The 72,089-nt window shown below is 42.3% G+C and overlaps 1 protein-coding gene and 1 pseudogene across 2 annotated transcripts; both read left to right on the forward strand.

The window, feature by feature from the left end:
- The first annotated feature begins 22,004 nt into the window (after positions 1-22,004).
- On the forward strand, positions 22,005-23,394 carry LOC138380266 (protein ENTREP3 pseudogene; annotated as a pseudogene).
- A 5,566-nt stretch (positions 23,395-28,960) lies between these two features.
- Positions 28,961-45,496, forward strand: LOC138380265 (zinc finger protein 491-like). 2 transcript variants are annotated; one of them, XM_069464932.1, is made up of 4 exons: positions 28,961-29,066; positions 42,334-42,460; positions 42,663-42,723; positions 43,120-45,496. In XM_069464932.1, exons 1-4 carry the CDS (start codon positions 29,064-29,066, stop codon positions 44,435-44,437), a joined length of 1,509 nt encoding a protein of 502 aa, XP_069321033.1. In that variant the 5' UTR covers positions 28,961-29,063; the 3' UTR covers positions 44,438-45,496. The 2 variants fall into 2 exon arrangements, with proteins under 2 accessions (XP_069321033.1, XP_069321032.1); XM_069464931.1 differs by lacking the exon at positions 28,961-29,066 and having other exon boundaries at positions 42,165-42,460.
- Positions 45,497-72,089: the final 26,593 nt, after the last annotated feature.

Here is a 72,089-nt window from a genome sequence, read left to right on the forward strand (position 1 = left end):
ATTCAATGCAATCCCTATTAAATTACCAACATCATTTTTCACAGATATAGAAAAAATAATTTTATGCTTTGTATGGAACCAGAGAAGACCCCATTTAGCAAAAGCAATTTTAAGCAACAAAAACAAAATGGGAGGTATTAATTTGCCAGAATTCAAACTATACTACAAGGCTGTGATTATTAAAACTGCTTGGTATTGGCACAAGTGCAGGGACACAGACCAGTGGAACAGAACAGAAAATCCAAATATAAAACCATCCTCATATAGCCACCTAATCTTTGACAAAAACATACTCTGGGGAAAAGATTCCTTATTTAATAAATGGTGCTGGGAAAACTGGATAGCCACATGTAGAAGACTAAAACAGGACACACAGCTTTCACCTCTCACAAAAATCAAATCACAGTGGATAACAGACTTAAACCTTAGGTCGGAAACTATTGAATAGAAATCTTTCAAAAGAAGATACAAAAATGGCTAACAAACATATGAAAAAATGTTCAACATCTCTAATCATCAGGGAAATGCAAATCAAAACCACAATGAGATATCACTTAACTCCAGTGAGAATGGCCTTTATCAAAAAGTCCCAAAACAATACATGTTGCTGTGGATGCAGAGAGACAGGAACACTCATGCACTGCTGGTGGGACTGCAAACTAGTGCAACCCCTGTGGAGAACAATATGGAGGTACCTTAAACAGATTCAAGTAGACCTACCATTCGATCCAGCAATCCCATTATTGGGCATCTACCCGGAAGAACAAAAGTCATTCTATAAAAAAGACACCTGCACCCAAATGTTTATAGCAGCACAATTCACAATTGCAAAGATGTGGAAAGAACCCAAATGCCCATCAATTCATGAATGGATTAGCAAAATGTGGTATATGTATACCATGTAATATTACTCAGCTATAAGAAATAACAGTGATATGGCATCTCTTTGGTTCTCCTGGAGAGAGTTGGAACCCATTCTATTAAGTGAAGTATCCCAAGAATGGAAAAATAAGCTCCACATGTACTCACCAGCAAACTGGTTTCCCTGATCATCACCTAAGTGCACATTTGGGAATAACACCAATTGGGTATCAGACAGAGGTGGGGGCTGGGGGGAAGGGATGGATGTATACCTACTTGATGAGTGTGATGCACACTGCCTGGGGAATGGACATGCTTGAAGTTCTGACTGGGGGGGATGGGGGTGGGGGGAGGGGATGGGTGCATACCTACATGATGAGTGCGATGCTCACTGTCTAGGGAATGGACACGCTTGAAGCTCAGACTCAGGGGGGGGGATGGGGGGGCATGGGCAATATGTATAACCTGGACTTTTGTACCCCCATAATGAGCTGAAATAAAAAAAAAAATAAAAATAAAAAAATAAAAAGCTTTTCAAGGCTAGCCAAGCCAAAGATTGGCCAGACTGCCTCCATTTCCTATATGAATTGGGTAAATTCCTGTCCTCTGAAGGTCCCAAAATAGCAAGTTTCTTTAATGTGTTGCAAAGTGACATTCCAACCTATTAGAACCTTGTAAAGATGAGGTACCAGGCAAGTCTTTCCATAGGGCTTTTTATCAGCTCTGTAAAGTCAGCCTTAATTCCTGAAAGCAATCTGGGCATATCTGAGAATATGCCATTCCAGTCAAAGCCTTGGTAAATAACCGGTGTCTCCAATGGTGTACTGTTATAAAAGAAAGCAGATTCCTATTGACCTTATGCAAATGACTAAATTACCATAAATTAAGAAGACTCACAAATAGTTTCTAAATTCTGGAGATACCAAGTAGAGAGAAAAATAAATGCTTCAAATTCTGCTCACAAAAACATACTTTAATAATTTGTTGTAAGCTATAAATAACCCAAAAGAAGAAAAAAAATTCATGACTTCTGGAAAACAAAACACAAAAAGAATAAAAATTATTTCAACCTATTATAAGTTTAGTTCCATGTAATTAATTTTTTGCTCTCTTTGAGGATGTATTAGCAATCCTCATGAACACATCAGCTTTTTAATTAAGTCTTGGAAGTTTTCCTAGTTCAAATTGTATAATGTCCAAAGTTATCAGAAACCTGTATTCCAGAGTACCCATCAGAATACTTTTTGTAAATTTTCTTGAAGAAGTGAATTTTGGACTGTAGCCAGTTAAAAAATTCTTTAACATAAAACAGTAATTGTCAATGAGAAAAAGTCTTAGAATCACCATGGTTAAAGAGACAATTGACAAAAAACTTGGTTATTCCTGTAGCATACAACAATTTAACATAGTGATAATTATTACTGATAACATATATCAAGACATATCAAAATTTTTAGGAATTTCATGCAATTTTGGAACACATACTTATATAAATATAACCTAAATAACGTTAAACTCCATTTCATTTTTGACAATGCTTTCTGTAACTTTGCATATCAAATAAGCCAGATATGTTTCTCTTGGACTTCTAGAGGCCCTAATATAATTTGAACTTTTGATTTTGGAATGTTTGTGAAATACCAAAGGTTTAAAACACTCCATATCACAAAATAGAATCACAAGTCATCATAAAACAAGTCATTCATTTAACAAAACAATAATTCAAAGATTTTAAAAAACAAAAATCTTTATTCTTTAGTAAAGAAGAGATTCAGTTTCCCAAACAATCATAAGACCTAATAAAGACAAACTGAAACGGAAAGCTAATGAAAAGGTAAACTGAATCTCTTTCCCCTTCTTTTTACAGTTTATTCAAAAGGTGAACAAAAATCTTTTACCACCTGTAATAATATTATATGAAAGTCTTTTTCAATTCAAATTGTATCTTTGTGTTAGTGTATTACTAATGTTAAAAGCTAATTTTTTTTTTTTTTTGAGACAGAGTCTTACTCTGTCACCCTGGCTAGCTAGTGCAGTGGCGTCATCGTAGCTCACTGCAACCTCCAACTCCTGACCTCAAGCAATCCTCCCACCATGGCCTCCCAGAGTGCTAGGTTTATGACAATTTTTTTTTTTTACCATATTTTTCTTTCCCAACTTTTTATATCTATTTAGTTTCATTTGTCATTTTTTTATTCCTTTAATTTAAAACAATTCTGAAAACCTCTTAACTGAGCAAAATTTAACCAAAATCACATCCTTTTGTCTTTTTATAACCTTTTTAAAGGTTGTATATAAAATTATTTTATTTATATCTAGTGGTTTTTAATTACATATATTAGTTTTTTTTTTTTTGTTTTTTTTTTTTTGAGACAGAGTCTCACTCTGTTGCCCAGGCTAGAGTGAGTGCCGTGGCGTCAGCCTAGCTCACAGCAACCTCAAACTCCTGGGCTTAAGTGATCCTACCGCCTCAGCCTCCCGAGTAGCTGGGACTACAGGCATGCGCCACCATGCCCGGCTAATTTTTTTTTTGTATATATATATATTTTAGTTGTCCATATAATTTCTTTCTATTTTTAGTAGAGATGGGGTCTCGCTCTTGCTCAGGCTGGTCTCGAACTCCTGACCTCGAGCGATCCACCCGCCTCGGCCTCCGAGAGTGCTAGGATTACAGGCGTGAGCCACCGCGCCTGGCCTACATATATTAGTTATAATAACTCTTACTGACCCTTATTTTTAGGGAAAAACCTAGGAAGTTAAGGTAACTTTGAACTCTTGTTACTCTCCAATTTTTTATTAGAAATCTGAACATAGTTACATTTCTTTTTTTTTTTTTTTGGGACAGAGTCTCACTCTGTTCCCCCAGCTAGAGTGCCGTGGCGTCAGCCTACCTCACAGCAACCTCAAACTCCTGAGCTCAAGGGATCCTCCTGCCTCAGCCTCCAGAGTAGCTGGGACTACAGGCACACGACACCATTCCCGGATAATTTTTTATACATATTTTTAGTTGTCCAGCTAATTTCTTTCTATATTTAGTAGAGATGGGGACGGGGGGGGGGGGAGGTGGTGGTGGGGGGGCTCTCGCTCTTGCTCAGGCTGGTCTGGAACTCCTGAGCTCAAATGATCCACCTGTCTCGGCCTCCCAGAGCGCTAGGATTAAAGGCGTGAGCCACCATACCTGGCCTAGTTACATTTCTGTAAAAGATGCCAAAGTATACTAACTTAAACTTACGTGTCTGAAGTATATGAACTTAAACTTACATTTAATAGTTATTTCAGTATTTTAATTTGCCTAAAAATGATTCATTTTATGATTATCTATTACTTAATTTAACATGAGTTTAAGATTTCAAACTACTGCAGAAAGCAATTTTGAAACTGACCTACATACCCTCACTACTGTCTTCATCAGTCATGCTGGGTTCCAAGTAGGCACATGCACCCAGGGAATGGTATGAAGGGCTCATCTGGGTCCTGAATTTATATGTCACTGTTGATTTCAAGACTAAGGACAAAGCCATGGAGATAATGTCTAACCCTTCCCAGCCTAGCCATGAGGAACAACTGGGCCAGGGAGAATTTCACATGACCCCCGGCCTTACCCCAGCCATTTGTTTAGAGCCTAGAATCTAATGGCTCTAAGACTAATCAACCAAGTACCAAAAGTATCACAGAAGCAGCAGTTCTATGACCTTAAAACACCTACCAGATATTGTCTAAATTTACCTGACCGGACATAATGTCTAAATTAAAATTCAAAGATATTTTTATTTTACCAACAATTTTAAAACTATCTTTATTTACCAATGATTACCAAAATCACGTGAACTTGAAAAGCATGGTTTATGAGTACTCATATTTTTAAGTTAATTTGGTACCACGTGTAGGCAATATTTAAACATATATAGACATATACATCTACGTAGATACAACATAAAATATTCACATGTACACACAAAGACTTTATAGTTTTGGGTTTAGAATTTTAGCCATAAGACAGATAGAACTTACCAGTTTAAAAGAACAGTTAAATTCAAACTACGCTTTTGTGAATGAAAAAAATAGCTTTTATGTGTTTCACTTGGCCTGAAACCCTCGTGGAGTTTTAGAGAAAACAAGATAACAATTGACATCTCAAAGCACAGAGAGAGAATCTAAACCTTCTTTTTCTTTTTACAACTGCAAATTTTCTTTTTCCTCAAAAACAGGTTTGAATGTGTCAGTTAAAGCTGTGGTCCCCAACCTTTTTGGCACCAGGGACCGGATTCATGGAAGACAATTTTTCCACGGATAGAGGGAGTGGGGCGAAAATCAGGCGGTGATGCGAGTGATGGGGAGGGAGCAGCTGTAAATAGGGATGAAGCTTTGCTTGCCCCACCGCTCACTTCCTGCTGTGGTGGGGGGAACCCCCTTCCTAAATTTCATGGAAGGCCAGTTTTTCCACAGGGGAGGAGTGGGGGGCAGGGAAGGGAATTCTGCTGCCTGGTCCCTAACAGGCTGCTAGGTCCGCCGGGGACCGGGGTTGGGGACCGCAGAGTTAAAGAAAGATTAAAAATGGATATGAAGGCCAAGCACAGTGACGTAATCCTAGCACTTGGAGAGGCCCAGGCTGCAGGATCGCTTGAGCTTAGGAGTTCGAGACCAGCCTGAGCAAAAGGAGACCCCCATCTGTACAAAAAATAGAAAAATCAGCTAGGTGTGGTAGTGCACACCTGTAGTCCCGGCTATGTGGGAGGCCGAAGAAGGAGGATCCCTTGAGCCCAGGAGTGTGAGATTGCAATGAGCTATCGTGTGGCCACTGCACTCTAGCCAGGGTGACAGAATGAGATTTTGTCTCAAAAATAATGATAATAATAAATGAGTACCTGAAAAAGTCAAATGTTATATAAATATAAAACTGAAACAGATTCATTGCCTGACTGAGAATCAAACCCAGGATGTTAGGATGAAAGCACAGACTCTAACCACCAAGACAGAGGGCAAACCATGCTTTGAACTTCACCCAGCATCTGGCCACGCCCCCTACCCCCAACTGACCCTCCTGCCCCGTGCACACCTTCCCGTCCTTCCTCCCCAACTGCTCAGCCTGTACATGCTCCTTGAGGTCTCTCTGCTCCAGGCTCACATCAGCTCCGCCTGCCCTGGCCACATTCACGCCACTGCCCCTCCTCCCCCAGCCCACAGTGAGTGGGGAGAAGCCCCCCACTCACTGCGCGGCCCGTCTCAGGAGCGCCCACCTCCTTCGTTCCGGGGACCCCGGCCATAGAGCCAGATCTGCTGCAGGGCCCCCCCACCAAACTAGTTCCCCCCCCACACACCCTGCCTGGCACTGCCCCTGTGTCACTCCCGGGTTCCTCAGCTGCCCCCTTATCAGAGTATGGTTGGAAAAAGGGCAATGGAATGTTTTATGAGTTGTCTCTCGTAAAACACCCTTTTTGGGAATTAAAACTTTCATTCCATCCTAAGGCCAGTGATCAAAGGGGCAGAAAAATGTTCTTTGTTGTTTGTTCTTTGTTATCTTAAAATTATGTTATAATTCACAACACTGAGTAAATTCCAGATGACTGGAGGACATCGGGCCCTCTGTCCCGTTCCAGTCTTGCTTGGCCTGGTCTGGGCTCCCCTCCTGCTCTGAGGTGACCAGATCCCTCCACTGGACACTGAGTCTGGAATTCCCTGCACACACTCGTGACCCCATTCAGGAGGAAGAAGCAGGGACAGCCCATTAAGTGCGGAAGACCACAGTGTCCCTTCTGGCGAGTGGGGAAAGTTCCTTTGGATTGCAGACACCCAGTGAGCAGGGCCCAGGGAGGGAGCTGGGTCTGAGAGAGGCTATGGCTAGAAATTGTCAGATGTGGCTCCAGGAGTCCAAGGTTTCCAAAGCTCAGGCCTGACGGAGGGGCCTGGACGCTGTCCAGTCTGGGGCGCCGGGGGCGGGGTCTGTTCCTGAGCGCGGCGGGGGAGGGGGGAGGGGGAGGAGGAGGCGGAGGAGGGGGAGGGGGAAGAGGGGGAGGGGGAGGAGGAGAGGGAGGGGGAGGAGGGGAGGGGGAGGGGAGGAGGAGGGGAAGGAGGAGGAGGGGGGAGGGGAAGGGGAGGAGGAGGGGGGAGGAGGGGGGAGGGGAAGGGGAGGAGGAGGGGGGAGGAGGGGGGGAGGAGGCCTTTAACTTCTATGCCCTCCCCTGTGGACGGTGCCCCTGTGCTCTGGGTCCAGTCTTGGCTCCTCCGAGAGGCCCCGGGTGCCTCCGCCGCGGTTCTGTCGTGCAGTCTCCTGTGCTGCGACCTCTACTTGTGACAAGAGCCGCAGGGAGGACGCCGGGAGACCCGCAAGCCGAGAAATGGTGGATGTGCGGGGTCTGGGGTCCCCAGATACGGAGCGGGGGCCGTTTGGGACCGGCCGGAACCGGCTGTCGCTCCGGAGTCTGCGGACCCGAGTCGCCGCCGGGGCAGCTCGGCCCTCGGTCCCTCCGGCCCGCGGGGTGGGGCTGGGCCTGTCCTGTCCCCGGACTGTGTCATCAGGAGAAGATCCCAACTCCTGGGGTTGTGCGTGGGAGGGGCTGCGGTCTGTGGGGTCCCCGGTCCCTTCTCTCTCCTGTTAAAAACTAAATTAAGTCCTTGTGGTTTGTTAATGGAAAAAACCCAAACTCTCTAAAATAAATGGGCTTATTCTGGGCAGAATATGAGTGACAGGAACCCAAGAAGCTTTGAGTAAGGGGTCCCGAGGCAGTCGGATTACAGTTTGGTTTGATACATTTCAGGGAAACAGAAAGTGCAGATAAAATCATAAACCAGCAGTGGACGGCACAGTGGCCCCAAAAGGCGGGACAGCTAGAAGCAGGGACTTGCACGTTATAGGTGGGTTTAGGGATTCTTTAGCTGGCAATTGGTTGAGAGTGCTAAGCTTTGTGTAAAAATTTGGAGTCACTAGGAAGTTAAAATAAGGGTGGGTTTGCTGCGTGTCATGTGATCACACTCCAGCATTAAAAACAAACAAACCTGTTTAGGTTTCATGGCTTGTGGAGCCTGACTTGCATGTCTGTCCTCACATCTTGTTTATAATTTGGTATCTTATTGCCACAGAGAATTTTTGTTTTGTTAGTCTTGTGATCTGTATTTTAATATTATTTTTGGTCAGTTGTGTCTAAACTCAGGAGGGGTTATAACAAGTCGTCTCCCTTGCCATCAAGATGGAGAACTCATTTTTAAAGTTTTTCTGCGGTCCCTTTGGCCAAGAGGGGGTTCCGCTCAGTCAGTTGGGTGGCTTAGGATTTTATTCTTAGTTTACATCTTGAAGGAAAGGCTTTATAAGGTGCGTGATGAGTCAATCCAGATTAAATGATTGATTACGTTATGTAGTTGTCTTATTTGGACTTGTCAAGTATCACAGTCCGCTTTAAAGACTTTATTCAGTCAAGGGGCTGTGAATGGCCATTCGGGAAAACACAGACTCCAGGCAACAGAGAGAGACTCTGTCTCAAAAAAAAAAAAAAAAAAAAAAAAAAAAGATAAATAAAAAACCAAAACATTTTTTTTAAATAAAGAAAAAAAAGACTCTTCTTTGCTGATTCCAGTTTTTGCCCATTATGAATAAGACTGCTAAAAGTGTTGGTCTGAAGACTTTGGTGGGGACATCAGATTGAAACTTATTATAGGTCAGTACCTCAGAGTGCAATTGCTGTCTCAACTGTTAAGACCATGCTTACCTTAAGAGCCTGCCAGACTGTCTTCCCAAGTCACTGTAATGTTTTCTATTCACATCAACAGTGAATGAGAGTTCCTGTTGCTTCCCATTTTTGCCAGCATCGGGTGGTGTCAGATTTTTGGATTTTAGTCACTCTACTGGGTTGGGTGGGACCTCATTGTGGTTTGAATTTGCCCTTCACTAATGACATGCAATGTTGAACATGTTGTCTTGTTGGTTTGCTATACCTATGTCTTCTTTGGGGAGGTATATTTTCAGAGCTTTTGCTCATTTTTTACACGGGTTGATCACCCTGCCATTCTATTAACAATGTATTTTGCAAAACAAAGTTTTCATTTGAATGAAGTTCAATTTATCAGTTTTCTCATTCACAAATCTTGCTTTTGCTGTTGTTTAGGAAAACTTCTTGCCAAATCCAAGGTCATCTTTTTTATTTTTTTGAGACAGAGTCTGGCTCTGTTGCCCTAGCTAGAGTGCCGTGGCATCAGCCTAGCTCACAGCAACCTCAAACTCCTGGGCTCAAGCGATCCTCCTGCCTCAGCCTCCCGGGTAGCTGGGATTACAGGCGTGCGCCACCATGCCCGGCTAATTTTTTCTATATATATTTTTAGTTGTCCAGATAATTTCTTTCTATTTTTAGTAGAGATGGGGTCTTGCTCTTGCTCAGGCTGGTCTCAAACTCCTGACCTTGAGCGATCCTCCTGCCTTGGCCTCCTAGAGTGCTAAGACAAGGTCATCTTGATATTCACCTGTGTTATCTTCTGGAAGTTTTGAATTTTGCATTTTCCGTTTTTTGAAACTTTTATGTTCTGTGTCTACTTCATATCTTTTGCATATTGTATTCCAGATATTCCAGTACTATATTTTGAAAAGGCTTTCCACAGAGCAAATTATGGCTCTATTTGAAAATTTTATACTTTGTTTATATAAATATTTTTCATAACAAGAAAGCACTGAATAACTAGTTGAAAGTACAATGTGTGAAATACTCATTGCCTAATGATTCATAATAATTCGTAATATTGAGCATCTTTTCATGTGCTTATTGACTATGTATATCTCTGAGAAATGTTATTCATATTTTTTCTCTATCCTTTAATCAATTTGCTTGCTTTTTGGGAACAATAACTTATTATGTTAATTATTGTAAAAAAAAAAAAAAACCACTGATAGGGCCAGGCGCGGTGACTCACACCTGTAATCCTAGCACTCTGGGAGGCCAAGGTGGGAGGATTGCTTGAGTCCAGCAGTTCAAGACCAGCCCAATCAAGAGTGAGACCCCATCTCTACTAAAAGAAAAATTGATAGGGCTTTGTGGTGAGCACGTGTAGTCCCAGCTACTCTGGAGGCTGAGGCAAGAGGATCTAAGAGGATCCTTGAGCCCAGGAGTTTGAGTTTGCAGTGAGCTACAGTGACACCACTGCAAACCACCCAGGGAAACAAAATGAGACTGTCTCAAAAAAACCCACTGATAAATTCACCAACTTAAGCATTTTTGAGTGTACAGTGAGTTTTGCTAACCATACTCATTTTGTTGTGGGACTGATCTGCAACTTTTCACCTTGTAATGTTCAAATTTTATACCCATTGAACACCACTTCCCATTTTGCCTTCCTCTCAGGCTTTGGCAACTACCATTCCACTTCCTGTTTTTTTTCATTTAATGACTTTATATAAATTATCTAAGATGAATGATATTGTATTTTTCTTTTGCTATATGGCTTTTTATAGGTGCTGTCACATTCTGAAGTGTCATGTGTGTTGTAGCATGGGACAGGATGTTTGTAAGACTCAAGAACTTCTCGGCCGGGCGCGGTGGCTCACGCCTGTAATCCTAGCACTCTGGGAGGCCGAGGTGGGCGGATCGTTTGAGCTCAGGAGTTCCAGACCAGCCTGAGCAAGAGTGAGACCCCATCTCTACTAAAAATAGAAAGAAATTGGGGGGAGGGAAAAAATAAAAAAAATAAAAAATAAAAAAAAATAGAAAGAAATTATATGGACACCTAAAAATATATATAGAAAAAATTAGCCGGGCATGGTGGTGCATGCCTGTAGTCCCAGTTACTCGGGAGGCTGAGACAGGAGGATCCTTTGAGCTCAGGAGTTTGAGGTTGCTGTGAGCTAGGCTGATGCCACGGCACTCACTCTAGCCTGGGCAACAGAGTGAGACTCTGTCTCAAAAAAAAAAAAAAAAAAGAACTTCTCACTGTATGTGTATGTACACCACAGTTTATCAATTCTTCCATCAATGGACACTTGGGTTGATCCACCTCTTGCCTATGTGAACAATGGTTTTCAAATATTTTTCTTCAGGATTCTGCTTTCAATTCTTTTGAGTTGAACATAAATGTACCAGGAAGTGGGTTGCTGGAATATATGATAATTTTCTTATTGATTTTTGAGGAGCCATCATATTTTATTCTATAGGGGCTGAGCCATTTTACATTCTGTTGAGTTCCAGTTTCTCAACATCCTCACCAAAACTTTTTATTCCTTTTACTTCCTTTTTTTGAAGACTGGACCCTCTAAAATTATTCACTTTAAACCTAGTCTGTGCCTGGATTGACAATATATGACAAAAGAAAATAAATAAATGAACCTAGTCTGCATTCAGCCTTCAGCAATTTTTCAAGTACAGTTTTGGTTTTCCTACCTCAATACTGTTTCCCACAACAGTTTGTACTCCTGGGTTTCTGTTTCAGTAAGGAATGACTCTCTTATTTGATAGATTGGTGGAGTCCTGTCCAACGTACCATCCAAGGTTAACACTCTATGAGTGGCTGGGCATGGTGGCTCACGCCTGTAATCCTAGCACTCTGGGAGGCCGAGGTGAGAGGATCACTCAAGGTCAGGAGCTGGAGACCAGCCTGAGCAAGAGCGAGACCCTGTCTCTACTAAAAAAACAGAAAGAAATGATCTGGACAGCTAAAAATATATATAGAAAAAAATTAGCCAGGCATGGTGGCACATGCCTATAATCCCAGCTACTTGGGAGGCTGAGGCAGAAGGATTGCTTAAGCCCAGGAGTTTGAGGTTGCTGTGAGCTTGACGCCATGGCACTCTAGTCCAGGCAACAGAGCAAGGCTGTCTCAGAAAAAAAAAAAAAAAAAAAAAAACTTTATGAGTAAGCATTTTCAAAGTTATGAGGTCTCAGGATTGCTAATGCTAACCTTTTTCTGTATACTAATTATTCGTAGATCTTTGTTACAATAGGAGCTTCAGATTCACTGTACAAAGAGATATTATAGGTGACCCAGGCAGCACATCTTTCTCCCTGGATTCACCAAGACATGATTTCCTGTTCTGCTGTTGATTTACCAAATAGTTCAATTGTAGCATCAGAATTGGTGTGTGGGAGGAAGTGATTATAGACAGAGAATAGGAGTCTCATGACCAAGTCATGGAATAAATGTTTGAAGTCCACAGCATCATGTGAACTTCTTAGCAACAGAGTATAGGTCCCCAGGGCTGTAAGTCTCGCCTGCCCTCCTCTACATGTGGGATCTTTCAGGACTCAGTGGCCTTTGAGGATGTGGCTGTGAACTTCACTCTGGGGAAGTGGGCTTTGCTGGATCCTTCCCAGAAGAATCTATACAGAGATGTGATGCAGGAAACTTTGAGGAACCTGGCCTCTGTAGGTAAGGGCGACACTATTACTTCACTCAATGAATTAGACAATAAGCGTTTCTTGCTATTCAGTGCTGTTCCATGATTTGGAATATGGACCGGCATACTGTGGTAAGTAAATCAGGCATGGCTGCAGTGTACAGTGAATATAGAATCTAATAATTTTTTCATAATTTAGTAATAATTCAGAACTATATTTCTGGGTCTGTATTTTAGGAAAAAAATGGAAAGACCAGAACATTGAAGATCAGTACAAAAATCCAAGGAGAAATCTAAGGTAATTTGTATTCACAAGGCAAAGCAATGTCTCTCGAATCTTAGAATGTTAGGAAATGTTAAAAACAAGCAAACAAAATAAGCCAAGCATCAAATTTATTTATTCCTAGAAAATTTCCTCTAAAATACTATACTTAAATTTGACACAGGTTTTTGGCATTTGTAAAATAGTTTACTTTGAGAAAGTATTAATAAACCTCATGTGAATATTTTTTTATGATTGATATGGACTAGCCATCTTGCAGAGCAAGTGGTCCATTCACATTGGAAAAATTCAGACAGGACAGAAAGCCTACAATTTCAGTAACAATGTTAAAAATGCAAGTATAATACTTATTAATAAATAAAAAGTCATTTATAAAAAAGTCTTAATGATGAGCTTCTCATTTTTTTTTACAGAAGTCTTATGGGAAAGAGACTGTTTGAAAGTAAAGAAGGTAGTTTGTGTGGAGAAGCTTTGAGTCAGAGTTCAGATCACATGCTGAATAGGAAGAGTCCTCCTGGAGTAAACCAGGTGAAAGCAGTGTGTGTGTAGAAGTCTCCAGTGGTCATTCATTCCTTCACAGGCACGTCGGAGCTAGAATGGGACACAAACCGTTTCACTACGAGGAATTTGGAAATAAGCTATGTACATACCAGCAATGTGAGAAAACCCTTGGTTATCATGACCCCTTTCGAACACATGACTCCTTTCCACCCACTGGAAAGAAACCCTATGATTGTACAAAATGTGGAAGAACCTTCCTTTCTCTCACATGCTTTAGAAGACACATGGTAATGCACAATGGAGATGGACCTCATAAATGTAGGTTTTGTGGAAAAGCCTTTTCATTTCTCAGTTTATATCGTAAACATGAAAGAATTCACACCGGGGAGAAGCCATATAAATGTAAACAATGTGGGAAAGCTTTCCATTGCTCCAGTTCCCTTCAACCACATGAAAGAACTCACACTGGAGACAAGCCATATGAATGTAAGAAATGTCAGAAAGCATTCGATTTTTTCACTTCTTTTCATAGACATGAAAGGACTCACACAGGAGAGAAGCCATATGAATGTAAGGAATGTGGGAAAACATTCAGTTGTCCCAGTTCTGTTCATAGACATGAAAGGACGCACACTGGAGAAAAACCCTATGAAGCAAGCAATGTGGGAAAGCATTTGCTCAGTGGAGGAGCATTCAGTGTCACATGAGAATGCACAGTGGAGACAGACCTCACAAATGTAAAGGATGTGGGAAAGCCTTTTATCCTCCCAGGTCATTTCAAAGACATGAAAGAAGTCACACTGAAGAGAAGCCCTAGGAATGTACGCAATGTGGTGAAGCCTTCACGTCTGCCGAGTATATTCAAATACATGGAAGGACTCACATTGGAGAGAAGCCCCATGGATGTAAGCAATGTGGAAAAGCCTTCATTGTCTCAGTTCATTGCAATATCATAAAAGGACTCACACTAGAGAGAAAAACTATGAATGTAACCATTGTGGTAAAGCCTTCACATGTTCCACATACCTTCATATATATGAAAGAGTTCGCACTGGAAAGAAGCCCTATGAATGTAAAGAATGTGGGAAAGCCTTCATTTATTCCAGTGCCTATCGAAGACATCAAAGAAGCCATACTATAAATATATGAGAGAAATCTGAGTTATGTAAGGAATTGGGAAAGCATCCGATTGTCATAGTTCCTTTCAAGCACAGGAAAGGGGAGTGGAGAAAGACCCTATGAGGTAATTGCCTTTGGAGTTGAGGGGAGAGACCTGTGATAGCACAATAAAATGTAGAGTTTGAGTTGCATGATTCCATGGTACATTTGTCCAATAGTTTATGTTCTAGAGATTTTGAAGGCAAATATGAGGAAGGCCTTAGTCATGTTTTGGAGGCACCATACAGGGAGACATATAGATTCAAATCGGCTATGGGGACACCTGCTTCCAGCCCATTTTCCTGATTCCTTAGCTTGCCCTTCAACAATATCCTCACAATCACTTGACTGTTATTTTTCTCAGAGGTGTAGATTTCCAAAGATGTCTCCAGAAGCTCCACATTAAAGATTCATTAGCTGTTTGACTTTCTTTCAGGCATTGTAATGTCTTCAGCAGAGAATTCCAACTATCATAAGTGGGGTATTCTCTGGTGCTCAGTTCTCCTAATCTATCGATGTAGTGGTATATGGTCTAATTTGTATTGCAAGCACCTTTTTTCTACCGGTTATGACTCTGTTCCTGATTCAGCATGACAGCTACCATGCTGCCCTCAAAATCAATTGGATGGGAACTTGTTCCTCTGCTGCATTGTGCAGTGACTAGTCTCACCCAGAACTTTCATGTGAGAATGAGCACCTTTCTCTTTTCAGGAAACTTTTAGTGTTTCCTGTTATTCACAGCTGAATCTACTGACTCCATTCATATTCAATTATGTTTCATTATATGTGATTAAAAACAGTACATATTTGTTTTTGGCCACCAAGATTTCTATACATGTTTCTTAGGAAGTTTCTTAACAGTTTTTAACAAATTTTTGACAACTTTTATACTAACAAATGTTATTCTCTTTTGCAAGATATACTAAAATACCCTCTTGCCATCATGGATGAGATCAAGTTTACAATGATACTAAGTTATTCTTTTGATATCATGAGTTAATATTATGATGTGTATGGCCAGGCATGGTGGGTAATGCCTGTACTCCTAGCACTCTGGGAGGCCCAAGGAGGAGTATTGCTTGAGGTTAGGAGTTTGAGACCATCCTGGGCAATAGTGAGAACCCCATCTCTACAAAAAATAGAAAAATTAACTGGGTATGGTGGCGTGTGCCTCTAATTCCAGCTACTAGGGAGGGTGAGGCGGGAAGCTGAAGCAGGAGGATTGCTTGAGCCCAGGAATTTGAGGTTGCAGTGAACTATGATGATGCCACTGTACCACAGCCTTCGCAACAGAGAGAGACCTTGCCACACACACAAAGATTGATTACTAAATATATTCTTTTAAATTCAGAAGGAAATGAAAGCAGCTGAAATGAAATAAAATGAGCACCACAGAAAAGGAAAAAAACTTTAAATAGTTACAACTCATAAATCAGTCTTGTATAGAAAGAAAAAAATTTTTTTTTTTTTTTTTTGAGACAGAGTCTCACTCTGTTGCCCTGGCTAGAGTGCTGTGGCGTCAGCCTAGCTCACAGCAACCTCAAACTCCTGGGCTCAAGCAATCCTTCTGCCTCAGCCTCCCAAGTAGCTGGGACTATGCCCAGCTAATTTTTTCTATATATATTTTTAGGTGTCCAGATCATTTCTTTCTATTTTTAGTAGAGACGGGGTCTTGCTCTTGCTCAGGCTGGTCTCGAACTCCTGAGCTCAAACAATCTGCCCGCCTCGGCCTCCCAGAGTGCTAGGATTACAGGCACGAGCCACCACGCCCAGCCCTTAGAAAAGTTTTTGATCCTCTTAAATTTCTTTGTTTTTGCTTATATAACAAATAATTTAACTTAACTTTGGGGCAGTGAGGCCATTTCTCTGGAGTCTGTTTTCCTAAATCACCATTGCCAGCCTTTCTCTTGAATAAACTCTTTAAAACTGGATTCTGATCCTCTCCGTTATTTCTGGATGACAGGGCACACACCCACAACATATCTACTGCAGTCCCTTAACTCTTGACTTCCCCTTCTGGGCTGAGCACCCACCCTACTTTCAATTCTTCCCTCCAAATCCTCCCCAACTCTGTGACTAGCTCCAGTAGCCCTGGGCCCCCTCAACACACCCAGATTTGCCTCACAAACTCTCTGGCCTGTCCCCATAACCTAGCCAGGCCCTAATGTAAGCACACTCTCAAGGCCCTTCAGACTAACTCTCAGCTAGCTAAAGGGAAGCTATTTTGCTTCCAGTAGGCATGCTTTCAGCTTGTTCTGTCTTAAAAGTTTAGCAAAAACCTGCTTACACAGCTGCTGGACACCAGATTAGAAAACTATATTGTAGGAAAAGTGATCCAGAGTCTGGAACTGATGACCACAGACTGCTGATGACAAGATCCACCAGACCACCTACTGTTTGCTGATAACCATTGAGCAAGTCATGATAGCTTGCACAGAGCTTGCTTTCTGTCACCAACCCCTTTTACCCCTTCTCTTTACAAGAGGCTCAGTAAGCAAAGAAAGATGAGATGGCCTTTGAGCCTGTCAAAGGAAAAAAAACCCAAACTCTGTAAAATAATTTAAAGAGATTTATTGTGAGGCAAATAGGTGTGACCATGGCCCAGAGAGTCATGCCCAAGAAGGCTTACACAAGTGATCGCTCCATAGCTGGGTTACAGTTTGGTTTTATACATTTTAGGGAGACACAAATTATTAATACAAGTAAAGTTATAAATCAATACAGGGAAGGACTACATTGGTTTGGCCCAAAAGGCAGGCCATTCAAAGCAGGGGATAATAGGTTATAGGTGAGTTTAAAGATTCTTTGATTTGTAATTGGTTAAAGAAATGAAGTTTTGGCTAGGCTAAAGGCTTGGACTTTTTTTTTTTTTTTGAGACAGAGTCTCACTATGTTGCCACAGGTAGAGTGCAGTGGCTTGATCATAGCTCACTGCAACCTCAAACTCCTGGGCTCAAGTGATCCTCCTGCCTCAGCCTCCCGAGTAACTGGGACTAGAGGCACAGGCCTCCACACCTAGCTTTTTTTTTTTTTTTTTTTTGTATTTTTGGTAGAGACGGAGTCTTGTTCTTGCTCAGGTTGGTCTTGAACTCCTGACCTGAAGCAATCCTCCCGCCTTGGCCTCCCAGAGTGCTAGGATTACAAGCATGAGCCACCATGCCCATCCAAGGATTTGAATGTTTTAAGATAAGGAAGTCTGTTGATCAGGGACAAGCCACTGCATACATACAGGACATATACCCAAGGGATATCTCCAAGAAGGAAAGGGGGCATGACCAGGCATGTCTGACCTCCCTCCTCATGGCCAGCAGTTAACTCAGCTTTAGGGTATTTCTGGGGTTCCTTTAGACAAGAGGGGATCAATTCAGTCAGCTCTGGGGGGGTGCTTAAGATATTATTTTAGTTCACAGTGTAATTTCTATATGTGAAGAATATCTGTGAAAGTCAGGCTCAGATAAAGAATTGTTTGGCTTGTATCCTGGAGAAAGGGTTTATGAATGTGACAGTTTATTTAGGTCAGAAGCTTAAACTAACCCCAGGTGAGTTTTCCTATAGGTGAAAATGAAGGACTGGAAGGAGGGAGCGTTTCCACTAGGTTAGAGGAGTGTGTGAGGAACTCTTTGCTATGCCTACTCCCAAATTCGTGACCCCTGGAGGACATCAGGCCCTCCCTGCAGTTCCCGTTTTGCTTGGCCTGGTCTGGGCTCTTCTGCTCTGAGGTGACAGGATCGCTCCACTGGACACTGAGTCGGGAATTTCCTGCTCACACTTGTGACCCCAGCCAGGAAGAAGAAGCAGGAACAGCCATTGAGTGTGGACGACGACAGAGCCCCTTTCAGCGATGTGGAGCCGGTTGGGCTGAAATGGAAATACCCTGTGAGCAGGGCGCAGGGAGGGAGCCGGGTTTGAGAGAAGCTGTGGGTAGCACCTGTCAGGTCTGGCTCCGCAGGTCCACGGTTCCCTTCGCTTCACCTGTCACTCAGGCCTCAGGGGGCGGGGCTGACGCCACATCCAATCAGGGGCCCGGGGGCGGGGCCTGGCTTAGGTCTTTTCAAACGCGCCGCGGGAAGGAGGCGACCTTTAACCTCTCTCCACTCCCCGTGGGTCGCGCCGGCAGCGCTCGGGGTCGCCTCTTCGCTCTTCGGAAAGGCCCCAGGTGCCTGCGCCACAGATTCTGTCGCGCCGTCACCTACACTGGGACCTGGACTCGTCTCTGGAGTCGTGGGGAGGACGCTGGGACCCCGCGGAGCCGGGAAACGGTGAGTGTGCGGGGCCCGGCGCCTCCAGACGCGGAGCGGAGGCTGTTTGGAGCCGGCTGTGGCGGGACCCGGGTCTCCCCGCGGTCCGCTCCCGAGTCAGCGGACCCGAGTCGCCGCTGGCGCAGCTCGGCCCTCGGTCCCCCCGGGGCCTTCTGTCCCGTCCCTGCGCGGCGACCTCGGCCCGGGGCCCTCTCCGGGCAGCTCCGCGGCCGCAGCCACGCGTGTCCCCAGATTGTGCGGTGACGGCGGGAGAGTCATCGGGGGAGGGTCCCGAGTCAGTGTGTGGGTCCCCAGTCTCTCCCTTCTGTTTAAAGTGAGGCCTCGTGGATTGTTAAAGGAAAAAACCTAAACTCTCTAAAATAAATAAGGTTATTCTGAGCAGAAAATGAGTGACAGAAACCCAAAACCCTTGAACGAATGCTCCGGGGGCGGTGGATTACAGTCTGCTCATACACATTTCAGAGAGACAGAAAGTGCAGATAAAATAAAAAATGAATGCATAGAAGGTATACATTGGTTGGGCTGAACAGGCAGGACATCCCAAAGCGGGGGCTTACTAGTAATAGGTGGGTTTAGAGATTCTTTAATTGCCAATTGGTTGAGAGTGCTAATCTTTGTCTAAAAATTTGGACTCTAGGAAGGAATGCTTAAGTTAAAATCAGGGGGTGTGTTGTCTGTGACGTGATATCAAAAAAAAAAAAAAAAGCCTGTTTAGGTTTTATGGCTTGTAACGCCTGACTTAAACCTTGCCTTGCTGGCCTTAGGTCTTGTTTATAATTTGGTATTTTATTACCAGAACTTTGCTTTGTCAGTCGTGTTATCTCTCTTTTAAGATTAATAATGGAAATTGTGTCTAAATTCCACGAGGGGGAGGGGCTGGTCTAACAAGGCCGTGTGCCACTTCCCTTCCTATTAGGAAATGAAACTCACTTTTAAGGTTTTTCATGGTGTCCCAAGAGGGGTGCACTGGGACAGCTGGGGGAGCTTAGGATTTTATTATTAGTTTACAGCTTGAAGGAAAGACTTTATAAGGTGCATGAGGAGCCAAACCAGGTTAAATACTTGATTGGTTACAGTTCTGTAGTTGCCTTATTTGGACTTGTCAACCTCAAATAGTCCAGAGGATCAGATTCCAGTTTTAAAGACTTTATTCAAGTGAAAAGCTGGGAATGGCCATTTGGGAAAATACAGTCTCCATAGAAATGGGCTCAGTGCTCTGAAGTTATGAGTTCTTGCTTATATAGCCAAAAAACAAAGAAATGTGACAGGTTTACATTTTGTATGCATGGCTGGTTTATGGGGTACAATTTGTGGTTTTTCCATGGAATTCAGTTTTCTGGCTGCTCAAATTTCCCTGAGGCACTGCTTTGGAGTGAGCCACCCTGGGCTCCATCTGCAGGGTCAGGTGGGCCCCAAGCTTGGGAATGTGCTGACCTATGGGAGTGTGGGGTCCCTTGTGAACTGGGGGTGATGCAGGCTGCCTGCCTGAGCTGCATCCCTTTGCTTTCCTTTGTAGAATCTTGCTGCCATATAATTGCTTTTTCCTCGAGCATTTAAGAATTGTGTTCCATGATTTCAGTGTAAGAATTTTATTTATTACGTTGGAACCTGAGTAGATTGTGTGTTAAGGTCTGAAGAACAAAATAGAGTTCTTGCAATCATAAATTGTTTGATGCCAACTAAGATGAAATAATGAGAATGTAAACACCCAGGTTCATACCACCCAGGGAAATCAATAGACCTTGGCAGTTCTGGTGTGCCTCCCTGGTATCCTTCCCTCTGGCACCCTTTGGTCAAAGTTGTGATTCATTTTTTTGTTTTTGTTTTTTTTAAGCAAAGCATCTTACTAGTGGAATCTGCTGTTATCCTTTACAGCTTTATTATCTCTTTATCACCATGTAGAGTTTTGTCTCTTTTGAGTTTTCAGTAACAATGTTGCTATATATATGCCATTAATATTATCCGGATACAGTTTATTTCTGGTTTCCTTGGGTCAGTTTGTTGCAAACATGCTGCCATCTGAAGTCCCGGGTCACCCGGTTTACTCACCCATTGCACTGCTCATGGGACTTGGGTTGTTTCAACTTTAATTTTTTGATCTTGTTGACAATATCATTCTTGTTTTTGTCCCAAGGTGTGAATGCAACATGAATTTTTTTCCCCATTGGGATAAAACTGCTATGTTGATAAATTCAAATTTAGTGGGAAGTGCCAATAAAGTATGTATACATTAACATTCTCTCCTTTCACGCATGTGTGTTCATTCTTGTGATTTACCAACACTTGAAATTATCAAACTCATTTCTTTCTGCCCAGCTGGTGTTAAACAGAATATCTTTGTGAATACTTATTGCTTTATACTGGTTGCTGTTGTTTGAGCATTTTTCCTATGTGATCATTCATCTTCTGTGAAATAGTTTCCAGTCATTTTCTCACATTTAACTCGTTTGCAGGTTTTTTTTTTTTTTTAACATATTCTGAACACTATTTCTTTTTCATTACTAGGGTCAGTAAATATTTTCTTTCAGAAATATTTTCTTGCAGTTTATCTTTTAATATCATTCTACCTTTTGATGGATTCTTCTTCATTTCAATAGAATTGGGTTTGTCCATCTTTTCCTTGGAGCCTTTTTTATTTTCCTAGATAAGAAAACATTCCTTCCTGTGAAGTCACAACATTTGCCTGCAACTTCTGAAAACGTTCTGATTTTGTCTTACACAAGGTATTTTTTTTTCTGATTTGTTCATAGGGATTGCATTGAACCTGTAGATTGCTTTGGGCAGTACGATCATTCTCATTATATTATTTCTTCCAGCCCATGAACATGGGATGTTTTTCCTTTTGTTTGTGTCATCTACGATTTCTTTCATCAGTGCTTCATAGTTTTCCTTGTAGAGATCTTTAACTCCTTGGCTAAATATATTCCTAGAGATTTTTTTTTTTTATTGTAAATAGGATTGCCTTCTTGACTTGGTTCTTGGCTAGGTTATTTATATATAGAAATGCTAGTGATTTCTGTACATTGATTTTGCATCCTGAAACTTTACTGAAATTGTTTTTCAAATATAACATCATATTGAGTCCCAGACCTGCTGCAGCTCGAGCTGGGGGAGCAGAGCATGGTGGGGAGGGGAACTGGGCAGGTGACCCAGGAGACAGTGGCACCACAGCCTCTCTTCACCAGGTGGCCCCAGACCCCACTGGACACCCAGTGGGCAAACCAACCTCGCCTCTGGAGGCACCAATCCCTCCCTTCTTCTCTAGATCTCTTTCCATCCTTCTCCCTTTACTGGGCTCTGGACTGCACCCTCTCCTCCCTGCAGGACCAGCCCTTCTCGTCATCCCTCTTCCCCAGGGAGACGCATTGAGCCACTGTTCCCACGTCCTCATCACTGCCCTGGGCACGGTGCCCATCTAATGCCCGTGGTGGGGAGGAAGCACCCCAGTGTCCCTCTGTGATGCCCCTTACTTGGGCCCTGCCCCAGCTGGCATCCAGGCCATGCCTCAGGGAACTCAGGTAGGTGGTGGTCTGTAGAGCAAGGAGGGTGGAGAGGAGAAAGGGGCCTTGGGTGCCTCTGAGATGCTCCTAAGCACCAGAGGGTGCCGAATGACTCTCAGGCAACCTGGGCAGCAGGCATGGTGCCCTCACCTGGTGACTTCAGCTGCTATCTGACCTGCCGGCCCAGCACCCGGGGCCTTCCCCGTCTCCTCCTCCACAGACCCTGGCTGCAGGCCCTGCTCAGGCTGGGGCTGGCCCAGCACCTGGGCATCCTGGTGATCACCTTCAGCAGGGTGGCCTCCTCCGTCACCACCCCCGAGAGTGTGAAGAGGTCTTGCCCATCTTTGGGGGGTTGGCACTGTGTCCTGGAAGCAGCCATTCACTCTAGTGGCTTCCTTTTCCTTATTTTTGGTGCCCTGTGTCACGCTTAGTATGGCTGGCTCTGTTCTCTCCTGTAAGAATGCTCAGCTGGCCTGAGACTCTGGAGAATGCTCCATGGAAGGAAAGGTCTGTGTGTGCTGCTCCTCTGTTCCCCTGCTCCAGCCCTATCCAGAGTCAGGGCAGGAACTGAAAGTTGCCCCTAACTCCCCCTATGATGAAGCCGAGGGGCCCTCAAGAACCTGCTGTTGAGCGTCTGCAGGCTCACCACATGTGCCGCCATAATCTGTCCCCTCTCTGCTGTCGTCTGCTGCATCCAAATCTTCTCTTGGGACCTCATGCATACACTGGCTCCTGAGCCTCAGTCTCAGGCCCCCTGGGGCCTCTGGGCTGCACGTCCTCGCCCTGGCCCCCCTCCTACACTGCTACCCTGCTCCTAGTTGCTAGACCTGGAAGAATTTGTACTGCCTGTGTGCCCACTACCCTACTGTCCCGCAGAGTACACCTGCAGCTCAGAATCAGATACACGGAGCATCACGTGCAATGGCTCCGTGGACAGCCCAGTGCCCTCGCACCCTACTGACTGCCCCCCTTCTTATGAGGCTGTCATGGGGCAATGAGGACACAGCCAGGCCACTCTCTTTGATCCTCAGCTTCATGATGGCTCTTGCAGCTGTGAGCCAGTGGCCTCCACTGTAGATGTGTCTGTGGACAGTGGCCTCTGGTGCTGTGAGCTAAGGGCAACATCCCAGGGGCTCCAGCCTGTCGAAGGACTCGCACCTGCTGGAGCTGCAGGGCTCTGTTTGCTTCTGTTGACTACATGCTCTTCCGCTCTATCCAACATAGCAGCCCGGGCTACTGCCTCAGCCTGGACTGTGGCCTACAGGCCCCTTTGAGGACAGCCCCCTGCCACAACAGCCCCCACAGGCTGCCCACTCCTATTCCTGCTCTGCCCCAGGGGCCCCACCCTCCCTGGGTGCCCCCACAGCTTCCTGCAGCTGCCACCAGCTGGAGGGCTGGCCACCCTGGGTGGGACCCAACTCCCCTGAGCCAAGGAGGAGGGTACCCCCATGGAGGCAGCCGCCCAGGTGTGGCCCATGCCCAGCTGTGATCCCTCCCACCCGAGCCCCTCAGTATCATGTTGAATGAGAGTGCTAAAAGTGGGCATCATTGTCGTATTCCCATTCTTGGGGGGAATGCTTTTAACTTTTCCCTTTAAGTGTGATGTTGGCTGTGAGTTTGTCATATGTGGTCTTTATTATTTTGAGGTATGTTGCTAATATGCCTAGTTTGTTGAGGATCATTATCATGAAAGGGTGCTGAATTGTTTATCGAATGCATTTTCTGCATCTATTGAAATGATGATATGGTTTTCATCCTTAATTCTGTTTATATGATTTATCTCATTTATTGATTTACTTATGTTGAACCGTCCTTGCATCCCTGGTGTAAAACCCACTTCATCATGGTGTATCATCTTTGTAATGTGTTGTGCATTCCATTTTCTAGCATTTTGTTGTGGCTATTTGTGTCTGTGTTCATCAAGGATATTGGTCTGTAGTATTTTTTTGTTGTTATGTCCTTCTCTGGTTTTAGTATTAGGCCTTGTAACTCCAGTAAGGCCTTAGGTAGTTCTGTCATCAAAAAATATATAGGCTAGGCAGGAAGCAGTGACTCACACCTCTAATTCCGGCACTCTAGGAGGCCAAGGTGGGAGGTTCACTTGAGGACAGGAGTTCAAGACCAACCTGGGCAGCATAGCAAGGCCCCATCTCTATAAAAACTAAAAAAAAATAGCCAGGCATGGTTGCTTTCCCCTGTAGTCTCAGGTACTTGGGAGGCTATGGTGGGCGGATTATTTGAGCCCATGAGTTAAAGGTTACAGTGAGCTTTAATGAAGCCACTATACTCCAGCCTGGGCAACAGAGCGAGACACTGTTGCTTAATTAAAAAAAAAAATACTGGTTAGGCTGGGCTCGGTGTCTCATGCCTGCAATCCTAGCATTCTGGGAGGCCGAGGTGGGAGGACCGCTGGAGCCCAGGAGTTTGAGGTTGCAGTGAGCTATGATGATGCCACTGCACTCTACCTGGTGTGACAGAGTGAGACTCTGTCTCAAAAAAAAAAAAAAAAAAAAAAAAATACTGGTTAGCTGAAAAAGGTAGTTTCAGCTACTCAAGAGGCTGAGGTGAGGTGAAATCATGAGTTTGAGTCCAACCTGGGCAGTGTAATGAGACACCCTCTCTAAAAATATGAAATAAATATATGTATATATGTCAGAACAACCTGTTTTCTAATAAATAAAAGCCCAACACCTAAATGGCAGGCCATCATTTTAAGAAACTGAAATAGAGGAGTAAAGGAGACAGTATAGTCAGATTCACTGCTTCAGAAAGACCTTTATTAAAACCCAAAGCTAAAGTTCCTATTCAATAATACCCCATGGGAAGTGGTTGGCTGTTGCATACACAGTGTTTTGTATACAATTCCCTCTCTCAGTATTATGTCTGATCTCTTTATTTTTATTTTTATTTTTGAGACAGAGTCTCTCTTGCCCTGAGTAGAGTGCAGTGGTATCATCATAGCTTACTGCTTGCTCAAACCCCTGGGCTCAAGTGATCCTCCTGCATTAACCTCTCGAGTAGCTGGGACTACAGACACAGACCAAGATGCCTGGCTAATTTTTCTATTTTTAGTAGAGAGAGGGTCTTGCTCTTGCTCAGGCTTGTCTTGAACTCCTGACCTCAAGTGATCCTCCTCCCTCGCCCTCCCAGAGTGCTAGGATTGCAGGCCACACCTGGCCTGATCTCTTTTAATAGAAAATTTTCTTTAATGTCCTAAAATAGAAACTTCCAGCCTCAAAGCCTCAAATTTTATTTATTTAATTTAATTTAATTTTTTTAAGCACACAAGTTCTCCCTCTGTTGCCCAGGTTGGCTCCTATGTTTAGGGCTAAAGCAATCCTCCTGCCTCACCCTCCTGAGTAGGTGGGACAACAGCTGGGCAGCACCACACCCGGCTAAGTTTTTACACAACTAATAGTACCTAAATATTATTTGTGTATTTCTCTCAGATGCATATGATAGGACTTCTAGTTTGTTCTTATCTTCCTCTCATTAGTAACCCCCAATCATTAAATGATTTTTTAATGTTCCTTTTTTGGGCAAACTTCTCCCTAACAGAAAGGCAGATATGGTGAAATGAGCAAGTCATCTCCTTTCATTATAATTAAAATAAATATTAAAAGAAAAGTTGTTTTTTCCCACAGGCTTGCACAGACAGGAAAAATTTATGACTTTATTGTTGTGCAATGATTATTGAGCAGGAAGTCACCATTAAACAGGTACTTGGTCCTCGGTTCCCTATCTTAATCCTGCACAGGTTTGTAGTGGTATTCGTTAACACACAAAAGTCATTGCATGAGTATCCCATCTCTATAAAAAAAATTAAATATGATAGTTCAAGTGACCATAGAAACCCCCCCCCCCTTGGACTCTTCTTCCTTAACATGACACAAACATCATGGCTTAATCTCCCAAACATGATTCTTCCACAGTGCAGTACAGGCTACCCAAAGAGGCAGGCACAACACCACTGGCGTCCCCAATTCTCCTGAAAAATGTGTGCCAATGAGCTCTGCAGTGTTCCTCACTCAAAAAAGAGGAACCTTTCTGTCTGGCCTCCTCCAATGGTAGCCCCAGTCAGGAAAAGCAAGAAAATGGCACTAAGAAGCATGGGAGATGGAGGGAATGCACAGTTCTCAGACAACACTTGAACCTGTGACCTCACTGTGTACACATCAGGTGGGGGCACGGACAGGTTTATCTCTGCTGCAGCAGTTCTCAGCCCAGGGCCAGCACTCGTCATGTGTTAGTTGCAGAACAGTCAGGTCACAATGGCCTAAACTCAACACTCCCTCCCCCAAGACAAAGCAACATGGGTGAAATTAACTGAAATTAACTCAAGGCTGCAGAGCAAAGCCCAGTACAGAAAGGAGAGGCCTCTGGGTCTTGGGGCTTTGCACACTGGCTGGAAGCAGATAGCTTTCTCCCCTTTCTTTCCCACTATGTTAGGTAGGAGGCTGTTTCTTTTTCTTCAGTCAAAACTGTTTTATTACAAGGGTATATAGATAGGTGGACAGCATAAAATTAACCTTTCAAAATATTTTTGTCATTGTGAATTGGTAATGACAGTATCCTTTGAAAAAGAAAAGTCTCAAAATTTAACTTCCCTTGCTAAAGGAGCTAAAGTGCTACACTATTCATTAAGCATTAACTAAAGAACAGCAGGGTAACTACTAAGGTCATAAATATTACAAGAAGCATTAGATTGCTGGAGGACGGAAGAATTTAAACAGAAACACCTTAAATTTTCTCAAGTAGGAAAGCAGTTTCTTTCAGGTAATTCAATAACCTGTGATTTGTTAGAAAATATTCCCCCCACAGGCCTCTGATCTCCCTGTGTAAGCCTAATGCCTAGAAACCGAAACAGCTATTTGCTGTTGCTTGTTTCACAGAAAAACATGAATAGGTCAGATGTGTTTTCTACTCAACCCCAGAGGGAGGAAGGAGAATCTGTGGCAAGCACGGAGATGACGCACCCCTAATTACACAGCAAGTGGGAAGAGAGCAGGATGGGTTTTCCAAACAGGACAGGGTCACAAACTCTTCTGTGTGTATGGTGCGGGGGTGGGGTTTGCAGTTAGGTCCTGGCCCAGGGATCCCTCCATCTTGAAGAAAAAGACAGAAGGAAATGCGACCTGAAGACTGTTAGGGGCTGTGAAAGTGAGTAATTCAAAATCTAAGCTCTTGGAACTCTAAATCATTCATATTTTGAGTCTTAAATCAATGGGACTAGGGGGTCCGAGTCAGTGACTGACAGCTGTAACCTAGAGGGCCCTAACCTTGGGTTCCCTGGCTAGAGATTAGCCTTCTTCCCTGCTTACAGTTTTGTAAAATGCTATAAATGACTAAAGCCAGACAGCGGAGACCAATTCTTGTTCACTGCTGATCTTTATAGATTAACTTCCCTCTTCTCTTCCTCACACAAAGACTTGCATTGTCTTAAAATGGAATGTTGAATACACTCTTGTAAATTGCAAAGGAAATAAAACCAGCTTTAAAGAAAAGAAAATAAGCAGCAGGGAAAAGAAAACAAACTGTTAACTAAATTGTTGTAACTTATACAGCAGCCTTATGTAGAAAATGTTGTACCAAACCAGACCCACCAGGCTTTGAACTTCACCCCGCGCCTGGGCACGCCCCTGCCCCCACGTATCCACTCCCGTCCCCCAAAATGCACCTTCCTTCCCTCTGACCTGGCCCCCTCCAATCTCTGCTTTCTCAGTCCTGAGCCCTAACCCGCAGCCCCTGGCCCATATCAGCTCCCCAGCCCTAGGCCCCAGCGCACCGCAGCCCCTGCCCCAGCCCCGGCTCCACGCGGAGCCCCCACCTCCGCTCCCTCTAGGCTGGGAAGTAGAACCGGTTCTGCCGCTGGGCCCAGCTTGTCGTCTGATCTAGCCGACTCTGCCCCTATCCTGCTCTGCGCCCCCTCCCCACACCCCAAGCCGGCCCCACGGTGCCAATGTGTCCCGCGTAGGGTTCCTCACCCGCCACCACAATCTGGAAGTCTTTTCATGCAGTTAGATTATCTTAAAATTTTCCTTCTCTACTTTATACACAAATACAAGAAGAAATCAGGGGCCCTGCTGGTGTCTTATTCAGACACTGGGATTGCGGGTCTTTGTCCCGTTTAACTGATCCATGTTGGTGAGAAGCAGGTGAGAACCGTGCTGGGCAGCAGAGCCTGAGGCCAGTGGCTCCAAGCTGAGGCCAGTCTGGAGGCTGCAAAGGGAGGGACATGGGGCTCCCCTCGGGCTTCTCGGGCAGCCTGCCCTCCCTGCAAGGGGCCTCCTCCATCTGCTCAGAAAAATCACAGGAGTGTGGATTCTGAGAACCGGGACAGTGTCTTGGTTGTGGCAGGCACAGGGTCGCTGCAGTCAGGCTGTAATTTCTATGTATGGAGGAAATCTGGGAAGGTCAGGCTCAAAGAAAGAACAGTTTGGAGTGTCTCCTGGAGAAATCATTTATGGATTGGACAATTTATTTAGGTCAGAACCTTAAACTTACACAAGATGAAAGTTTCCTGCTGGCGAAAATGAAGGACTTGGAGGGAGCGTTTTCACGTTGCAAGGAGGGGTTAGAGGGGTATGTCATGCTTTATCACAAATTCCCAACACCTGGAGGACATCAGGCCCTCTGTCCTGTTCCAGTGTGGCCTGGCCTGGTCTGGGCTCCCCTCCTCTGAGGCAACCGGATCGCTGCAGTGGACACCGAGTCTGGAATTCCCTGCACACACTTGTTAGGCTCTCCAGGAAGAAGGAACAGGGACAGCCCCTTGAGTGAGTTAGACGCCAGTGCTCCTTCTAGCGAGCTGGCTCAGCTAGGGCTGAAATCCAGATCTACGCTGACCGGGCTGGGAGGGAGCGGAGCCCCAGAAGCTGTGGGTAGAACCCGTCTGCCTGGCTCCGGGCGTCCACGCTCCCATCGCTTCCCCTGTCACTCAGGCTCAAGGGGGCGGGGCCTGGAGCAATATCCAATCAGGGGTGCTGGGGCGGGGCCTGTGCACTGTCAGTTCAAACTGGTCGCGGGAAGGAGGCTGCGACCTTCAGCCTCTCTCCAGTCCTGGGTGGGTGACTCCCGCCGCGCTGGCGGGGCCGTGTTCGTCGCTCCGAGAGGCCCCAGATTCCTCCGCCACGGCTTCTGTCGCGCACTGGTCGCGGGATCCTAGAAAGGACCCCGGGACACCCAGAAGCCGGGAAATGGTGAGTGTGCTGGGTCCGATGTCCCGGGACTGTGGAGAGGGGCTGGTGGGAACCGGCCGAACCGGCTGTGGCGGGACCTGGGCCTCCCCGCGGTCCGCTCCCGAGTCTGCGGACCCGAGTCGCCGCTGGCGCAGCTCAGCCCTGGTTCCCTCCGGCCAGCGGGGTGGGGCTGGGCCGGCAGCCGGGCCCCGGGCGTCCTGTCTGCGAGGCGACCTCGGCCACCTCTCTGGGCGGCTCCGCCTGCAGCCCTGCGTGTCCCCAGATGTGCGGTGGCGGCTGGAGGGTTGTCGGGGGAGGGTCCCGACTCCCCGTGGGGCGGTCGCGTGTGTGTAGGGGTCACGCGTGGGCGGGGCTGCGGCCTGTGGGGTCCCAAGTCCCTTTCTGCTGTTAAAAATTAAACTGAGGCCCTTCTAAAAATTAAAGAGTGATTCGTGAATGAGAAACACCCAGTCATGGTTTGTGATTGGTTAACGGAAAAAAGCAACCTCTCTGAAATAATTTTAAAAAGTTTATTCTGGGCCGGGTGCGGTGGCTCACGCCTGTAATCCTAGCACTCTGGGAGGCCGAGGTGGGAGGATCGTTTGAGCTCAGGAGTTCGAGACCAGCCTGAGCAAGAGCGAGACCCCGTCTCTACTAAAAATAGAAAGAAATCATATGGACAACTAAAAATATATATAGAAAAAATTAGCCGGGCATGGTGGCGCATGCCTGTAGTCCCAGCTACTCGGGAGGCTGAGGCAGGAGGATCCCTTGAGCTCAGGAGTTTGAGGTTGCTGTGAGCTAGGCTGACGCCATGGCACCCGGGCAACAGAGCCAGACTCTGTCTCAAAAAAAAAAAAAAAAAAAAAAAGTTTATTCTGATCCCAATATGAATGAAACAAACCTAGCAAGCCTTGGGTAAGTGGTCCCGAGCCGTTGGGATTACAGTTTGGTTTCATACATTTCAAGAAAACAGGAATTGGAGGTAAAATCCTAAATCAATACTTGCATACTTTGGTTTGGCCTCAAAAGGCGGGACATTTCTAAGGGCGCTGTGAGAGTTGGGGGGAAGAGGCTTAGAAATCAGGGTCAGTTTAGGGATCTTTACTTGGCAATTGGTTGAGTGGTGTTAACCTTTGTCTAAAAATTTAGAGTCACTGGGAAGGAATGCTTAAGATACTGGGGTCTATTATCTGTCATGTGATACCCTTCCAGCAAAAAGAGACCTGTTTAACTAGGTTCTATGGCCTGTAAGGCTGACTTAACCCTTGCCTTGCTTGGCCTTAAGTCTTGTTTATAACTTGGTATCTTATTGCCACACAAAGCCTGTGTTTTGTCAGTCTTGTGATCTCTATTTTAATGTTAAAGTTGGTTAGTTGTGTCTAAACTCGAGAAGAAAGGGGTATAAAAAGGCATGTCTGACCTCCCTTCCCATCAAGGATACAAACTCAATTTTAAGGTTTTTCTGGGGTTCCCTTGGCCAAGGGGTGGTCTGTTCAGTCCCTTGGAGGGTTTAGATTTATTTTTAGCTTACAGGTTGAAGGCAGGCTTTGATAACCTGCAGAAGGCGCCAACCCAGATTAAGTACTCCATTGGTGACAGTTATGTAGTCGCTTTATTTGGACTTGTGAAGCCGAAATAAGCAAAAGGATTAGAGTCCACTTTAAAAGAGTTTATTCAGGCGAAAAGCTGGGAACAGGTATTCCAGAAAACACAGATTCCAGAGATATGGGCTCAGTGGTCCGAAGTTAAAAGTTAAGTTCTTGCTTCTATAGCCAAAAAACCAGGATTACAACGTTTTGTATACAAGGCTGGTTTATGAAGTACAGAAGTTTAATTAGTTACAGATTGTCTTTTTTGCCTACAATTCAGTTTTCTGGCTGCTCAGCCTCAGGCACTGCCTTGGTGTGAGCCACCCTGGGCTCCATTTGCAGGGTCGGGGGGTCCCAAGTTTGGGAATGTGCTGACCTGTGGGAGTGTGGGGTCCCCTGTGAACAGGGGTGATGCAGGCTGCCTGCCTGAGCTGCTTGACGGCCTCTTCTTAATTTTAATGAAGTTGAATTTGTCAATATTTTCTATTGGGGCCTACTTTACTTTCTTAGAGACAAAAACATTCCCGACTGTGAACTCACACAATTTGCTTGTAACTTTTAGAAGTGTTCTGCTTTTTTCTTACACAGATGGTTTCCTTTTTTGTGATTTGGCTTGTCTTGTCGTCTCTCTTAGGAGAGTTGCTATAACCTGTAGCTTTACCCTGACCGAGCTGCAGGGGATTTGGTTGTGCATATTTGCAATATGGCTTTCAGGGAGACTTCTTATCTTTAAATTTTTTTAGAGCTGGGATCTGGCTATATTGCTCAGGCTGGCCTTGAACTCCCAGCCTCATGAGCTCTCACCTCACCTTGCTGAGTAGCTGGGACAACAGGCCCACAACACCTGGAGTAGTTTTGCTTCATTTCAATGAAAAACAAGAGAAACCTGTTTGTGGATTTTATGGAATTTAATATAACACTAGATCTATCTCACAGAGGTTATCAGGGGCTATGCAGTCTCCTTTCTAAGGACATATGACATCGTTCCCTTCATTGCATTGATGTCTTTCCACATATACTTCTTGCATTATAATCATTTTATATCCTTTCACTGCCCTTTTTGGGACTTTAAGAAAATTAGTTTTAGAAATTACCTTAGAAATTACCTTAATAGGCTATGTTATCTTTTAAAAATGATTCAATATGTTACTAGTCATTCGAAATGCACTGAGATTTAATTTATGTATAGGGTTTGCATTCTAGAAACTTTCTAAAAACATTACATACGGAGAAAATGCATAAAACAATTGCACAATGAACAGAAATATTGCTGGAACCAGGATTGTGAAAGATAATTTCCTCACTTTTCTTCTTAGTTTTACAAACTGTGTATACATGCTTATGTCAGTGTATTTTGTTTTTGTGTATTTTTTATGCAAATGATATGTGTGATATTGTATGTCAGTTTGGTTTTTTGTGGTTTTTTTTTTTCTCAGCGATGCATCTTCCATAGAATGGTAGTTAATTCACTTTTTTATTGAATAGACCTTATTATTTAGAGCAGGGGGGATTTGACCCAAAAATTGAGCAGAGTTTCCACCTTGTCCTTCCCAGCTCGTAGTTTTCCCTATTTTTTTTTTTTTAACATCTTGACTTTCTGCAGTGTGTGAGATAGCTGGCGAAGCAATATATTACATTTTTGATGATGGTGAGAATTCTTGAACTAATACTACATTATTAACTAAAGCCAGTCTTTTACATTAGGGTTCACTCTGGGTGATCTATAATTCTGTAGGTTTTGACAAGTACGTGTGTCATGTGTCCGTCCCCAGGGTCTTACACGAAGACTTTCACTGCCCCAAATTCCCCTGTACTCCACCGAGTCATCACCCTCCACTCCCTCTAATCCTCCACTCCGCCTTCCCTGGTTGACACTTGTTACTGCCTCTGGAGTTTTGCTTTTCTGTAAGTAGCCATTTCAGACTTGCTTCTTTCAGGTAACAATATATGTTTAAAGTTTCTCCGTGGCCTTATGGCTTAATAGCTCATTTCTCTTCATCCCTGAATAATATTCCACTGGGTGGGTGTACCACAGTTTATCTAATCTCTTATGAATATTGACCTGGGTGTGGTGACTCCTACTTCTAGTCCCAGCTACTCAGGGAGGATTGCTTAAGGCCATGATTTTGAGGCCACTGCAAGTGATATATGGAGACACCCTGTCTCTTAATTAAAAAACAAACTGAAGAAGAAAGGCTTATCTTGATTGATTCTCGTTTTTGACAGTTATGGATGAGACTGCTAAAAGTATTCATGTGAAGACTTTTGTGGGGACATCGGTTTTAAACTCATGTGGGACAATACCTAGGCGTGTGATTGCTGAATCCTGTTAAGACCATGCACACCTTCCTAAGCATGTCAGCCTGTCTTCCCAAGTCCCTGTAATGTTTTCCATTCACATCAGCCGTCAATGAGAGTCCCTGTCGCTTCACGTTTCCCCCAGTGTTGGGTGGGGTCAGTGTTTTAGATTTTAGCCACTGTACCAGGTATTTGGTGATACCTCATTATGATTTTCATTTGCTCTTTTCTAGTGACATGTGATGTAGAGCCTCCTGTTATATGTTTGTTTTCTGTATGTATGTCGTCTTAGCTGAGGTGTATTTCCAGAGCTTTTGTTTTCTTTTTAACTGGTTGGTTGTTTTCTTGAGTTTTAGGAGTTCTTTGTATATTTTCAGTAGTAGTCCTTTATCAGATAGATGTTTTGCAGATATTTTGTCCCAGTCTCCAGCCTATCTTTCATTCTGTTAACAGTGTCTTTTGCAAAACAGTTTCAATTTGACTGAAGTCCAATTTATCCATTTTCTCATGCACAGATCTTGCTGTTGGTGTTATGTGTGAAATCTTCTTTCTTGCCAAGTCCAAGGTGGTCTTGATTTTCACCTGTGTTATCCTCTAGAAGTTTTGAATTTTGCATTTCCTATCTAGGTTAATGATCCATTTTTTTTTTTTTAGTTTAGCTAAAGAAAGTTAAGTCTATGCTTAATTCATTTCTTTCTTTCTTTCTTTTTTTTTTTTTTTTGAGACATAGTCTTGCTTTGTTGCCCGGGCTAGAGTGAGTGCCGTGGCATCAGCCTAGCTCACAGCAACCTCAAACTCCTGGGCTTAAGCGATCCTACTGCCTCAACCTCCCGAGTAGCTGGGACTACAGGCATGCGCCACCATGCCTGGCTAATTTTTTTCTATATATATTTTAGTTGGCCAGATAATTTCTTTCTATTTTTAGTAGAGACGGGGTCTTGCTCTTGGTTCAGGCTGGTCTTGAACTCCTGACCTCGAGCGATCCACCCTCCTCGGCCTCCCAGAGTGCTAGGATTACAGGCGTGAGCTACCGCGCCCGGCCTCTTAATTCATTTCTTTACACGTTAGTCAAGCTGTTCTGTTACCATTTGTTGAAAAGACTACACTATCTCCATTGAATCACCTTGGCTCCTTTGTGAATGATGAGATTACTATATGTGTGTGGGATTATTTCTGCATTCTCCATTGTGTTCTATTGATCTATTTGTGCATTCTTTTCAAAATACCAGATAGGAAGTCTTGTAGTCAGCCTGTTTTCTTAAGTGACCAGATTGGGTCTTTTGTGTTTCTCTGTCTCTGTTTATATATCTATATGTGCAGTGACAAAGCCTATTTGTCTGTTGGGTGCCATATGTGTATGCCCTATAAGTCTGGAAGGTTTTTATTTTCTGGCCTGGTTGAACTAGTAGAAATTCCCTTCCCAAGTTGAATAGAAGAAGTAAGAGGAGACATCCTTGTCTTATGTCTCATCTTTGGGAGAAAGTGCTAGTCTTCCACCTTCAAGTGCGATGGTAACTTTACATTTTTTATGCGTGCTTTATGATCGATTGAGGAAGTTCCCTTGTATTTCTTAGTTTCTTGAGTATTCCAGTCACAAAAGGCTGTTGAGATTTGTCACCTTTTTTACCTCCTTTTCTACATCTATTAGGATGATCTTCTATTTTGTTTGTTTGTTTTGCTGACAGAGTCTTGCTCTGTTGCCCAGGCTAAAGTGCAGTGGCATTAACATACCTCACTGCAGCCTCGAACTCCTGAGTCAAGCGATCCTCCTGCCTACGTCTCCCGAGGAGCTGGAACTACAGGTGTGTGCCACCACGCCCAGCTAATTTTTCTATTTTTTGTCTAGGTGGGGTCTCACTGTGTTGCTCAGGCTGGTCTCAAACTCCTAGCTTCAAGCAATCCTCTCACCTTGGCATCCAAAGTGCTGAGGAGGCTGACTCAGATTTGGTCAAGGAGGGAGTCCTTGAACCCCAGCCTAGTTCTTCCCAGGGCTGACAATAAATCCCTAAATTAGTTAATTAATTAATTTATTTTATTTTTTTGGAGACAGAGTCTGGCTCTGTTGCCCGGACTAGAGTGCCGTGGCGTCAGCCTAGCTCACGGCAACCTCAAACTCTTGGGCTCAAGCAATCCTTCTGCCTGAGCCTCCCAAGGAGATGGGACTGCAGGCATGCGCCACCATGCCCAGCTAATTTTTTCTATATATATTTTTAGTTGTCCAGATAATTTCTTTCTATTTTTTAGTAGAGACGGGATCTCGCTCTTGCTCAGGCTGGTCTCGAACTCCTGGCCTCAAGCGATCCTCCCGCCTCGGCCTCCCAGAGTGCTAGGATTACAGGCATGACCCACCGTGCCCAGCCGAAATCCCTAAAATTCTGGTTCCAATCCTCACATTCCAAGATGCCAACTTCTTCTCTCCAATTGTCATCATTGTCAACTATGTGTCCCCCATGCTACATTTGAAACAATTGCAGTATTGTTTATCATATTTTCAAAGAGCAGTAAATGGCTGTATTTTAAAATTTTTATCATTTGTCTATCTGAATATTTTTCATGAGAGGAAAGCACTTGAGTATCTACCTGAAGCTACAATGTGTAAAATACTTGTACGTAATAATTTGTGATGTTGACCAATGTTTAGACAGAAACAAAATTATTAGGCCGGATGCAGTGGCTCACGCCTGTAATCCTAGCACTCTGGGAGGCCGAGGGGGGAGGATCGCTCGAGGTCAGGAGTTCGAGACCAGCCTGAGCAACAGCAAGACCCCGTCTCTACTAAAAATAGAAAAAAATTATCTGGCCAACTAAAAAATATATATAGAGAAAAAATTAGCGGGGCATGGTGGTGCATGCCTGTAGTCCCAGCTACTCGGGAGGCTGAGGCAGTAGGATCGCTTAAGCCCAGGAGTTTGAGGTTGCTGTGAGCTAGGCTGACGCCACGGCACTCAATCTAGCCAGGGCAACAGAGCAAGACTCTGTCTCAAAAAAAAAAAAAAAAAAGGAAGGAAGGAAGGAAGGAAGGAAAGAAAATAAATTATTAAATGAGTCCTAATGTCACTGAACATAGGCCTGGTTCTTTGCCTCATGAAAGCAGTTCATTTGGATTGTTGTCTTCTCTTCAGTCTGAAAATGAGGCTTTAGTTAACTTGAGTTTGATGTTAGATACCCAGGAGCCACAGCCCTGTGACTTAATAGCACAAGGGTTAGTTAACATATTTGATATAGCTTTGATTTGATCTTGGTTTGTCAAAGATGTTAAAAGGCTGAAAACATCTGATCAAAACAGAATCACAGGTCATTGTAAAATAGCAGTAATTCACTTAACCAAGAGTGATAATCAAGACTTTAAAGGCAATGCAGAAAATTACAGGGATTTAAAAACCATCACTTTTTAAAGCTCAAATTTCTACAAGTAATCAAAAACCTAATGAAGATAAGATAAGAGGCCAGGCAAGATGGCTCACGCCTGTAATCCTAGCACCCTGGGAAGCCGAGGCCGGAGAGAGACCAGCCTGAGCAAGAGTAAGACCCCATCTCTACAAAAAATAGAAAAATTAGCCAGATGTGTTGATGCATGCCTGTAGTCCCAGCTATTTGGGAGGCTGAGGCAGGAGGATCGCTTGAGCCCAGGAGCTTGAGGTTGCAGTGAGGTATGATGATGCCACTATACTCTAGACTGGGTGGCAGAGCGAGACCTTGTCTCAAAAAAAGAAAAAAAAAAAAAAAAGAAGAAGATAACATAGGGATTATTCTAAAACATAGTCTTTGTTTCTTAGGCCAGTTACCAAAAGGTAAAGAGAAACCTTCTGCAGTGTGATTTTTTTTTTTTTTTTCTTACAGGAAACTTGGAAGTCAAACCTGGTGAAAAGGGTACTTGAATTAATCAGACATAAGAATACTGTGTCCAGGGTGATGAGTCAACATTATGTTCTAAAGGAAATAAGAAACTAGAAAACTAGTACCTTGAGAAGGGGGATATGAGACTCTTAGTAACAGACCAAAAAGCTTTCTGTGACCATATTAAATAATTCAGACATACCAAGAAAAGCCAAGTATAGAATTACGTTGTGCTGGAGAAAAACACTGCTTTTCTAAACCTTTAAAGTAAAACATTTTTGGGTCAGGCCACAACAACAGACTTAGAACCAGAGGAGAAACAGGAACCAATGAAAAGTTGAAGGTGAGAATTAACATTTCACCTTCAGCCTTCTCAAGGGGAGAAAAAGCTGAAAGCAGTGAGACATGGCATAAGTTGAACTTCTGGGATATAAATCTTGAGAAGTTTCAAAAGCAGCAGTTTATAGAATTAGAATCAAACTTTTTTTGCAATATTATTAGAAGCAAATCAGTATTTTAAGAAAACCTTGTTGTTTTAACCAAAAAATTTCCTTTTTACCTATAGCCAACTAGATCACATATACAGTTTATGATTTTCTGGTTTTTTCTGAGACAGAGTCTGGCTCTGTTGCTGGGGCTAGAGTGCCGTGGCGTCAGCCCAGCTCACAGCAACCTCAAACTCCTGGGCTCCAGCAATCCTTTTGCCACAGCCTCCGGAATAGCTGGGACTACTGGCATGCGCCACCATGCCCGGCTAATTTTTTTCTATATAGATGTTTAGTTGTCCGGTTAATTTCTTTCTATTTTTAGTAGAGACGGGGTCTCACTCTTGCTTAGGCTGGTCTGCAATGCCTGAGCTCAAATGATCCTCCTGCCTCGGCCTCCCAGAGTACTAGGATTACAGGCGTGAGCCACCATGCCCGGCCAAATTATGAATTTTTTATGAGCCTTATGATAACTTACACAGACCATCCAATTTTCCCTTTCTTAAATAACCATTTTATTTTAGGAAAAAAATGGTTAGGCAAGATCCTTTCTCATATGTGATTATTCTCTTTTCTATTTAACCTTTTTTACCAAAAATAAATTTTTATATCCATAAATTTCTACACATCTTTTTCCTGCTTCACTGGTTCCTTTTTATCTTGTTTTTATTTTCTTTCTAAATCTGTATTTTGAATCAACCTTTAAATAACCTTCAAATTAGACAAAATTATTCTTTTAAATAAAGAACATCTTTTTCTTTATAAAAAGTATATCTTATGTAATTATTTTTGGCTCATTGTATGTATAAAAGCATGCACATTAACCAGGAATTTTAACTCTGAGTAATATAAACCTTAACAAAAACCCAGGAAGCAAGAAATCTTGAATTGTCTGTCATAAGCATTTATCACACATATATTTACCTAATTTATTTATTTTAGCAATTTATGTAGATTCTAGTTGTCATTTCAAGTTATTTTGCTGTTAACCATTTTTATAGCCTGTGAATATTAGATATACAATATGATTAACTGTGCCTTCAATGAAGTCATTTAATATATAAACAAATGGAATATCTAAACACAATTTGGGAAAAGGAAAAGAATTTCAAAACACAGACCAATAAACAATCAAATTATAGTTTTAATTGCTACTTTTAAACTTTAAAAACCTACCAAGAAAACATACATAAGTATTCTAGTAAGACTTGCTATTCTGAATAACGTAACATGTTTTCTAAGTTCTACAAATATAGAAGTTTTTCAACACATTTTATTTAGATATTAACTAATTATCTCTATTTCAAATACCAACATCCCAAAATAAAATTTATTGACATGACATAACCCAACTGTAGAATGAGTAAACCCTTCAACACCAATCCTTAGCATCTCATGACAACAGAAAGTCAAAACGTGATTTACATAGGATCAAGATCAAACTGTTTTAAAGATAATCTGACCTGGTCTGAAGACATTTTCCAACTTAAATGCAAATTTGAGTACATGTAATACTTTCAAAGAGTAAGACCATTTTGAGATTCTCTTTGGATTCTAAAAATAACCATTTTGTTTATTTTAAAATTTATTACTATACAAAAATTAAAAGTTCAGGGATTTTTTTCAAATTTTTAAAGACAAAGGCCTTTGCTGTGGCAATACAATGTACATATATCAAGCAACCTTGCAACCTACACTCACAAAACAAATCAAGAGTGAGCAAGACCAAAGGGAAAACTAAAGCCTCCCAATTTCATTTCAGTTCTCAGAACCCCAGCTCCTAAGGGCAGCTTTAAATCCCTACTAGTACTATTAATATCAGATGATAGAGTGAGTCTGAACCAGATTTTATGTACATCTTTCCACAGACAATAAAGTCAATGGAAGAAATTTTATCTACAACTAGGATTAAGAGACCAAGACCAAAATACCTTTGACTATAAGTTTCTGTTTTTGTGAACCTACTTACGTGACGTTTTACTTATTCTAATTTACTGACCTTTATTTTTGTTTAGCCATGCCTACATTATTACCTAAGGAAGCACCTTAAAGACATGGATATTTTTGTTCATAACTCAGGAGATTTAGCTGTTATCATTATGCCAATAATATTAAATTAGTTTTATCAGAAATTGTACAAACACAGATCATTTTGTTTTGGCTGGGTTTATAGTTTTGTAACCTTTGTATGAACCCCTGACATATTAAAACATCTAGGAGGGACAAGTCATAAAAATGACCACTAAACTCAGGCAAAATTTTATGCTGACAGTTTGAGATATTTTTATTTTTTTAATAAATAATTTTAAAACTATATTTATTAAAGATTATTAAGGTCATAAGAACTTAAAAAGCATTTAGATTTGTTTACTTAATTTATGAGCAAGCATTTATTTATAAGCCAATTTGGTACTATGTAGACACCACATATAATACATATACATACACATAAATATATCTAAAGTTCTTTTCCCTTTTTTATTTTCAGTTTCAAATGAGCTTTTCAGTGTTTATATTAATCTCTAAGTAGCCTTGAATTAGCAGTTTTATCTCAACACTGATAGCTTAGCAACTGTAGATTCAAAGTAGAAAAGAAAATAGAATAACATACTCCTTTTTTTTTTTTTTTTTTTTTTTTTTTTTGAGACAGAGTCTGGCTCTGTTGCCCGGGCTAGAGTGCCGTGGCGTCAGCCTAGCTCACAGCAACCTCAGACTCCTGGGCTCAAGCGATCCTTCTGCCTCAGCCTCCCGAGTAGCTGGGACTACAGACATGTGCCACCATGCCCGGCCAATTTTTTTCTATATATGTTTTTAGTTTTTTGACTAATTTCTTTCTATTTTTAGTAGAGATGGGGTCTCGCTCTTGCTCAGGCTGGTCTCAAACTCCTGAGCTCGAGCGATCCTCCCCCCTCGGCCTCCCAGAGTGCTAGGATTACAGGCGTGAGCCACCGCGCCTGGCCCCATACTCTACATTTTAACTGTATTGTGGCAGAGTGATCACTCGACCTCTGAATTTTCATTGATATAATGTGGCCATCAGTTTAAACGTGTACACAAGAACAGGCCATAATATGTAACTAGCAGGAGTCCTAGAAAACTTGGCATCACTTTGACCTTTCTCATAGCACATTTACATGCCGCACACCAGTAAATACAAGAAGTTTCAAACAGAAGCCCAGAGAACACCAAATCAGACAAGTGCAAATGAACTGGTTCACAAATCGGGTTAAAGTCCAAAAACTATTCCCCCGACCAACAGGGTACCCCAAAAGAAATAAGAACAGAGAGTGGCTTAGTCTGAGGAAAAACCCCAAATGGAAGGGAAGGGAGTTCCCAGTTGTATACATGGGAGCGACTTCCCTACAAATTCCAAATTGAGTCTGTCGGTTTCCTTTCACCAATAAAGCACTGCAGACAGCTGATTCTGTGAAGGGGACGGAAAGGAGAATTAGCCCAAGATGAAAAGATTCTTGGGAGCTGCTGGGACATCCGTGGGTTCCCATCCTGCAGGTCAGGCAGCCATGAGCAGCTGGTGCGGACAGGCGACTGTTCCCTGCTGCAGCCAGCTTCCCTGTCCCTAGTAAATCAGGTGAGCTACGACCATCCAAAACACACAGTCTCACTTTGCGGATCCAGAAATTTGTAACCCAGTGCAGAATCAGCTGCTCATCACCCGAAAGCCAAACATGAGAGGAGGGTTGGTGAAAGGAAAAGCACCTTTTATTCAAGAGCTGGCAACCTGGGAAGATGATGGACTGATGTTGCAAAAGCTGGGTCAGGTTTCTCAGGCTGACTAGAGGGCTTATAAAGGGAACAGAGGCCTGGCAGGGGCTGGCTATGTGCAGGTCAGTATGTCTTGTTGTGGTGGTTAACGCAATAGAATTGAAGGTTAACTGCTCAGCATTTTGCTCCAGCGGGGAGGGGAGGAGTCCCACAACATTGGTTCTATAGTTAGTTGCTCAAGGCCAGTTTCTGGACTTACTAAGCAAGCACACAATTAGGCTTTGTAAAAGAAAGAATTACTAGTTAGCATTAAGATGGAGCTACCCTTACTGTTACACTTTGAACAGTGTGATTGGTTCCAAGATAAGACATCCTTGATTTTTATTTTTTTGTAGTTGTCATGGGTGTTATTTATGTGTTCTTCTCATTAAGACCTTGCCAGAGACGTGATTTGTCAATATTTTCTGCACTTTCATGGCTTGCCTTTTTCCCTCTGTCCATACTATACTCTGATGCACAAACATTTTTCAACATTATTTGTTTTGTTTTTTTTCTTTCACGAGACTTAATATCACTCTGATGCCCAGGCTGGAGTGCAGTGGTTTTACCATAGCTCACTGCAGCCTTGAACTCTTGGGACTCAAGTGATTCTCCTGCCTCAGCCTCCCCAGTAGCGGGCAATACAGGTGTGCATCACCATGCCTGGATAATCTTAAGGCTGGGCCTGATGCAATTTTTACCTTCTCTCCATTTGGCCCTCAGCAATTCATCAATTAAAATTTAGGTTTTCTAACCTCGGTACTGTTTCCCACAAAAGGTTCTACTCATGGGATTCTGTCTCAGTTAAGTTATGACTCTTCTCAGTTGGGTAGGAGAGTCCCATCCAAAATACCAAGCAAGGTTTAACTTTGTAACAAGCATTTTTTTTCTTTTCTTTTCTTGTTTTTAAATGTCTATGTCCTAATCTTGAGAAACTAGCATTTTCAAGAATACAGTCTCAGGATTGCTAATGCTAACATTTTTCTGCACGCTAATTAGTGAGACTTTGTTATAACATGTGCTGCAGATTCATTGTACAAAGAGGCATTAGGGGTGACCTGGGGAGCACATCTTTCTCCCTGGATTCACCAATAAGACATGACTTCCTGTTCACTGTTGCTTTACCCAGCAGTTATATACTAGCACCAGAATTGCAGTATGAGAGGACACGGGTATAGAAAGAGATTAACAGTCTGAGAAAATCATGGAATAAATGCTTAGAGTCACCACCATCATGTAAACTTCTTACCAATAGAGTATATGTCCCCAATGCTGTCAGTCTCCACTATCTTCTACACATATGGGATGTTTCAGGACTCAGTGGCCTTTGAGGATGTGGCTGTCAACTTCACCCTGGAGGAGTGGGCTTTGCTGGATCCTTCCCAGAAGAATCTGTACAGAGATGTAATGCAGGAAACCCTGAAGAACCTGGCCTCTGTAGGTAAGGGTGATGATACTCCTTCACTCAGTGAATTAGAGAACAAGAGTTTCTTGTTTATCAATGCTGTTTTGTGATTTGGAATATGACATGAAATACTTTGAATAAATCAGGCATTGTTGCAGTGTACCATGAACATAAAATCTAATAATTTTTTCATAATTTTATAATAATTCATGACTTTTTTTCTGGGTCTGCAATTTAGGGACAAAATGGAAAGACCAGAACATTGAAGATCAGTACAAAAATCCCAGGAGAAATCTAAGGTAATTTGCACTCACAGGACAAAGCAATGTCTTTAAAGAAAATTTTAGATTATCAGAAAATGTTAAAAACATGCACACAAAACAAATAACCCCAGGGTCAAATTATTTTATTCTCAGAAAATTTTCTCTAAAAATGCATACTTAAATGTGACAAAGATGTTTAATGTCTGAATTTATTTGATAATACTATGCAACCCCATATGATTATTATTTTTTGATAATAAGTATGGCTAGGCCATCTTGCAGAGCTTATTGTCCATTCATGTTCAGATAATCCAGAAAGAGAAGAAAGCCTATGCTGTCCTTGATAATGTTAAAAATGCAAGTGCCACTTATTAACAAATGCAAAATCGTTTATAAATAAACCAGTAATAATGTGCTTCTCATTCTGTACAGAAGTCTTATGGGAAAGAGACGCATTGAAAATCAACAAAGTAGTCAGTATGGAGAAAGCTTCGGCCAGGTTCCAGATCATATCCTAAACAAGAAAACTCCCGGAGTAAAACCTTGTGAAAAGAGTGTGTGTGGAGAAGTCTCCACTGGTCATTCATCTTTGAATACGCACATCAGAGCTGACCCTGGACACAAACCGTATGAGTATCAGAAATATAGGAAAAAGCCACACACACATAAGCAACGTGAGAAAGCCTTCAGTTATCGCTACTCCTTTCGAACACGTGAAGGGCCTCCCACTGGGGAGAAACCCTATGATTGTAAGGAATGTGGACAAACCTTCGTTTCTCTCATAGACTTTCGAAGACACATGGTAAAGCATAGTGGAGACGGACCTCATAAATGTAAGTTTTGTGGAAAACACTTTGCTTCTCTCAGTTTATATCTTATACATGAAATAATTCACACTGGAGAGAAACCATATAAATGTAAACAATGTGGTAAAGCTTTCGGTTGGTACAGTTCTGTTCGAGCACATGAAAGAACTCACACTGGAGAGAAGCCCTATCAATGTAAGCAATGTGGGAAAGTATTCATTCATTACAGTTCCTTTCATAGACATGAAAGGATTCACACAGGACAGAAGCCGTATGGATGTAAGGAATGTAGGAAAGCCTTCAACTGTCCTAGTTCCCTTCGCAGTCATGAAATGACTCACACTGGAGAAAAACCCTATGAATGTAAGGAATGTGGGAAAGCATTTACTCATCGTGTAAGCTTTGAATGTCACATGAGAATACACACTGGAGATAGACCTTATAAGTGTCAGCTATGTGGGAAAGCCTTTTATTCTCTACGATCATTACAAAAGCATGACAGAACTCACACTGGAGAGAAACCCTATGAATGCAAGCAATGTGGGAAAGCCTTCAGCTGTTCCACTTCCTTTCGGATACATGAAAGGACGCACACTGGAGAGAAACCCTATGAGTGTCAGCACTGTGGGAAAGCCTTCAGCTGTTCCAAGTACATTCGAATACATGAAAGGATGCACACTGGAGAGAAACCCTATGAATGTCAGCACTGTGGGAAAGCCTTCCATTATGTCAGTTCCTTTCGTAGACATGAAAGGGCTCACACTGAAGGGAAACCCTATAAATGTAAGTATTGTGATAAAGCCTTTACATCTTCAACAAACTTTCGAATACATGAAATAATTCACACTGGAGAGAAACCCTATGAATGTAAGGAATGTGGAAAAACCTTCATTCGTTCTAGTTCCTGTCAAAAACACGAAAGAACTCATACTATTAATATATGAGAAAATCCAGTTAACATAAGGAATTAGGAAAACATTCAGTTGCCCAGTTCCTTTTTTTTTTTTGGAGACAGAGTCTTGCTCTGTTGCCCTGGGTAGAGTGGTGCAGTGGTGTCAATCACAGCTCACTGCAGCCTCAAATCCAAGGCTCAAGCAATCCTCTTGCCTCAGCCTCCCAAGTATCTGGGACTGTCAGAGTGTACCATGACACCTGGCTAATTTTTCTATTTTTTTGTAGAGATGGGGTCCCATTCTTGCTCAAGCTGGTCTCAAAGTCCTGAGCTCAAGCAATCCTCCCACCTTGGCCTCCCAGAGTGCTAGGATTACAGGCGTGAGCCACTGCACCCGGCTGTCCCAGTTCCTTTCAAGCACAGCAGAGAAGAGTAGAGAAAGACCTCATGACATAGTTTACTTTTCAGTTGGGAAAAGAGATGATCTGTGATAGGACAATAAAAGCTAGAGTTGGAGTTGAATGATTGATTCCATGATGCAATTCAACAATAGCTCATCTTACATGAGGAAGGCATTAATCACATTTTAGTCACCATACTGGGTGACAGCCAGGTTAATATGGGTTGTGTGGACACTTGCTTGCAGCCCAGTTTCTCGATTCCTTGCCTTGGCAATCAAGAGTATCTTCAAAATCACTTGACTTTTATTTGCTCAGAGGTGTAGGTTTCCAGAGATGTCCCCAGAAACCTCACATTAAAGACTTATTTGTGGTAAAAAAATGAAATTGAGCTGAAATGAACAAAGGAAAAAAATTGTTTTAAGACTAACAAATGAATCTGCAGTTTGGTTTCCTTTCAGGTATATTAATGTCTTTACCAGCAAGCTAATTTAGACTGTCACAGCTGTGAATATTCTCTCATGCCTTACTCCCCTACTCAATAGATTGAATTTACGTAAGGTGTGATTTGTATTGGAGGCATCTTTGTTTTACTGGTAGTGACTCTGGTTCAGCATCACAGCTATAATGCCACCAACAAAACCAACTAGATGGGAACTTGTTTCTCTTCTGCATTGTGTAGTGACCGGTCTCACCCAGAACTTTCATGTGGGAATAAGCACCGTCATTTTATCAGGAATTTTAGAATGTGTCCTGTTATTCACAGCTGAATATAATATCTCAGCTGATTTTTAACTATGTTTGATTTTATGTGAATAAAAATAATATATGTCTTTATAGCTACCAAGATTTGTGTACATATTTCTTAGAAATAATTATTTTTTTAACAACTTTATACTACCAAATGTTATTCTCCTTTTCATTTCCTGACAAGGCATATTAAAATGTCTCGTTGCCTGAGACTGCAAACTGGTACAACCTCTGTGGAAAGTAATGGGGCGATACCTCAAAGAGATACAAGTAGAACTACCATTTGATCCAGCACTCTATCCAAAAGAACAAAAGACATTATTCTATAAAAAAGACAACTGCACTAGAATGTTTACAGCAGCACAATTCACAATTGCAAAGATGTGGAAACAACCCAAGTGCCCACCAATACATGGACTAATAAAATGTGGTATATGTATACCATGGAGTTCTACGAGGCCACAAAAAACAACGGTGATCTAGCACCTCTCTTATTATCCTGGATGGAGCTGGAGCCCATTCTACTAAGTGAAATAACAAGAGTGGAAAAACAAGCACCACGTGTACTCACCATCAAATTGGTATTAACTGATCAACACTTAAGTGCACATATAGTGATAACATTCATTGGGTGTCGGGCAGATGGGAGGAGGAGGGGATGAGTATATACACACGTAATGGGTGTGGTGCGCACCCTCTCAGGGATGGACACGCTTGAAGCTCTGCCTCGGGTGGGGCCAATTCAATATGTAAATATCTGTACCCCCATTATATGCTGAAATAAAAAAAAATTAAGAAAACAATGTCCCATTGCCATCATGGATCAGATCAAGTTTATATCATGTGAGTTGGTATTGCCATGGGCTTAAAACTTCAGACTTTTTTTTCCTCCTGGAAATTCCCAATCTTTCCTTGACTCATAATGCCAAAGGTTAAATCATGCTGTTGTGAGGGCACTATTGTCAAAGATCAGCAGTACCATAGTTGCTGTCAAACAGGGTATAATAAATTGCAGTAACAAATGTGACTGCAGCCCTAACTGATTTGACTGTGGGATACATCAATAAGAGGTTCCTCTTTTTTTTTTTTTAAGAGACAGGGTAAGACCTCTGTCAGTACAGTGGCAGGATAATAGATAATAGTTCACTACAGCCTTGACTTACTGGGCTTAAATGATCTTCCTTCCTCAGCCTCCCAAGTAGCTTAGATTATACACACATGCCACCATGCGCAGCTATTTTTTTTTTTTGAGCTGGGGTCTGACAGTGTTGCCCAGGTTGGTCTCAGCTAATTCAGAAGTTGAGGTAGGAGGATTGCTTGAGCCCAGGAGTTCAAAGTTGTATATATTGAGCTATAATTGTGCCATTGCACTCTAGCCTGGGCGACAGGGCAATACCCTGTCAGACCCCAGAGAAGTAACATATGGCATATACAAAATCTTTTGAACACTACTTTTATGTTTTTAATAAAAATTAAGCTTAGTTCTCAAGAACTACTGTAATGAGTAAACAATTCAGGTGGACACAGAAAGGAGAACTATGGCAACTTGTGAATAAGTGAATGGCAAAAAAGAATTTTTGTGATATTCTATATGTAAAAATTATAAGCTCTCTAAGTCTGTTACGTAATTTATATAATGTGACCATATATCATGGTTTACCAAGGATAGTTCTTTAAAATGCCTTTATCCCAGCACGTTTTCTAGCAGCCACTTCATCATGGGTATTTAATAAATATATATATGGATATCATTACACATTAAAATTGGTTTTTAAATTCAGTGAGATTTTTAGGAAAGTTCCAATCTCAGCATGTTATTACAATTTTAAGCTGTGCTCATTTCTCCAGTGTTCACTGAACATCTTTCGTAAAATGAGGTGCAATAAAGATGTCAAAGGTATAATTTGTCATGACAGAATTTCTAATCTATAACATCTATGGAGTCTGTACTTCCTAAAATTCATTCTGTTTTCGATTTTCAATGATACTTTTTTGTAATTCTATTTTTCCTAATTTCAATAATTTTCCCTGTTACATTTCTTAAATCAGTTTTTGTTCCTTCATGTAATCATTCAGGTACCTCAGTGTCCCTTCTATCTGGCATTCTGAAATCAGACCTCTCTCCTGTTCAGTCTTCCTCACCATCTGCTACTTGATAAAGTCCTATGCAATTACAGCGGCCAAAGGCCTCTTTAATGGACTTCCTTATATTTACTCCTTGCCCCGTCCTGAATTTAGTCCCTCCAAAATGTATACTTAGAAGCCTTAAACCCCAGCGTGATGGTATTTGGACATGAGGCCTTTAGGAGGTGACATAAGGTAATGGGGGAGGATCCCCATGTTGTGATTGTCACTTGAGGACTCAACTGAGAAGTCATCCACTCACAAGCCAGGAGGGAGGCCTTCATCCAGAACCAACTCGGCTAGATCTTGGACTTCCCAGGCTCCAGATCTGTGAGAAAGAAATACCTGCTGTTTTAGACACTCGTGGTATTTTGTTGTGGAAGCCAGAGCTCAGATGCCCCTGTAGTCTCATTTCCATCATTAATCACGGTGTTCTGTGATCACTGCATACGGATCTACCTGAAACGGCCCCAAATCCTGCACTTTTGCTCACCACTCTGTCTTTACATGTTATTGATTCTAACTTAAGTACTCTAACATTTGACATGGTACAAGCAGGAAATGGGTAACACACTCACTGTAGTAAGAGAAACTGATGGAGCTAATGTTTACCAAAGTACTGATAGTACTATAGGAAGCCCACATGGCTTAGGGAAAATGACCAGGGCAGCAACAGCAGGGAGCTAAGAGCATCACTACGCCTGAAAGAGCAACAGGAAGGAGCAGTCACCAGGCCCCAGGGAGACCCTAAGCTTCAGCAGAGGCCAATTCAGCAGGAGCTGTGCCCTGTAGCAGAGGAAAGCAGGACTGCCAACCCCTCAGGACAGCAGGGTGGCAGCCAGGGGAATAAAAACCCTCACTTTTCTTTCTCCCATTTACTCATTTTCTGCTGGCACCTCCTATGAGCTGAACCAATCAGAATCCAGAGGCCGTGGAAGCCTGACTGCTGGGCTACTTGCAGGTCAGCTTTGTGGGGCACAGAGCCAGCTGCAAAAACAGAGTGGACCTAACCTGCAAACAGGTATCTTGAGCACATGGGTTACTTTATAAGTTTTCACAGAGACTCAGATCAAGTACCGTATCATTGGAAAATTATGGTATAACTTTTGAAAACTGCCAAGATCCTCAGCTCCCTCCTGTTCCTAGGTGAGGAGACATACGCAAACCTTACCTCAAACCCGAGGTAGGAAAGAGGCCAAAGAGAGAATGACAAATCTAGTTCCTCAGAAATACTTAATAGAGAATTCACAATGGAATTTACGTCTTGGGTGCCCACATGATGAATTCCTGTGTCAGTCCTGCAGAAAGTATCCTGTATATAGCGAGCCTTTAGAATACAGAATGTGCACCTAGTCACATCTTGGGACTTTCCGAAACTCGTGACCACTGGGGAGCATAGCTACTCTTCTTCATGAGGGATTTATCTATGCTACGAGTGTTGCTGCAGAACACTCTGATACGCAGGAGTGAAACGTCAGCCATCGTGGCAGTTTCACTTTAAGATGGTATCACTTTCATCGTGCAACAGGCTGTTTTCCTACACTCCGCCCCTGGAAACGGGCCCTTCCGCTCTCTCCTGCCCACCTTTTCTGCAATAGTCCCTGGGCCTACAGGGAGGGTGCTGAGATTGTATAGTTTTAGTAGTACGTTGGCTCCATTGGATGTAGGTGCTGCAGCCATAGTTAAGATGAGAACAGAACAGTAAATAACATGTAAGGGTTACCTCTCAAATGGAGAGGTTTCATTCACTTGGTGGGTATTGGCCCAATAGACACAGCCAAGTTGGTTATAGCAAGGGGGTATTATTACCTGGCCCAAGTAAGGATCATACTGTGGACAGTTCCCAAAGCAGTGGGTCCCCAAACAAGGGAAGGGGCGTAGCCTGGTTTTCTACTCAAACAGTAGTGAGATCTGACTGGATCTTGCAATGAGGTGATGTGAGGACACGTGGTCTTACTGGGTCCTGCCTTGGGGTGATGCCAGGCCTGGATCTGATTGGATGCTGGACGATGCCATGTGTGTCTGCTTCTCAATTCAGCCCCTGCTCCTCAATCTAAGTACTTAAGTTGTGCCCATAGATGCAGGTTTGGTTCATCTGGACACGATCAGGTCATGGGACCTTCAATCTTGGGGTCCATGGCAACTGAAAAACAGCTCCCAACTTTGTTACATAAAAGTTGAGCCAGATTGGTCTGGTGTGGGTACGTGAGTATAAAACCTAAGGCAAGCAGCAGCTTCTGCCACCAGGTTGCCCAGGACCCCCACAAACTATAAGACCAATCAATCACGGGGAAGGTTCAGTCTGAGAGACTAGGCATGTGGGGTTTTCTGTGATTGGATATGGTTTGTTTAGTCCTCCCAAGTCCCATTCAGGTGATTTTCCTACACCCTTTAATAACCAAGTACTAGAAACACTGAATAACCACTATTTCTTCCCATTCAATGGTCATAAAGCAAGGACTCCCAGAATACAATGGGGCTGTGTACAACCATGTCTTTTCTAAAAAGGAGGTTCATTTGAGCCTACAAGTTCAAGGTTAAAGTGAGCTATGGTTACGTTACTGCACTCTATCCTGGGTGGCAGCAACATACTGTCTCTATATGTAGATGTTATACAGGAAAGGTGGTGGGCACCTTTAGTCCCAGCTACTCAAGAGATTGTGGTGGGTAGATTGGGTAAGCCCAAGAGGTTGAGTCCTGCTTGGGCAATGTATATGGTGAGATAGCTCTAATATATGAAATGTATATATATGTCAGAACAACCTGTTCCTTCCTACTAAAAACCAAATACCTCCCTGGTGTGCTGCCTCACACCTGTAATCCTAGCACTCTGGGAGGCTGAGGTGGGAGGATCACTTGAGGTCAGGAGTTTGAGACCAGCAAGAGTGAGACCTTGTCTCTACTGAAAATAGAAAAACTTGCCAGGCGTGGTGGTGCACTCCTGTAGTCCCAGCTATTCAGGAAGCTGAGGCAGGAGGATTGCTTGAGCCCATGAGTTTGAGGCTGCTGTGAGCTAGGCTGACACCAGGGCACTCGAGGCCGGGTGACAGAGCAAGACTGTCTCAAAAACCAAACAAGCCCTTAAGTTCCTATTCAACAACACCTTATGAGAGATGGCAACACTACATATTTTATACAATTCACGTGCACAATGAATTTTATTTCTAATCTCTTTTCACTGCCTCAGTCTCCTGAATAGGTGGGACTACAAGTATGCGCCACATTTTCACACAACATCTTGGATTACATAAAGTGACCAAACTTATGAATTATTGGTATTCCTGAGGGGGAAGAGAGATCAAAAATGTTAGAATACCTATTTAAGGAAATAATTAGCGAAAAGTTCCTAGGACTAGCAAGAGACTTAGACATTCAGATACCAGAGACCTAACGATCCCTAGGCAAAAATATTGCAAAAGGACTTCACCACAGCATACACAGCATATTATCACCAGAATGACTAAAGGTGAAGTGAAAGCAAGAATATTAAAATTAGCAAGGGAAAAGCGTCTAGTCACCTATAAAGGAAACACCATGAGAGTGACAGCAAATTTCACACCAGCAGCCTTACAGGCCAGAAGAGAATGGGATGGCAATTTCAAAGTGTGAAAGAAAAAACTCTCAGCCAAGAATTTTTTTTTTTTTTTTTTTTTGAGACAGAGTCTCACTCTGTTGCCCGGGTAGAGTGCTGCGGTGTCAGCCTAGCTCACAGCAACCTCAAACTCCTGGGCTCAAGCGATCCTCCTGCCTCAGCCTCCCAAGTAGCTGGGACTACAGGCATGCGCCACCATGCCTGGCTAACTTTTTCTATATATTTTTAGTTGTCCGGTTAATTTCTTTCTATTTTTAGTAGAGATGGGGGTCTCACTCTTGCTCAGGCTGGTCTTTAACTCCTGACCTCGAGCAATCCTCCCGCCTCGGCCTCCCAGAGTGCTAGGATTACAGGGGTGAGCCACCGCGCCCGGCCTCAGCCAACAATTTTATATCCTGCCAGAATAAAGCTTCATAAATGAAAGCATAATAAAGTCTTTCCCAGACAAGCATATGCTGAGGGAATTTACTACTACTACACAGGCCCTACTAGAAATGTTCAAAGGAGTGTATACTTGCAGTGTTTTAGGAGAGGAAAAAGCAAAGAAAAAAAAAAAGGAGTGTGAAACATGGAAATAAAAGGTCAATATTCACCATCACAAAAGCACACAAAAATATACAACTCACAGGTCTTATTGAACAATCACACAAAGGAGGAGGAGAAATGAATTAAATGACAACATGACAGAAATTCAGCAAACTATAAAGACAAAAAGAGAAAAAGAAACAATTCATAAAACTAAAAATCAACTCACAATATGACAAGGACAAAGCCTCACATATCATTAACCTTGAATGTAAATGGATTAAATGCTTTATTTAACATATATAGATTGGTAGAGTGGATTTTAAAAATGATCCAATTATATTCTACTTAGAAGAAACTCACCTTACCCACAAAGATACATATAGACTGAAAATAAACAGGTAGAAAAAGATACACCACACTCCAACACAAACATTAATACATTTAGAAGGACTTAGAGGAAAATTTACCTGAGGCTTCCCTATCTCTGCTTCTATACTGTGCTATAACTCTAACCTCTAACTTGCACTTTTTACTGTTTACTTGAATTAGAAGATATTACAGGAATCAATCTGAGTCCAAAACTTTTTATCCTATGGTGGCCTACTAAGAAACTAAAGGAACTAAAATTCTCTAACCTAGCACAAATTAAAATGAAATCCGTAACACCGTCTACATCACACCAGGCTATGTGCACTAAACCATACCCATTAAAGGGAGGTCATAAAGAACTGCAAAGATTCTAGAACTCCTCAAGGAAGATATTTATACAATTGGCATTTCAAATAACTTTAATAGTTCAGTATGGCCTGTCCTAAAACCAAACAGAAGATACAGATGAACTATTGATTATAGAAATTTAAATAAAGCCTCACCTAAAATGCCAGGAGCATTACCAGATGTGGAAGTCATTAATAAGATCACTAAATATAATGGCAAATACTATGTGACTATGTTCTTTGCCATATCAATAAAGAAAGCCAAGAATATACCACCTTTATGTGGGAAAGCAAGCAATAACAATTTAAAACGTTACCACAAGGATATTTAAACATTCCAGTAATAGCTCACTGTATTTCATCATCATACATAAACCAATCAAAATACACATCACTAATGATATCATACATAGATGACATTATAATGGTAAAAAATGACCAGCAAAAACTTAAACAAGGAAATTCCAATTAATAACACACTTAAGATTGCTGGGACAGACTATTAATATAGACAAAACCACAGGCCCACACACCAATTGCAAATTTGTAGGAGTACAATGATCACCAGAAGAGAGAGAAATCCTGAACACAGTAATAGATGAAATAAAAGCCCGTAAGGCATTAAAGAAACAGAAAGATTAATAGGTTTATTTGGACACTAGAGGTAGCACATGCCTTAGTTAAACAACATCCCGAAACCATTATATAACTAGGAAATCACAAAACTTCACACAGGGACAAGAAGAAATACAAGCACTTGCAATGCAAAGGCTACATTGCCACATTCCAAACTTTACATTACCCATCTCCAGATCTGCAACCTAGGTTGGAAATTCTGATGAGGGATGAATATGGAATTTGGTCATTATGGTGGGGAACCTGTGGCCTCAAGGCCACATGTGGCTCTCCAGATCTCCAAGTGTGGCCCCTCCACTGAACCCAAACTTCACAGAACAAAGCCCTTTATTAAAAGGATTTGGTCTACGAAATTTAGATTCAGTCAAAAGGCCAAAACCTGCCCCCAAACCGCAGGTTCCTCTCCCCAGTGGGAACAACTCTAATAACAAATACAGCCCACTTGGAAAACACGTACCGCTTACATATGAAGCCCTCAAACACATTGAGCCTCTGACTGGCAACAATAACATTATAATTAAATGCCATATGCCTCTCCTTCACTGGATAAAATCGAGTCCTGAACAACTGCCAGGTATCCAAATTGATCCAAAGCTACTCACACGGAAATGGTACATACAAGGTCAAGACTCCAGCTTTTAAGGGTCAACCAGGTCTCCTCACTAAGGAGATTGACAAGACTGTAATAGACTTGCTGGAATTTATTCCAAGGACAGGGACAATCCATACCAACATAGGAAAATGGGGCCTTGACTGGTCTAATGTCTTGCCTAACACCTACTTTACAGATGGATCGGCTTCTATGACCCAAGGCCAGACTCAACAGACGGCCGCAGCACTCAGGCCCCAGGACAAAATAACCCTGACGGAGTCAGGTCAATCACTCTCTGCACAACACACAGAACTGATTGCAATTGTTCTAGCAGTCACACACTCAGAAAAATCAAAAGAAAATATATATATTTACAGATTCATGGGCAGCTGCAAACAGCATAGCCCTGTGGTCACACAAATGGAAACAAAATAATTTTATTTATTTTTTGAGACAGGGTCTCTCTCTGTCATCCAGGCTGGAGTGCATTGGCACGATCATAGCTCGCTGCAACCTCAAACTCCTGGGCTTGTAGTAATCCTCCTGCTTCAGCTTCCCAAGTAGCTGGGACAACAAGTGCCTGCCACCACACCCGGCTAATTTTCTATTTTTTGTACAGATGGGGGTCTCGCTCTTGCTCAGACTGGTCTCAAACTCCTGAGCTCAAGCAATCCTCCCGCCTCGGCCTCCCAAAATGCTAGGATTACAGGCGTGAGCCACCCAGTCCAGCTGTTAGCACATTCTTTACACAAAATGAACAAAGAAAAATGACTATATTGGACAAGTTTACCAATAAAACATATACAAAACCAAGTTATTTTTCCAATGTGGCCACTTGAAACACCAGAAGACCTTCTAAACTTTTATTTTGAAGATGTAGAGAGCACAACATATAGTTTAAATCAACTGACTGGTGGGAAACACTAGGAATGAAAATAAATGTGGATAAAGCCACAACAAATTAAGTAGTCCAAAATCTAGTCTCATTTGACACTCAAGGCAAGTTTCTGCCACCTATGAGCCTATAAAGGATCAAAAACAAATTATTGACTTTTAAGATGTAACGGTGGTACAGGCATCGGTTAAATATTCCCATTTCTGAAGGGAGAAATCGGCCAAAAGAACTGGCAAAAGGCCCCATGAAAGTCTGAAACCCAGCAGGAAAGAACTAAATCTTAAAGGATCAAAAATGATCTCCTCTGACTCCATGTTTTGCATCCCAGGCAAGCTGGCACAAGGGGAGGGCCCTGAAGCCTGGGCAGCACTGTCCCTGTGGATTTGCTGGGCACCGTCCACACAGCTGCTCTCACAGGTTGGAGCTTTGAATCTGTGACTTTTCCAGGCTGAGGATGCACAATGCCAGTGGCTCCACTATTCTGGGGTCTAGAGGGTAGCGGCCCCCTTCCCACAGTTCCACTAGGCAGTACCCCAGTGGGGACTCCACGTGGGGCTTCCAATGCCACATTCCCCCCACACCCCGCACTGCCCTGGCAGAGGCTCTCTGCAGGGGTCCACTCCTACGGCAGCTTCTGCCTGGGTACACTGGCTTTCCTGTGTAGCCTCGGAAATCTCGGTGAAGCTGCCAAGTCTCCATCACGCTTGCAATAATGGGGATCCAATTTCGACATGCGATTCGGAGGGGCCAAACATCCAAACCCTATCACCTAGATCACCAAAGTAACTTTTACTTCTAAATTGCTGAAACTCACAAATTGCAGCTTTCCTTTTCTACTCAGATGCAGAAAAGCATCAGGACTCAAATAGGCTGCAACATCGCTGCCTTCCAAAAGTGGTGGCCTTGCTGGATCATGCACACTCTGGATACGGACTCCTGTATCCTCTTGATGCTGCTCCTTGGGCTCTTTGTAAACTTCCACAGTCAAGGATAACAACGTCGAAGTTTTCAGCCATGTCCTGTTCATCTCCCTCATCCTGTGCTTCCAGTGTCCCTTACCTTCCCTGGCCATCCCAACAGTGCCCGCTCACTTTGGGAAATCACATTGGGCGTCAAGTTGATGGCAGTGTTTCTCCTCTGTAGCCAAAACTATCCCTGTGCATTTGGCCTTCAAGGGAGAAGGATGTTGCTGTGGCTGGATTCAGGAGCACCTACCTCTGTACTGCCATCTCCCCCTTCATCCAGGTGATGCTCTAGAAGGTCTGACAGCCAACGATGGCATCTTCACTCATGTGGATACATCATCTGAGTCTGGACATGTCATCTCTACACACAGTGAGGGTTTGGTCACTGATGGCTGCTCTGTCCTGTGGTACCTGGGTTTTGAGTGTAATTTCAAACAGGCTTTTCTGAAGAGGAGCTTGGTTGGCATCTTCAAGGAAGTGATTGTTCAATGCCACTGTATAAGATATGAAACTAACTTCTGCATGTTCCATTTTATTATACAGTGCTGGTAACAAGACTGTTGACAAATTAGCATCAACAGGATATTATCTGAGCAATAATATGACTGGACTGGAAATTATCATCATTTAGGTTTACCCACACACTCCACTTTTTCTGCCTCTTACCGAATAACTATCATATTAGGACGAGTAAGGGAGAATTAAGTTCACATCCTAACAGCATTCAATACACATAAATAACTCATTTCCTTGCATAGCAACCAAAGCACTGGAAACAAACACAAATCCTAAAAAAGTTTTTCTGAAAACCCTCTTACTGATACATCCCACAGTCACTTAGGGCTTGTGGTCATATTTATTAATAGAATTTATTACAGCCTCTTTGGCAACATGTATGGTACTGGTAGTCTTTGGCAACAGGACACCCATAACAGCATGATTTAACTTTTGGGACCATGAAAGAATAAAAAATAATGATCAAGATAAAAATTATAAGGATATGAGCATGAAAAGTAAAATTTCCAATAAGAAAAAGATGCCTAAAGTTATATGCACATGGTAATATTAACTCACATTGTCAAATGAATAACTTGATAACATTATAAACTCAACCTCATCCATGATGGCAATGGAACATTTTAATATATATGCTCAGCAAACAAAAAAGAGAATAACATTTGTTAGTATACAAGTGTTTAAAGTTAATAAAGTCAATTATTACAGGCATAACTGACTCATGCCTCTAATCCCCAAGGTTCAGGAGGCTGAGACATGAGGATCTCTTGAGTCTTGAGACCAGGAGTTCGAAAACAGCCTGGGCAATATAGTAAAACCCCATCTATATAAACGTGAAAAACATTAGCCTGGCATGGTGTTGTGTACCTGTAGTACCGGTACTGGGAAGGCTTAGATAAGAGGATTATTGAATCCAGAAGTTCAAGTCCACCCTGGGCAACACAGTGAGACCCTATCTCTCAAAAAATAAGTAAAAATATGTGACCAAAAAACTAGATATTGATTTTAATCTCATATAAGAAAACAAAATTGAAAATGAACTGAGGCATTATATTCAGCTGTGAATAACAGGACACACTCCAAATTTCCTGTTAAGAGGAAGGTGCTTATTCTCACATTAAAGTACTGGGTGAGACAAGTCACTGCACAGTGCAAAGGAACAAGGTCCCATCCAGTTGGCACTGCTGGAGGCATTGTGGTTGTCATGCTGACTCAAGAACAGAGTACAAAAGTTCTTGTAATACAAATTATCCCAATACCAATCCATTCAACAGACTAGGATAGGTGAGCAGGAGACACTATTGCCACTCATAACAGTCTGAATAAGCTCGCTGGTAAACACATTATAATTCCTGAAGGTAAGTCAAAACTGGGGATAGAGATCTATAATGTGGAGCCACCAGGGACTTTTAGAGAAACCTACACTTCTGAAAACATAATGGTAAAGTGATTCTGAGGATACTCTTGAGATGGGCAAACTAAGGAATTATAGGAAAATGGGGCTGGAAAAAGTGTCCCCACAGCCCTATGAATCTGCCTGTCTCCCTGCATGGTGCCTCCAAAATGTGACTAATCCTCATGTCTGTCTTCAAAATCTCACAGCACAAAAGCTACTGGTGAAATGTATCATGGAATCATCCAACAAAGCTCTAGATTTTATTGTCCTGTCACAGGTCTCTCTTCTAAACTGAAGAGAGGCAATTATATCACAGGTCTTTCTCCACCCTGTTCTTCTGTGTTTGAAAGGAACAACCGAATGCTGTCCAGTCCCTTACATTGGCTGGATTTCTCTCATATTCATAGCATAACTTTTTTATGTCTTGAACAGACACTGGACTGACCGAAGGCTTTCCCACATTCCTTACATTTATAAGGGTTTCTCTCCAGTGGGAGTCCTTTCATGATTTTGACAGTAAGAGAAACTACTAAAGGCTTCCCCACGTTCCTTACATTTGTAGGGTTTTTCTCCAGTGTGACTTCTTTCACGTATTCCAGTGTATGTGGAACTGGTGAAGGCTTTCCCAGAAATCTTATATTCATATGGCTTTTCTCCAGTGGGAGTCCTTTCATGGATTCGAACGTCTGTGGAACTAAAGGCTTTACCATATCTTACATTCATAGAGCTTCTCTTTAGTGAGTCCTTTTATGTCTTCGAAAGCAAGTAGAATGACTGAATGCTTTACCACATATCTAACACTCATACGGCTTTTCTTCAGTGTGAGTGCTTTCGTGACAGTGAAAGGAAGAGGAACTATGAAAGGCTTTACCACAATGCTTACATGCATAGGGTTTCTCTCCACTGTGACTCCTTTCATGGATTCGAACGTATGTGGAACTAAAGGCTTTACCACAGTGCTTACATTCATAGGGTTTCTCTCCACTGTGAATCCTTTCATGATATCGAAAGGAAGAGTAATGACGAAAGGCTTTACCACAATGCTGACATTCATAGGGTTTCTCTCCACTGTGACTCCCTTTATGTTTTTGAAATGAAGTGGGAGAACAGAAGGCTTCCCCACGTATCTTACAGTTATAAGGTCCATTTCCAATGTGCCTTTGCACACTTGGCCAACAGAAAACGCTTTCCCACATTGGTTACACTCATACAGCTTCTCTTTAGTGTGAGTCCTTTTATGTCTTCGAAGGGAACTGGAGTAGCCGAACGCTTTACCACATATCCTACATCCATACGCTTTCTCTCCAGTGTGAAGTCTTTCATGTACAAGACACGGATTGAGAGAAGCAAAGGCTTTTCCACATAATTCACATTTATAAGGTCCACCCCCACTGTGCATTACCGTGTGTCTTTGAAAACGTGTGAGATAAACAAAGGTTTTTCCACCTTCCTTACAATCATAGGGTTTCTCTCTAGTGGAAGGCCATTCGCGTGTTCGAAAAGAGTAGCGATAACTGAAGTCTTTCTCACGTTGCTTACGCGTGTATGGCTTTTTCCTATATTCCTCATACTCGTACGGTTTGTGTCCAGGATCAGCTTTCATGTGACCGTTAAGGGTTGAATGACCAGTGGAGACTTCTCCACACATGCTGCTTTCACAAGGTTTTACTCCAGGAGTTTTCTTGTTCAGCATGTGAGCTGGAACCTGGCTGAAGTTTTCTCCACACTCACTACCTTGTTGACTTTCAAAGAATCTCTCTGCCATAAGACTTCTGTAGAAAATGAGCAGCATTATTAAGGATTTATGATTTTATATTTATTAATAAGTATTTCACTTGAATTTTTACCATGGTTAAGGAAAGTGTTTGAATGTGAATGGACCACAAGCTTTGGAAGATGGCCCACCCATACCAATTAAAAAAAAAAACAATATTCACATGAGGTGTCTTAATATGATATCAAATTAACTTTCACAGACATCAAACATCTTTGTCACATTTAAGTATGTGTTTTTAGAGAAAATTTTCTTTTTTTTTGTTTTTTTTTTTTTTGAGACAGAGTCTCACTGTGTTGCCCAGGCTAGAGTGAGTGCCGTGGCGTCAGCCTAGCTCACAGCAACCTCAAACTCCTGAGCTCAAGCGATCCTACTGCCTCAGCCTCCCGAGTAGCTGGGACTACAGGCATGCGCCACCATGCCCGGCTAATTTTTTCTATATATATTTTTAGCTGTCCATATAATTTCTTTCTATTTTTGGTAGAGGTGGGGTCTCGGTCTTGCTCAGGCTGGTCTCGAACTCCTGAGCTCAAATGATCCGCCCACCTCGGCCTCCCAGAGTGCTAGGATTACAGGCATGAGCCACCGCGCCCGGCCTTTAGAGAAAATTTTCTGAGAATAAATACATTTGATGCTGGGGTTATTTGTTTTGTTTGCATGTTTTTAACATTTCCTGACAATGTAAAATTCTCTTGAGAGAAAAGCCTTTGTCTTGAGAATACAAATTACCTTAGATTTCCCCTGGAATTTTTGTACTGATCTTCAGTGTTCTGGTCTTTCCATTTTTTCCCTAAAATACAGACCCATAAAAATAGTCCTAAATTACAAAATTATGAAAAAATTATTACAGTCTAGGTTCATGGTACAATGGAGTCATGACTGATTTATACACCAAAGTATGCCCCGTCTGTATTCCAAATCACAAAACAGCACTGATGAACAAGAAACACCCGTTCTGTAATTCACTAAGTGAAGGAATATTGTCACCCTTACCTAGAGCAGCCGGGTTCGTCAAGGTTTCCCACATCGCATCTCTGTAGAGATTCTTCTGAGAAGGATCCAACAAAGCCCACTCCTCCCGGGTGAAGTTTACAGCCACATCCTTAAAGGCCACTGAGTCCTGGATTGTCACACGTGTGAAGGAGGATGGGTTAGACTCACCATACCAGAAACCTATATTCTTAAGAATTTCACATGGATCTCCAAACATTCACTCCATGATTTCATCATCAGACTTATTCTGTGTCTATACTCACTTCCTCCCACCCAGCAATTCTGATGGTAGAATGGAACTGTTGGTAAAGCAACAGCAGAATAGCAAAACGTGTCTTGTTGGTGAATCCAGGGAGAAGGATGTGTACCTGGGTCACCATTAATGTCTCTTTGTACATTGGGTCTGTGGCACCTATCATGACAAAGTGTTGATACTAATTAGTATGCAAGACAAAGTTAGCATTTTTAATCTTGAGGCTGTGAATCCTTGAATACGCTTGTTCACAAAATATAATCTTTGTTCGTATTTTAGATGGGACACCACCAACCAAATGGATGACAGAGTCTTAACTTACTGATAGAAAATGCCATAAGCAGAGGCCGGGCGCGGTGGCTCACGCCTGTAATCCTAGCACTCTGGGAGGCCGAGGCGGGTGGATTGTTTGAACTCAGGAGTTCGAGACCAGCCTGAGCAAGAGCGAGACCCCGTCTCTACTAAAAATAGAAAGAAATTATCTGGCCAACTAAAATATATATAGAAAAAATTAGCCGGGCATGGTGGCGCATGCCTGTAGTCCCATCTACTCGGGAGGCTGAGGCAGTAGGATGGCTTAAGCCCAGGAGTTTGAGGTTGCTGTGAGCTAGGCTGACGCCACGGCACTCACTCTAGCCAGGGCAACAAAGTGACACTCTGTCTCAAAAAAAAAGAAAAAAAAAATGCCATAAGCAGAAACTTTTGTGGCATACACTATTGGGGTAGGAAAACCTGTATTGTTAAAACTTGAGGGAGCCCAGTCTTAAAAAAGCAAATATGACTTACTAAAATTAAAAATGCCTGTTTATCAGAGGACCTTACCAATATAGGGGAAAGGCAGCCCACAAAACTACAGAAAATATTGGCAAAGCATGCATCTGGAAAGGTCTTAATATGGTGAATGTGTTAATATGTCTCCACTACAAAGAAAACCTCAAGCACTACAAATAAATGCTTTGGTGCAGATTTTGGAAAATTGCAACTCATGTCACTGTCCAAAAAAATCTAAGAAGCCCCATGCAGCAGCTCACACCTGTAATCCCTGCGCTGTGAAAAGCCATGGCAGGAGGATCACTTGAGGTCAGGAAGTTGAGACCTTTCTGATCAACATAGCAAGACCCCATCCCTACAAAACACACAAAAAATAGGTGATCATGGTGGTGCATGCCTGTAGTCTTAACTACACCAGAGGCTGAGGCCAGAGGATTGCTTGAGCCCAGGAGTTCAAGTCTGCGTTGAGTTATGATCATGCCACTGCACTCCAGGCTGGGCAACAGAACCAGACCTTGTCTCTTAAAAACAAGTAAAAGATCTTAGATCTCAGCCCCTGTGGAAAATAGTATGGAGGTTCCTCAAAAGAGGGGGCAGAGCAAGATCACAGAAAACCTCCAGTGATCGTCCTTCCACACAAACACAATTTCAACAACTATCCATGCAAACAAGGCCCTTGAGAAGAACCAAAAATCAGGTGAGCAACCACACTGCCTGGGTTTTTACATTATATCAAGGAATGAGGCACTGAAGAGGGCAGAAAAGACAATCTTGCATTGCCTGCACCATCGCTGCCCCATCCTCCTGCAGAGCCATGCCAGTACACCAGATGGAAAGAGAATCTGTGTGCTTTAGGAGGGAGAGTGAAATGACTGTGGGACTTCGCATTGAAACTCAGGGCCACCCTGGCACAGGGGAACACAGCACAGGGCAGAATTCTGCCAATGCCAACGGAGGGAGCACTTGAACCAGCCCCAGCCAGAAGGAAATCCTTGGCCCCAAACCTGAGTTCTGGCTGCCCCACCACTGCCTGACAAAAAGCAGCCTGGAGCCTAGACTGATTCATAAGGCAGTTGGGTCACAAAGGCCACAGTCCTTGGGCAATTCCTGCTGCTGTGCTGGCTCAGAGCCAATGGACCTGGGGTGCACTTGATCCAGTGAGACACCAGCAGTGGTGGCCAAGCCAGTGCCTCTGTCACCCCTCCCTGAACTACAGGCAGCATGACTCAGGGAGTCTTCTTCCACATGGGGAAAGGAAAGGGAAGAATTCAGAAGACTTTGTTTTGCAACCTCATTGCCAGCTCAGCCACAGTAAAGCAAAGTACCAAGCTGACACCTAAGGCCAGGCCTTAGTTCCTGGATGGCATTTCGGGACACACTCTGGGCCAGAAGGAAGCATGCTACCCTGAAGGGAAGAACCCAGTCCTAGCAGGATTTGCCACCTGCTGGCTAACGGGCCTTTGGGTTTTGAATAAACATCAGAGGTAGCCAGGAACAGTCACAACAGGCTTTGGGTGAAACTGGGCTGGCTACAGGTGAGACCTGGTGCTGGTGGCCAAAAGGAAGTGCCCATGTCACTCCTCCCTCGACTCCAGCAGCCCAGCACAGAGAGTAAAGGAAGAGAGTAAGAGAGGGAATTCTCCCACATATTACCCAAGTCTACCAGGTGGTACCACAAGCAGTCTGCCTGTGTCACAGTATTAGTGGGCTCGGGACACCCCCAGTGCTAATACGGCTGCAGTGAACAAAGACTTAGATCCCACACGCAATTCCCTTTGAATATCTGGAATGCCTTCTCAAGAAGATGGGTTCAAACAAACCCAGACTGAGAAGACTAAAATAAATACCTAACTCTCCAATGTCCACACATCGACGAACATCTGCAACATCAAGAGTATCCAGGAAAATATCACCTCACAAAACAAACTAAATAAGGTACCAGTGAGCAATCCTGGAGTAATGGAGACATGTGACCTTTCAGACAAAGAATTCAAAATAGTTGTCCCGAAGAAGCTCAATGAATTTCAAGACAACATGGAGAAGGAATTCAGAAGGCTATCAGAGAAATTTAACAGAGAGGCTGAAATTTAAAAAAAAAAAAAAATCATGCAGGAATTCTGGAGCTGAAGAATTCAACTGACAAACTGAGAAATGCATCAGAGTTTCTCAACAGCAGAATTGACCAAGCAGAAGAATTACTGAGGTTGAAGACAGCCTATGTGAAAATATAGTCAGAAGACAGAATAAAAAAGAATGAAGCACACCCACAAGATCTAGAAAATAGACTCAAAAGGGCAAATCTAAAAGTTACTGGCCATAAAGAGGCAGTAGAGAGAAAGATTGGGGTAGAAAGTTTATTCAAAGAACTAGTAACAGAGAACTTTCCAAACCTAGAGAAAGATGTCAATATTTAGGTACAGGAAGGTCATTGAACACCTAGTGTATTTAACCCAAACAAGACTACCTCAAGGTACTTAATAATTAAGCTCCCAAAGGTCATGGATAAAGAAAAGGTCCTAAGTGAGGCAAGAAAAAAACATATAAAGGAGCTCCAATACATCAGGCAACAGACTTCTCGGTGGAAACCTTACAGGCCACATGACAGTGGAATGACATTCAAAGTGCCAAAGGAAAAAAACCTTAGCCTTAGAACACTATATCCTGCAAAAATATCCTTCAAACATGAAGGAGAAACAAAGACTTTCCAAGACAAACAAAAGCTGAGGGATTTCATCCACACCAGACCTCTCCCAGGAGAAATGCTAAAAGGATGTCCTTAATCTGAAAGAAAAGGACATTAATGAATAACAAGAGATCACCTGAAGGTATACAACTCACGGTAACAGTAAGTACACAAATACAGAATACTCTATTGCTGTAACTGTGGCATATAAATCACTTTTATCTAGAGTAGGAAAACTAAAAGACAAACTTATCAAAAATAATGAACTTTTTGAGAGCTATACAGTATAAAAAGATATAGATGAAAATAACAAAAAGTTAAAAAGTTGGGGAGATGGAGTTAAAGTGTGGAATTTCTATTACATTTCTCTTTGCTTGATAATTTCTTTGTTTGTAAGCAGAGTTATCATACATTTAACATAATCAGTTATAAAAATAGTTTCTGCAATACTCATGGTAACCCCAAATCAAAAAATCTACAACAGATACACACACAAAAAAAGCACTACCAGAGAAAACCAATTTTAACAAAGGAAGACAAGAAGGAATGAAGAAAGAGAAGACCACAAAACAACCAGAAATCAAACAACATGGTGTTAGGTTTGTTCCAGGTGGGAACTCGAAAAGTATGTATGGGACAGAATGCGGTTAATGGAAAACCGAGGTTTGTGAATCAATAGCCACAAAAGTCTGGAGAGTCCCTGGAGGTTATAAACCTAACGCACAGCTGTAGCCAGCATTCCTATCCCCCCTGATAAGGACAGAACTACCCTCCTCCCTTATCTCTACACAATGAGACTGACCCAGGGATCCCAGAAATTGGTTGTTTAAAAAATTTTTTTTTTTTTTTGTGAGACAGAATCTCACTCTGTTGCCTGGGCTAGAGTGCTGTGGTGTCAGCCTAGCTCACAGCAACCTCCTGGGCTCAAGCGATCCTCCTGCCTCAGCCTCCCAGGTAGCTGGGACTACAGGCATGTGCCACCATGCCCGGCTAATTTTTTCTATATATTTTTTAGTTGTCCAGCTAATTTTCTTCCTATTTTTAGTAGAGACGGGGTCTCGCTCTTGCTCAGGCTAGTCTTGAACTCCTGAGTTCAAACAATCCACCCGCCTCGGCCTCCCAGAGTGCTAGGATTACAGTCGTGAGCCACCACTATTACAACAGCTGTTCTAGAACAGGTACTCATTCCTCCCTAAGAAATCCTCTATAAAACCCAAGGCTTTCCCCTCCCTCAGTGTGGGCGCTTTTTTGCCTCCACCCGTCTGCACTCAGATGCCCCAAATAAACAGCATTTTGCTACACATGAGGCTTCGTATGTCCCTCTGTCTCGGCTCTGGACCTAACACAAGGCAGAAGTCCTTACCTATCAATAAGAACATTGAATGTGAATGGACTAAATTCTCCAATCAAAAGACAAAGAGTGGCTGAATGATTTAAAAAAAAAAAAAAGAGCCAACTATATGCTCTCTGCAAGAAATCCACTTCACCTACAGACACATAGACTGAAAATAAAGGGATGGAAAAAGATATTCCATGCAAATGAAAACCAAAAAAGAGCAGGAGTAGCTATAGTTCCCTCATACAAAATAGATTTCAAGAAAAAACTGTAAAGAGAGAAGTTCATTATATACTGTAACGGGGTCAGTTCAGCAAGAAGATGTAACAATTCTAAATATACATGCACCGAACACTGCAGCACACATTTCTATAAAGCAAATGTTATCAACGCTAACGAGAGAGAGAGAGAGAGAGAGATAGACCCCGATATTGTTGGTGACCTGAGCACTCTACTTTCAGCATTGGATAGATCGTCCATACAGAAAAAGAAAGAAACATTGGACTTACTTAATCTGCACTATAGACCAAATGGACCTAATAGATATTTACAGTACGATTCATCCAACAGCTGCAGAATACACATTCTTCTCCTCAGCTCGTGGATTATTCTCAAGGATACACCATATGTTAGGGCCATAAAACAAGTCTTAAAAAAATTCAAATCATACCAAGTATTTTCTTTTTTTAAAATTTTTTTTTAGGGTTTTTTTTTTTTTTTTTTTTTTTTGAGTCAGAGTCTCGCTGTGTTGCCCAGGCCTGAGTGCCGTGGTGTCAGCCTTGCTCATAGCAACCTCAAACTCCTGGGCTTAAGTGATCCTCCTGCCTCAGCCTCCCAAGTAGCTGGGACTACAGGCATGCGCCACCATGCCTGGCTAATTTTTCTATATATATTTTTAGCTGTCCATATAATATCTTTCTATTTTTAGTAGAGGCAGGGTCTCGCTCTTGCTCAGGCTGGTCTCGAACTCCTGAGCTCAAACAATGCACCCACCTTGGCCTCCCAGAGTGCTAGGATTACAGGTATGAGCCACTGCACCCAGCCCCTACCAAGTATTTTCTCTGACCATAACACAATGAACCTAGAAACCAATAGCAAGAGGAACATTGGAAAATATACACATGTGGAAATTAAACAATATGCTCCTGAATGACCAGTGGGTCAATGAAGAGACTAAGGAAATTTTAAAATTTCTCAAAACAAATGAAAATGAAAACACAACATTTTAAAATGTATGGGATACAGCAAAAGCAGTCATAAAAGGAAAGTTTATAGCAATAAGTACCTACATCAAAAACATAGAAAAGCTTTAAATAACCTAACTATGCATCTCAAAGAAGTAGAAAAACAAGAGCAAATCAAATCCAAAATTAGTAGCAGAAATAATAAAGATCAGAGCAGAAATAAATGAAAATGAAGCAAAAAAATACAAAAGACAAACGAAATGAAAAGTTGGCTTTGTGAAAAGATAAACAAAATTGACACACCTTTAGCCAGACTAAGAAAAAAGGGGAGAAGACCCAAGTTAAAATCAGAGATGAAAAAGGAGACAGTACAACTGATAATGGAGAAATCCAAAGGATCATTACAGACTTACTATGAGCAACTATGTATCAAAAAATTGGAAAACCTAGAAGAAATGGATGAATTCCTAGACAGATACAACCTACCAAGATTGAACCAGGAAGAAATCCAAAACCTGAATAAACCAATAACAAGTAATGAGATAGGAGCAGTAATAAAAAGTCTGTCATCAAAGAATAACCCAGGACCTGATGGCTTCACTGCTGAATTCTATCAAGCATTCAGAGAACTAATACCAATCCTACTTAAACTATTCCAAAAAGTCGAGGAGGTGGGAATACTCCCAAATTCATTCTACCAGGCATGTGTCACCTTGACACCAACACCAGACAAAGACACAACAACAAAAGAAAATTATAGGCCAATATCTCTAATGAACATAGATGCAAAAAACCACAACAAAATACTACCAAACCGAATTCAACAACGCATTAAAAAGATTACTCATTGTGATCAAGTAGGATTCATCTCGGGGATGCAAGGATGGTTCAACATACGCAAAATCAACGTGACACATCATATTAACAGAATAAAGGGCAAAAACCATACAATCATTTCAACTGATGCTAAAAAAGCATTTGATAAATTTCAACATCCCTTCATGATAAAAACTCTCAAAAACCTGGGTATAGAAAGAACTTAACCTCAACACAATAAAAGCCATATACAACAGATCCACAGCTAGTATAAGTGAATAGGGAAAAACTGAAAGCCTTTCCTCTAAGGTCTGGAACAAGACAAGGATGCCCACTTTTACCACTGTTATTCAACATAGTACTGGAAGTTCTAGCTAGAGGAATCAGACAAGAAAAAGAAATAAAGGGCATCCAAATTGTTTCCAAAGAAGTCAAATTATCTTTGTAGACAATATGATCTTATATCTAAAGAAACCTAAAGACTCTACAAAAAACTATTAGAACTAATAAACAAATTCAGTAAAGTTGCAAGATACAAAATCAACATACAAAAATCAGTAGCACTTCTATATGCCAACACTTAACAATCTGAAAAAGAAACCAAGAAAGTAATACAATTTACAATAGCTCCAAGTAAAATAAAATACCTTGGAATAAATTTAACCAAAGTAGTGAAAGATCTCTATAACAAAAACTATAAAACATTGATGAAAGTAATTGAAGAGGATTTCAATAGGACACCAAAAAATGGAAAGATATTCCATACTCATGGATTAGAAGAATGAATATTGTTAAAAATGTCCACACCACCCAAAGCAATCTACAGATTCAATGCAATCCCCATCAAAATACCAATGACATCCTTCACAGAAATAGAAAAAAAACCCTAGGGCCAGGCACGGGTGGCTCACACCTGTAATCCTAGCACTCTGGGAGGCCGAGGTGGGAGGATCACTCAAGGTCAGGAGCTGGAGACCAGCCTGAGCAAGAGCGAGACCCTGTCTCTACTAAAAATAGGAAGAAAATTAGCTGGACAATTAAAAATATATAGAAAAAAATAGCCAGGCATGGTGGTGCATGCCTGTAGTAACAGCTACTCGGGAGGCTGAGGGAGAAGGATCACTTGAGCCCAGGAGTTTGAGGTTGCTGTGTGGTAGGCTGACACCACGGCACTCTAGCCCTGGTGACAGAGCGAGACTCTGTCTCCAAAAAAAAAAAAAAAAAGAAAGAAAGAAAGAAAGGAAAAAACCCTAAAATTTATATTGAACCACAAAAGACCCAGAATAGCCAAACCCATCCTGAGCAAAAAGAACTGGAGGATCACATGACCTAACTTCATATTATACTACAGGGCTATAATAACCAAAACTGCTACTGGCATAAAAACAGACACATAGACCAATAGAACAGAATAGAGAATCCAGAAATAAATCCACACATCTATAGTGAACTAATCTTCAACAAAGGTACCAAGAATATACATTGGTGAAAGGACAGTCTCTTCAATAAATGATGCAGGGAAAACTGGATATCCATATACTTCTGGATGCAGAAGAATTAAACTAGACCCTTATCTCTCCCCTTATACAAAAATCAAATCAAAATGAATTAAAGACTTAAACCTAAGACCCGAAACTGTGTACTGAAACACTGGGGAAACATTTCATGACACTGGCCCGAGCAAGGACTTCTTGAGTAGTACCCCCAAAGCACAGCCAACCAAAGCAAGATTGGACAAATGGGAACACATCAAGCTAAAAAGTTTCTGTACAACAAAGGAAACAACCAACAAAGTGAAGAGACAACCCACAGAATGGGAGAAAATATTTACCCACCTTCCAAGGGATTAATAATGAGAATATATAAGGAGCTCCAACAACTCAATAAGAAAAAAAAATCAAATAATCGGATTAAAAAATGGACAAAGGATCTAAGACATTTCTCAAAAGACATACAAATGCCTAACATGTATATGAAAAGATGCTCAACATCATTAGTGATCAGAGAAATGCAAGTCAAAACTACCAGATATCATCTTACACTAGTTAAAGTGGCTTTTATGAAAAAGACAGGCAGTAACAAATGCTGCTGAGGATGTGGAGAAAGGGGAACCCTTGTACACCATTGCTGGGAATCTAAATTAGTGCAATCACTATGAAGAACAATATAGAGGTTCCTCAAAAAACTAAAAATAAAACTACCATATTACCCAGCAATCCCACTGCTGGGTATATATCCAAAGGATGGGAATTCAGTATATTGAAAAGATACCTGTCCCGTAATATGCTGAAAAAAAAAATACTGCCAAATCCTGGGAGGCAGGCAGAGCAGTGTGATGACTGGCTTGCTTGCCCATTGTATCATTATCATCACCTTACTGAAGGTCATTTAAATCATCCACTGGTCCTTTATGTTTCCATCTTTGGTAAATATTACATTTTGAAGAAGTGGATTACTTTACCACCAAATCTCAAACTATACTAATAAATATCAAGATAACCTTAAAATTCTTTTTTTGTTTTGGGAAGCAAGATAATGGCTATGTTTTGTATGATATGATGTATTGATATGATACTGGGAATATACATTTTTAGAAAATTTCATGAAATTTGATATGTGGACAGAGATAAATTAAGTGAAAATGCTTAAAATGGGCATGTGCCTTGCCCATGTTGATCAATTTGTCTATGCTCTTTCATTTACAAAGGTACATTACGAAAATACGTTCTTGTTAAAATTTATTTAGTAACTTCTGAAGTCTGTCATCTAATTAGAATTCAGCTTTGTTTAAATTTCAATGTTTAAAATCTTAACTCATTTATTTTCAGGAAACTTGCAAGCTGAAATTCTTTTTAAGAAAATTCTGTTAGTTTAATGATAATACATTGATGTTCTATTTTATTGCAAATTATTGTCATTTATAGAATATGTTAATATTTTCAAATGTGGGGTGTCTGTAATGGGGGAACTCCACATTTCTAGAAATTTCTGGATTGTTATTTACCAGTCTTACCTTAATGTTCTGACCTCACTGGCTGCAACAACATACATTCAATAACCTTAAAAAAAATGGCAACTGAGAGGAAGGGGAAACGGGGAGTCAGCATTCAACGGCTACAGCACTTGAACTTTGGAAGGTGCAAAATTTCTGGAGATCAGTCACACGACAAAATGAGTATTGTTAACACTACTCAATTGTACACTGAAGGGTGCTTAAGTTGGTAAAAGTTTCAGTGGTTTTCTTTTTGCAAAAATTTACAATACTGAATTATTATACCAAAGAAGTAAACAAATTTATTAAAGGACGGGGAAAAAATTTGAATGACATTTTTCAAAGATACATACAAATGGCCAATAAGTACATGAAAAAGGACACTCAACATCACAAATCATTAGGCACAAGTATTTTACAAAATGTAGTTTCAAGTAGTTATTGTGTGCTTTCCTCTCATGGAAGATATTCATATAAACAAAATATTAAAAATTTAGGGTGCGGTGGCTCATGCCTATTAATCCTAGCACTCTGGGAGGCTGAGGCAGGACTCCTTGAGCTCAGAGGTTACTAGGGATACTAGCCTGAGCAAGGAGACCCCATCTCTACAAAAAACAGAAAAAGTTAGCTGGGCGTGGTGGTGTGCGCCTGTATGTAGTCCCAGATACTCAGGAGGCTGAGGCAGGAGGACCTCGTGAGCCCAGGCATTTGAGGCTGCAGTGAGCTATGATGACGCCACTGCACTCTAGGCCAGGCAACAGAGACCCTGTCTCAAAAAAAAATAAAGTAAATATAACCACATATTAATGTGGATAAATGATAAACAATTAAAATACTACAGCTGTTTCAAATCTAGCATGAGAGACACAGAGTTGATAAGTTTGCATTTTGGAATGTGGGGAGGGAAACAAAATTTAGGAACTTATTGTGAGCCCTAGGAAGAAGTAGGCTGGGGGTCTCAAGGACTCTCCTCCTTGACCAAACAAGTCAGCCTCCTCAGAACCCTCCTCGGGACTAGGCTGTGGCCTTGTCATACACAGCAGTTATAGCAAGAATCCTTCCAAGGCAGTTTAGAAAGAATCCCTCCCCCCACCACCACCACCCACCCACACACTTGATATCAGATCAATTTCCTCTTCCCCCACCAGTGATAGTTAATCAAGTTGCTTTTGCCTCACCCTTGATACCTAAGCAAGTTCCATCCTCTCCCTCACCTTGCCGATTGGCTGTAAGTTCAATTGCTGCATTCAAGGTTTAGTTCGATCTCTCTCCCCTATTACAGTTATCGGGGGAGTGCAACTGTGTTGAATAAAGCCTTCCTTGACCAGGCTTTCCAAGCAATCCCTTCTTAGAAAGGATAGAGGATCAGACTTGAGACCCTGCTTCACACGTATGGAATGCACAGGGGAAAACAGCCTCCCATCCCACGGGGAGGAAGGAGGAGCTGGGGTCCACACAGGCAATGCTGCTGGGCCCACCCAAGCCTGACTGCACGAAGGGGGATGGTATCCCGAGAGTCCCACCCAACCACAAACCCAAAACACCAGGTCAGATTTCTTTCCTGATGACCACTCTGTTCTCATTCCGTAAAGTGAGTGAGATGCAAAACTGCTGGTGTACAACTGCCCAGAGACGGCTTCGGGGAGGGTGGAGTCTCTTCCTGCAGTGATGGGGCAGGATGCCTGGGAGTCCTGCCTGCTGATCCAGTCCCATGAAAGAAAGATTTTCCTCATTTCTTCTCCCCAGCAGCATTTCCAAAGCTAAGCCCCGGAATTCCATCAGAATTCACCCACC

The sequence above is a fragment of the Eulemur rufifrons genome, unplaced genomic scaffold (assembly GCF_041146395.1).
Source record: "Eulemur rufifrons isolate Redbay unplaced genomic scaffold, OSU_ERuf_1 scaffold_322, whole genome shotgun sequence".
Lineage (NCBI taxonomy): Eukaryota > Metazoa > Chordata > Mammalia > Primates > Lemuridae > Eulemur > Eulemur rufifrons.

What these genes read in the sequence shown, in the direction of transcription:
- LOC138380265 (XM_069464931.1), top strand. Translation starts at nt 42,280, where the DNA reads ATGTCCCCAATGCTGTCAGTCTCCACTATCTTCTACACATATGGGATG. An exon ending in GAAGAACCTGGCCTCTGTAG is followed by an intron (nt 42,461 to 42,662) that starts GTAAGGGTGATG and finishes TCTGCAATTTAG; the next exon opens with GGACAAAATGGAAAGACCAG. An exon ending in AATCCCAGGAGAAATCTAAG is followed by an intron (nt 42,724 to 43,119) that starts GTAATTTGCACT and finishes CATTCTGTACAG; the next exon opens with AAGTCTTATGGGAAAGAGAC.